The sequence below is a fragment of the Mytilus edulis genome, chromosome 4 (assembly GCF_963676685.1).
Source record: "Mytilus edulis chromosome 4, xbMytEdul2.2, whole genome shotgun sequence".
NCBI classification, from domain to species: Eukaryota; Metazoa; Mollusca; class Bivalvia; order Mytilida; family Mytilidae; genus Mytilus; species Mytilus edulis.
This window is the reverse complement of record NC_092347.1, coordinates 79511498-79583586: the sequence shown is the minus strand read 5'-3', so window position 1 is coordinate 79583586 and position 72089 is coordinate 79511498. Positions and strand designations below refer to the sequence as shown.

General features: G+C 31.4%; 4 protein-coding genes and 1 long non-coding RNA gene across 6 annotated transcripts; 3 read left to right on the top strand and 2 right to left on the bottom strand.

The window, feature by feature from the left end:
- Nucleotides 1–16269: 16269 nt before the first annotated feature.
- On the bottom strand, nt 16270–20037 carry LOC139521554 (complement C1q-like protein 3). The gene is made up of 3 exons (XM_071315030.1): nt 19941–20037; nt 18971–19024; nt 16270–16723 (listed from the first exon to the last, which is right to left on the bottom strand). Exons 1-3 carry the CDS (start codon nt 20035–20037, stop codon nt 16314–16316), a joined length of 561 nt encoding a protein of 186 aa, XP_071171131.1. The 3' UTR covers nt 16270–16313.
- Nucleotides 20038–23221: 3184 nt separating this feature from the next.
- Nucleotides 23222–27871, top strand: LOC139520658 (uncharacterized). Its single transcript, XM_071313510.1, has 3 exons — nt 23222–23449; nt 23867–24139; nt 27199–27871. The coding sequence occupies exons 1-3, from the start codon at nt 23309–23311 to the stop codon at nt 27352–27354; spliced, it is 570 nt and encodes a 189-aa protein (XP_071169611.1). The 5' UTR covers nt 23222–23308; the 3' UTR covers nt 27355–27871.
- Nucleotides 27872–35699: 7828 nt separating this feature from the next.
- Nucleotides 35700–36655, top strand: LOC139518540 (uncharacterized). The gene is made up of 2 exons (XR_011663399.1): nt 35700–35839; nt 36227–36655. It is a non-coding gene; the product is annotated as an uncharacterized lncRNA (long non-coding RNA).
- Nucleotides 36656–39973: 3318 nt separating this feature from the next.
- LOC139520655 (F-box/WD repeat-containing protein 4-like) lies at nt 39974–52524 on the bottom strand. The gene is made up of 9 exons (XM_071313507.1): nt 52109–52524; nt 50523–50618; nt 49674–49856; nt 48551–48689; nt 47690–47802; nt 46793–46861; nt 44967–45107; nt 44021–44156; nt 39974–41520 (listed from the first exon to the last, which is right to left on the bottom strand). The coding sequence occupies exons 1-9, from the start codon at nt 52372–52374 to the stop codon at nt 41380–41382; spliced, it is 1284 nt and encodes a 427-aa protein (XP_071169608.1). The 5' UTR covers nt 52375–52524; the 3' UTR covers nt 39974–41379.
- A 102-nt stretch (nt 52525–52626) lies between these two features.
- On the top strand, nt 52627–70198 carry LOC139520656 (RING finger protein 24-like). Of its 2 annotated transcripts, XM_071313508.1 has the most exons (7): nt 52627–52818; nt 55385–55513; nt 56012–56051; nt 56768–56803; nt 57851–57892; nt 64403–64482; nt 66355–70198. In XM_071313508.1, exons 2-7 carry the CDS (start codon nt 55419–55421, stop codon nt 66515–66517), a joined length of 456 nt encoding a protein of 151 aa, XP_071169609.1. In that variant the 5' UTR covers nt 52627–52818; nt 55385–55418; the 3' UTR covers nt 66518–70198. The 2 variants fall into 2 exon arrangements, with proteins under 2 accessions (XP_071169609.1, XP_071169610.1); XM_071313509.1 differs by lacking the exon at nt 57851–57892 and having other exon boundaries at nt 52769–52818.
- Nucleotides 70199–72089: the final 1891 nt, after the last annotated feature.

Below are 72089 nucleotides of genomic sequence, written 5' to 3'. Positions count from 1 at the left end.
AACCTGTTATTTCTTGCATCCAAAAGTTTTTCACAGTATAACATTACGTGTTGAACGACATCTGTAGAATAACAAGCGCATAAAGAACACTGGCCATCCTTTATTGCTATTGAGCCAAGTTTTACCATAACTAATAGTTTATAATTCAAATGCGGATAGACAACGGCAAGACGTAAAAATCTGTGAATAGTTAATCTGTTTTGAATTTCGTAGTAACGACAAAGTTCTGGTCGATACTGTAAAGATGATTTCCAAATATTTTCTTCTCGGATTTCAATTGATTGATTCACAATTTTGGACCATATTTTTTTATCCGGGATATACAAGTCATCCATGTAACTCTCAGGAAAGGAATGCAGAACTTTGTCGTTACTACGAAATTCAAAACAGATTAACTATTCACAGACTTTTACGTCTTGCCGTTGTCTATCCGCATTTGAATTATAAACTATTAGCTATGGTAAAACTTGGCTCAATAGCAATAAAGGATGGCCAGTGCTCTTTATGCGCTTGTTATTCTACAGATGTCGTTCAACACTTAATGTTATACTGTGAAAAACTTTTGGATGCAAGAAATAACAGGTTTTACGGAATTGTTGATGTTTTACCAGTCCAGGAATCTGTACGCTTTTTTCAGCAAAATGATAGATATTTAATCGTAGCCTTCCTTGGTGGTATTACAGATTTTTTGCAATCTGTAAACTCTGACAACTAGAGAAACATGACGTGTTGCTTGGCAAATCATATATTTCATTTGTACGGAAAATTTAAAGGCGAATTATCTGAGCATAGGTTTAATTTTGGTCACTGAAATATCTGAACTAAACAAATGTAGCATAAAGATATACATATAAATAAGTAACATTGTTTGTTTTTTTTTGTTTGTGTGTGCTTTAATTGTAGTCTGTAATTATATAACACAATACGTTTCCAAATAGTAGTATTTGTAATTGAGATCATGCCTCTCCGATTAATTCCTATACTGTATAGAGAATGAAGATTCGTTTTCATCTTTTTTCACGCCTTGTCAGTACGATCATATGATTTCATATAACTATCAATCAAAGTTCCAGCATAAATAATACCTTGCTTCATAGGGACCTTTGTTTCACCCAGACAAAACTCATACTTGGACTCATTATGTTTCATAGTAGTTTTTGATGGTTTGAAGAGACGGTGAGTGCTCTTAGTTGCGTTGTTTTCCAACCGCCATGTATGTGCATATTTATTAACAAAATTCAATATTTGTTGTAAATCAGAATTTGTGCCATTTTATAGTAAAGTGGTGTGGTCCTCTAGTAAAATTGTAGGTATATGTATATGTCCAATCATCAACCCACAGTGTGTTTGCAATAGTTGAGTGATTAAATCGTTGATGAATAAAGCAAATAGCCAGGCTGACATAACTCGACCTTGACCTACACCTTGTTTTATTTGAAACATCTGACTATTTAAACGGTTATATTGTACATGTGCAGTTGCTATCTTAAATGACATATGTAGTATTTTCCACAGTTTATCGGTAATTCCAGCATTCCATAATTTAAACAAAAGTCCGTCTTGCCAAATACGATCAAATGCCTTTTCGTTGTCTAAGAATATTGAAAACACATAGGAGCAACGTTCGATATAGCACCTAATTGACTCTTTTAATGTATAAATAGCAGGAATTGATCCGTGCTCCTTTACGAAACCAAATGGTAAGCCATGAGGTATAAAATTGTTTATATTTTCCAACAGACTTTGAATACGAGACAAAAATATCTTTTCTAAAAGTTTTCCTAAAACTGATGTAAATGTCACAGCTCTGTAACTGTCGGAATTAGTTTTATCTTAATTATTCCCTTTATACAGTGGAATAATAATGCCATGTCTAAAACAAACAGGTAGATATTCAGTTTTCAAGATCATATTGAAAAGTTTACACAAACATTTTATCACTTGATCACCGCCATATAGTATATGTTCGTTAGTAATACGATCCGGGCCCGGTGCTTTCCCACACTTTAAAGTATTTATTTGTTCCAGAATTTCTTCTAAGGTGATTTCTTTTTCAAAATCTGGAATAGATGCTTTATTACTATTTTCAAAGTGTGTTTGCACTTTTGACGTAATTTCATTGAAAAAAGTTTCATTGAAACATTCAGTTGGTTGCTCAGAGTATAGATCGCGAAAATATTCACCCCATAATTCACATATACTACTATCGTTTGTAGCTTCAGTACCATTGTATGACAACTTTGTAGTTGATGGACCGCTTTTTCGCATACGGCGTACTCGTTGATAAAATTCACCAATATCCATTTCAGCAGCAAGTTTTATATCCTCGAATTTTTCCTCCTGCCAAAGTTTTCAGCGATTCGTTTTCGCTTATTCTCATGTTGACAAAAAAAAATTTGTTTACATGTTGCTATTTTGAGATTTTATATCAATCAGTTGTGAGTAATAGTTTGTGTTGTTTAGTCAAATTAAAAAAAGCTTAAACTTTTTAATATGTTTGTGTTTTGTCCCTTGTTTGTACTAGCGCATTATCATCTCTAGTGATTTTTGTATAGGCTTCATTACTTGAAATATTTTGACGTTAAGATTATAACGTTCAGAAATAAAAAGAAATCATCTGACAGTGAGATCAAAATAAACTACACGTAAACATTAAAACGTTTAATATCGCTGCAAATGTTTGCACCTGTCCTAAGTGAGGAATCTGATGTACAGTAGTTGTCGTTTGTTTATGTAATTTATACGTGTTTCTCGTTTCTCGTTTTTTATATAGATTAGACCGTTGGTTTTCCCGTTTGGATGGTTTTACACTAGTAATTTTGGGGCCCTTTATAGCTTGTTGTTCGGTGAAAGCAAAGGCTCCGTGTTGAAGCCGTACATTGACCTATAATGGTTTACTTTTATAAATTGTTAAATGGATGGAGAGTTGTCTCATTGGCACTCACACCACATCTTCTTATATATATTAAGGTAATGTGACAATTTATATAAAAAGAATCATAATGGTTTCCATCTAAGAAAATATATGACGTGTCACAATGCACTGTTGCTATTTTAAAGTTTTAGACTCTGCTAAACAAATAACAAAAACCGGTTCGCAGCATAGTTTGCATCATAGACTTGACTCATACTGTGCCTTATGGGTTTTATATTACAAAATACTATCTTTTACGAGTATGAACTTCGAACGAATTCTTGATTTTATTTTCTGGCTAATTGATTACCAAAAAGCAATCAAATTTTAATAACATTCTAAAAAGTAAATAAAAATCCTTTATTGTTTGAATCTTAACATCTATTGATAACCTTTAACCTGATTAATCTAGGTACAAGGCACGAGACATTTGATAAAAGTTTAATTGTGGGGTCATTGGGTACGAAATATCTTGAAAGCTGTCTGCATTATGCCCGTTAAGTTCATTTCCACAAGTTGTTGAGACACTAACAGCAACACCGAATGTTCTTTCTCCTGCATTCTTAACAACTCTACAAAAAAGGCTATACAAGTATAAAATTAGTCAGATGATGGATTCTCCGTCGCGTTTTTTTTTTTTTCTTCAGATGAATAACAATTTTACTCTGACCTGTCAATATTTTCCAAAACTATATTTATGATTGGTAGATAAAATTAAAATTTTATAAATGTGATGCGTCGGACGCGAATTTTTAAATTGCATTCGTCATGAATGATTTAATTTAAACATTTAAAAAACATTTATAAGTACTTGAATACTCGAGAAGCTGAATAACTAAAAGCAACCTAAAACGAATATTCGATGAATTATGTTATAAATCATGACATTGCTTAATATTGCATAAATACTGCACTTTTGATACCCAGTATATTGATTGCTCCCTATACTAGATGAAAAATGGAAGTAGTTATAAATAACAAGATACAAACATTATTTTTTCAAAGCTTAGTACGTAATAAATAGTAAATATGAGTTGCCGTCAAAATCATATGACCTATGTGATAGTTTTTGACATTCAAATATAATTCATTAAAAAACAAACATAATATAAATTTGATGGATATTGACAAAATCTTTACAGATCAAGCATCTTTTTTGTTGTTCTTCATACTTCAATCTACGATACATGAGAAAGCTTATTTAATCACGGGCTTGTCACAAAATGTCATCATATATCTCAAAATGTTTTTACGGAGATACCTTAACTCATTTAAAACTTTGCACTGCCTTCACCTCGAAAATCGAGTCGAAAATAGTCTGATAGTCGTTCGTGACGTATAATTTACAGTAAGTTGTGTTGGATGAAGAGGAATACACCTTCTGTGTTAGTTTTGTTCCAATTTGATTAGATATTATTTAAAATGAAAAAAGTTGGTGGTTTAGTCATTTATAATATATCTAACGAGACCAAACTACTGACCGTTTTAATATTTATAGGGTAATTGTTATTGAATATTGTGAAAAACGAATCTTCAATCTGCGCTGAAGTGATCTTGTAATGTTAACAATGCTTTATTATAACCAATACTAAAAGGGAATATCAGAAACAACAAAATAATGGCAAGCAGAACCGATCATACGTACCCCAGAATGCTTTTAAAACAATCAACGTATAAAAAAACAAAACATCATGGTCTAGATGTACGGTCTTTTACAGGAGTTATGTTATTTCACAGATTTACGTTCACACTAACCTACTTCAAATGTGGATGTTTTAGAAGTAAGTTATAGCAAACATGTTTTGTCTATCTAGCTCGTCCAGTCTTCTGCAATTAATAAATAATCATATCATATCTCTTTAAGTTTTAAATAAAATAGGGTGGTTTTTTTTAACTTTGAATATTCTGAAACCAATTGAAAGGTCGGGAATTAAGCAGCACTGCTTAAGAACATTACTTTCCTTTTATAATGCCGCCTTCATCTCCTCTTATCAAAATCTCTTAAAGTTAAGAATTTAATTGTTGAAAAGGAAAAAGAATCAAACATTGCGATAGTGACTTTTCCTTTACATTTTTTTAGTTATATAAAAGAATTATTTCAAACTTTTTTCAGTTAGAACTAAGACATACTCTGGTAATGGTATATACTTCTGATGCATTTATATCGTTGTAACAGGAGAGGAGCTTTTATTAAATGAACTGTAAACACATATAATATTGTTTTAATCTCATGAGCATCCGAAACACAAAACCACTGCATTATTTCTTACACGTTCATAAGTTTTCATATATAAATCAAGTCTACTTATAAGGTAAGTCTTTAGATTGGTGAGTTGAATGTACATCATGCTTCTATACCAGTATGTAAAAGTCTTACATAAAAAAAAAAAGAAATAAAGTTGACTTTATAAAGAACCAAACTGAAAAAAAAGTTATATGTTTCCAGAAAATAAAGACACACACCTATTAAGAAACCTCTGATAGGATTCCTCGATTCTCTTTCGTCCTAAACATCATACATAATTATAACAAAACTGCAACAAATGATATTAGTAACTTTCAATGCACATCGATCAATATTTAGTTTGAAAAATGTATGACTTGTGTACAATTTGCTAACCTTATTTTGAAATGTGCATGTCTTTAATTAAATTGTTTTCTTCTATTGTCTGAGAATGATAATGTTATACATATTATTTTTAAGTCCAGTAAAAAAGCTAAATACTTCACTAGAGAAGTTTATGACAAAGGGAAAAATCACGACAATTTCCTTACCGTACAGAGATTGTTGCCAGGGTTCTGCATGAAATTTTAGATTTTTACATAATCACTTCTGTGATGACATAAACTATCATTGATATGGTTATAATTAAAAAATAACTGTTTATAAAACTTTGTTTGATTTTTTTAAAAACTAAGGCTTTTCTTCCTTAGGAATAGATTACCTTATATGTATTTGATGACATTTTTGGTCCTCCCTGCTCTTCAACTTCGTATATTTCTCTCTTCATGTAACCGTTTAGCCTTCGGCTTGGTAGCGCCAAAATAAATTCCATGAAAACATAAAACAAATACAGTTTGAACTGTGCATTCTCTTTTTTTACGTGATTGCTTAAAAGAAGACTAAATAACTTTGATTAACTTTTTTCTCATCGTATTGCATATCTAGGCAAATACAATATGTTCAAACTTAACAATTAGACAGAAAAACGCTACCAACCGAGTTACAAATCTGACTTAGAGTCATCCAGTCTTTGGTGATAGCAGCTGCGTATACTAGTACTTATCTTTTTTTTTATTTTTTTTTATCATTATATCAAAAACCAAACATAACAATCAATACGAGATTTTCTTTAAAAACTGTGCATCAAAAGAAGTAACTGTAGGATAAATGGCAGTTGGCTACCATAAAAATGTTTCCTAACTGTAATGTTCTGGTTATAAAAATCTGGTATTTATTCATGTTAGACTTTACCCTTCATTGAACGTAAAGATTGAGAAATATATTATACCACTTATTCTTGAAGACTCCATTTTATTAACTTTTAAATGACTTTAACTGTTGCAATTTTGAAACATGCATGTAACAAAAGATGTTATATTAAATCGTCTGCCGGGTTTTGGTGCATTAAAACAAGATCCGTTTTTCATATACCAAAAAGGTCTCACACGTAAACAACATAAATAAAGTTTAAACTAACTGTAACATGCATACAAAATTGATATGATATGCCTTCCGTTTGTTTTACTCAATGGTTAACTAGAATAAATAAACTTTCTCAAGCTTGTAAATACTATCATGTGACTTGTGATTACCCATCCTGCATATTGTGTTTCATGACTAAAAATATCCGATGGTAAAGTTTTATAGCTTTTATCTTTCGCTGAAGACCTCGTTACAACAGTCAATATAAAGAACAAGTAAATGTGAGAGACATTTAATGTTTTGCTTATTTTCAAGAACTTCATAGATTTTTTTTGTTCAATATATATTACTTTCACATGTAGTATCACTCCTTGCCTATTTGTGAAAGGTACTTTAAGATTCGTAGCAATGATACATCTTTTAAAAATGGAAATTTTATAAAAAAAAAAAAATCCAGCGACTTTTATGTTCTAGCTAATTTAGTCTCTGTCTGTCATACTATTATCTAATAAGTTCTTTAATTCTTCATTTTGGTTGGTATTTGATCCCGTTGAAATTTTAGTGTTTACAGTTTAGTACTTTTGGACTTAGCTTGATTCAAAAATGACTCGTTAGTTTTATTTATCAATATTAGAGTTGAGTCGATAGAGCATTTACATGATTCAAACTGAAAGTCTTCTTTTTAATTTCAGATAACAAATTTAAAACAGAATTGTGTCCTTTGAATAAGAAATATTTTTAGAACATTTTGTATCGTATACATGTAGTTGAACTTTTTGTAGAAACTTACAAAGTGATTACAAGTACGCATTTGCAATAAATTATTTCTTGATGAAAGATGTATTGTTGCGAGAAATGCTTTCAGTATGTTTGGTTCTTTTCAATCATTATATTGCACTGATCTATTGATACCCTTAAACTGTTTTATTATTAAAACATATTTGACATGCACATAAATACGCTTGCAAGATTATCTCCGAACATTTTAACAACTTTCTTTTTGACGATGGAGTCTATATCATTCTGCAAATAAACAAAATACGAAAACAAGTTAATTTTTGACTTCATTGCACTTTACGAGGTATAATCAGATAATACATTTTAATGGAATAGATTGACTGCATTCGATTGAAGATAAGAAAACGATCATTTGTTATCGCTGTAATAAACGCAAGTTATCACAATGGTTCCCTATGGCATTTCTTCCATTATAAAGTAACATTAGCTTTTGTTTCTATATACGTGAAGAAGCAATGATAAAATTGTGCCAAAGTACATTTTGTCTGATGAGTAGTATGATAGAAAAAAGTATAAATATCAAAAGTATAAAATAAACTATTTTTCTTAATAATTGATGAGATTGACTATCCAAACATAGGGCAAAACTTTGATGTGAAGTATCTTTCTACGAAATTTGTTCATGTTATGATTTTCCGTATTAAAATATTTATCATAAATGACGAGTTTTTCTTAAAATGCATTAACTATTCATATCATTAATAGAAGAATTCAAGACGTATTTGCTATAAAGTACGTCTATAGATAATATGCTGCATCGCCACTGTGTAGTTTATACGAAACAGAATACATGAATGAAAGCACGTATATAGATAATATGGTGCATCTCCACTACATAGTATTTACGAAACAGCAGAATAAATAATATATCTTCGAAGTGTGTTAATAGTTACTACTTTGTAAACTGCTATCTTCTTGACTAGGAAAATATTCTCTAATCGGTAAGGGATATTGGGACGACAACGACAAAACATGTACGCTAATTCCGAGTTCTGTTTTTTTATTTTTACAGCACATTTGATGTAAACCATTCACTATGATATATGTTGGCTTCTGTATTTTTACTTTCAAATCAGTCTTATCAATTTCAACTTTATTTTACAGAACATAATCTTGCCTCCATGTATTTTGGTTGACTGTATTGCTTTAAGCTAAATTTTGCGGTTATACTCTTCACTTCTCTAGTTTATCGTTAAACACCTTCGTTTTCTTAATTTTCGTTTCGTGATTCTTTGTGCTTTCTAATTTTTGAATGTCTATGATGTTTATACCAGTAATAGTCTTATAAATATTAAGTCCTTAGAATATTTTTTGAATTTCAAAATTGCACATTTGGTCATGTTTAAAGTTTAGAAAATGTTCATGAACCATGTTTTATGAATCTGGTGATGTCGTAGGAATATATAAGAACCAATGACAATCCGTCATTGCTTGATGCAAAATAACAAAATAGACCCAATGACAATATGTTATTGCTTGATGCAAAATAACTAAGATATAACAATCCGTTAATGATTGATGCAGAATAACTTGTGACAATATATTATTATCAATAACTTGTCCCAACACGCGTTAACAAAAATTTGTTAATAATTTGTATAATTATATTAAAGATAATACATTAAAAATCTGAATCAAATGATCATCAATAGTAGAATGACGTATATTCCGTAAAAAACTAGATCTGCTTACCCTTCTGAAGCACCTGAGATCAATCCGGTTTTTTGTATGACTTTTGTTGCTCAGTTTTTAATTTTTAACCGGATTTTTGTGACAAAAATGTCGGTTATTGATTTGGGGATGTACGGCGGGCGGCTGGGCGGGCGGGCGGGCGGGCGGCAATCAAATGTTGTCCATGCATTAACTCATGAACCGTTCAATCAAAGCTTTTAAAATTTTAATATGTTGTTACTGACAACTAAATGAAGGTCAAGTTCAATAATGGCGATTTTGACTTTTACCGTTCAGGAGTTATGGTTCTTGAAAGATTGAAAAATGAAGTTTCCAGTCGTGTCCGTGCATTTACGCATGAACTGTTCTACTAAAGCTTCCCAAATTTTAATATGTTGTTACTGATGACAAAATGGAGGTCATGTTTAATAATGACGATTTTGACTTTTACCGTTCAGGAGTTATGGTTCTTGAAAAATTGAAAAATGGATTTTCCAGTTGTGTCCGTGCATTTACGCATGAACTGTTCTACCAAAGCTCCCCTAATTTTAATATGTTGTTACTTATGACAAAATAGAGGTCAAGTTCAATAATGGCGATTTTGACTTTTACCGTTCAGGAGTTATGGTTCTTGAAAGATTGAAAAATGGTGTTTCCAGTCGTGTCCATGCATTTTCTCATGAACCATTCAACCAAAGCTTTTGAAATTTTTATATGTTGTTACTGATGACAAAATGGAGGTCAAATTTAATAATAAAGATTTTGACTTTTACCGTTCAGGAGTTATGGTTCTTGAAAGATTGAAGAATGGAGTTTCCAGTCGTGTCCGTGCATTTACGCATGAACTGTTCTACCAAAGCTTCCAAAATTTTAATATGTTGTTACTGATGACAAAATAGAGGTCAAGTTCAATAAAGACGATTTTGACTTTTACCGTTCAGGAGTTATGGTTCTTGAAAGATTGAAAAATGGTGTTTCCAGTCGTGTCCGTGCATTTTCTCATGAACCATTCAACCAAAGCTTTTGAAATTTTTATATGTTGTTACTGATGGCAAAATAGAGGTCAAGTTCAATAATGATGATTTTGACTTTTACCGTTCAGGAGTTATGGTTCTTGAAAGATTGTAAAATGGCGTTTCCATTCACGTTGATGCATTTACTCATGAACCATTCAATCTAAGCTTTTCAAATTTTTATATGTTGATACTGATGACAAAATGGAGGTCAAATTTGATGTTGACAATTTTCACTTTCACCATTCATCAGTAATGGTTCTTGTGATATTGCCAGGACACAAATAAATATTAATAAATCCGGTTTGCTGTCGTTGTGACAGCCTCTTGTCTATGTTCTGTTTTGTGTACTTTTGGTTTTTTTCTGATGGTTTTTCCGTTTTTTGACACGTGTCATTGTCAGTTTGTTTCAAACTAATAAGCTAGGATTACTTGCATTGGTCTGTGCTAGACATTTTCCTTTAAATGCTTTGATTTTAAATACCTGTTAAACTTGGATACTTTCTGGCAATTTCTCAGCATTTCTAATCACTGCTATAATCTGAACAGTTGTTTCAATTGACAACACTCTCTTTGTCTGACAGGGGACCTTCGGGATTTTGTAGATTTTCGTTAGGCTTTTGGATTTTATTTTATTTTTTTGTACCCCGGCAGGGTAAGCCGATCCTAGATCACAGGTGGCACCCGCCATATTAATATGTTAGCAAAAACTCGGTAATAAGTCTTATTCGGTTGGTCACAATCGTGTGAAAAGGTAACAGGATTGTAGTTACAACATAAGGTATATATCTGCTATCATAGGAGTTACTATGAAATGTCATATATCACTCAAAATATGTTTACTTTCTTACATTTTGATATCGAATGCACTTAATTCAAATATTATCCTGAGTATATGATAAAGTCGGTATTAGGTATGCGCTGGTATCAGACCAAAGACACCGTATATAAACATGCATAAACACATGATTGTTTTAATTAATTTCAACAAAACGTACGTTATGCTAGTCTACATAGGCTACTTGATAGACCACTTGTTCTGATTCAATTGACCGTGGATACTTCAGACTTTGCACTACATTCAAATCAAACAACACCAGTATATCACTTTTTGAACTGTTTTTCACAAAAATCTAATAAAAATAAATTTAGATTTATTGAAGTGTAAAAAGAACTTTAAATATTTGTTTCCCAGAGCAGGACATTTTAAGGTTTTAGTGTTATGATTTACTGGTAACAGCATTCGTTAAAAATGCGCTTACTTTTGACATGTTTACCTATTCTGTCTGATTGTTTTGTTCACACATCGTAGACAATATAATGGAATTGTATGCCTCTATCACACAAGTGAGAGGTTGAGCTAGCTATAAAACCAGGTTTAATCCACCATTTTATACATAAGGAAATCCCTGTACCAAGTCCGGAATATGACAGTTGTTATCCATTCGCTTGATGTGTTTGAGCTTTTGATTTAGCTATTTCATTCGAGACTCTTCGTTTTGAATTTTCTTCGGTATGTTTGTTATTGTTATTTTTTATCACAGATTCAGTAAGAATTGAAAACAATTTATAAGTTATTCAAAACCTCTACTGCAATGGTTTAAAAAGAATAAAAGATCATACAGAAATATTTCAAACATATGTCTATTGTTTATTTCAAATTATAATTAAAATAATGGTATTCTTCCCACGGAAGTTCAGCCAAATTTCCTTAGTGTATAAATCATACCTAATTAGACCATAACAAAATTAGAAAAAAAAGCATCTAGGATTTTGAAAGAGCCAATTTCTAGATTTCCCTTGTGTTTTGAAAGGCATTTTTCTTTCTAATATCCATAACAATTTATGGAAACTGTCAATTTTATGAAATCAACACAAAATTGTAACCGCATTAGTTCCTTATATTTATTACTTACGTTTCATTAAAGGTTCGCATGATATTTAGCGAAACATTTATCCTGTTTATGACTATCCCTATTCTTTAGAGGTAGGGTTTCAACAATAGGCAATAACAAATGTTCAAATTTTTATATATTAATATATTAATTAAAATCAATAATGATATACAATCCTGTCCTGAGGAAATTGTTTATAATAATATTTAAAACAATTAATATGAAAAGTTTGCAAATGAATGTGTGGGTTGAACAATGTAATGCACATATTTTTTTATCTTCATGCTGCAAAATAATAAATTCGAACGGAATATTTATATCAAATGTCAAAAAAGTCCTAAACGTTTTCACTTCATGGCATTTGCCAAAAATGAGGCCTAGATTAAACGTTAATACTTCGAAAGGTATGGCTGCGTGTTTTTAACTTTTAAACGAAATGGTACGAAAGCCTATCAGGGTCACATTTATTTTTTATTTATCTCGTAATTACGAAAAAGTTAACTCGTAATAATGAGAAACTATCGCGTAATAACGAAATAATCATTGTTTTATCTCGTAATTACGACAGGTTTATCGGCTAATTACGAGATAATTATCGCCTAATTACTAGAAAACTTACACGTTATTACGAGATAATATTTTGATCTCGTAATAACGAGATATTCATCGCGTAATAACAAGAAAAACTATCGCATAAATACGAGATAAGAAGTTTTATATCTCGTGATTTGAAAATTGATGACAAGATAACTATCGCGTAATTACGAGAAAAATTTCTCGTAATTATGAGATAAAAATTCATTTGGCCAAGTAGACTAAGAGGAGATTATTGTAAAAGATTACAAAAATTTACGAGAAATAGTGAAAATTTACCTAATTGCAGAAATGATTTAAAGGGCGATAACTCCTTCAGGGCTTAATTGACAATTTTGGTCATTTGACTTATTTGTAGATCTTACTTGGCTGAACATTTTTGCTGCTATATCTATCTATTATAATATTCAAGAAAATAACCAAAAACTATCTCAATTACGCAAAAGTTTTCTCGTAATTACGAAATAAATTAAAAAACAAATGTGACCCTAATAGGCTTTCGTAAAATTGACCACCAGCATTACAAAAGGAAAATGGCGTGGAACGTGACAATACTTTGTAATGCAGCTGTTTATTACTTCTAAATAGTTTACAATTTTAAAAAGTTATGTTTTAAATTTTTTACAGCACTGGATCGATATGCTATGTGTGGACTATCAAACGGAGTATAAATGACAAAATCTGCAAGACCTCGTACTTATCTTACCAGAAATTATTGAATTTAGGATCGCAAGTTACCTTTAAATTAATTGTATGGCTTTCAAATTTCCGATTTACAATGCTAATATTTTCGAAAATTATGTTTAAACAAAAACGAACTAGATGCCTAATTAAGCGTTTATGGTGAAGGTAAATCCAAAAAAGCGCTTCGAGCGAATATATTAAAAAGTGTTTTATTTTTTAAGCACTAGGTCGATACTGATGCTGATTGACTATCAGTCACGACGGTATCATCAGCTCAGTATTAAGGATGTTCGCTGCTCAGTTTAAAAAAAATAACTTTTAATAAAACTAGTATGTATTGATAGGTAATAAATTGAGGAATCAAAAAAGCAAAAAAAAATATTGGGGTCAATGTGCTTGTTTTCGAGACATTAGCCATTGGAATTTTGGCGGGAAAATGTTCTCTCTTGATTTTTTATAGCTTTATCATTGACCAGTTAAAGTTCTCAAATACTATTAAAAAATAAATAAAATTTTATAAGACTTTTACAAATGACATGATTATACACGTAAAAGATTTAAAAAAGAAAAATGGGAGTTAATGGGGAATGTTTTTTAAGGCATTCACATGGATAAAATCAGAGGATTCCGAAAATCTGACAAAAATTCCAAAACATGACAAGCAGACATCCTTAAGTACTTCAATACTATTTTATTTATAACAATTCTTTCTAAAATTGTCCGTTTGAAGCTTTAGAAATGATCAAGTAACTAAATTTTGCAAATTGAAGCTTTGATGGATTCAGCATCTTTTTAACATAATTGTTTTGTCATATATTCTTAAATTGTTTCGGTTATTAAACATTTTCAGATTTTTAATATTCAGCTTCGGTCGTTCCGTATGAAAGGTTAATCAAGAAAAGTGCTTCGGACGCATGAAATTTAAAACGTGCAATTTTGATTTTCGATACCACTGCCAGAAGCTTACCAGACACGAGGGTATCATCAGCTCATGATCAGTATTTCTATGCTGACGACATCAATAACAAACCTTTCTAACGCCGTTCATTTCGAGCTTTAGGAATGATAAAAAAAACTAAAGTTTCAACTCCTAATGGTATCAATTTTATTCAAAAAATAGTCATTTAGAAACATGCATGTAAACTGCATAGTTTTTACTGTATCTACTTTAAAACAATATATCATTTGTAGTATTGTCTTTTAATTAGACAACATTATAGCTATTTCAATATGATCATCACAAATCTTCAAGAATTAGACTGTTGTGCAACCTTAAAACATAGTATATGTAGAAAGAACAGTAACTCAACAAAACAACCTTCGTAAAGCTCCACAAATACATGATATAGAGTATGTCAATAAGGAGGTGAGCTTTTTTTTCAAAGAAACAAAACCCAATGTATTCAGCTCCACATTAATAAAATAACCAACTCGATTGTTTTAATGATTCCAATTCTTACTTTAAACCAAATGGACAGCTGTGTTTAATTCAAACACATTTCAGTTTGACCATTTTGACAATTCCTTTTTCGATGTAAAATTATGATCAGCTATAGATGTGTTTTGGTTATTACTGTCACTGAGATTTTTACCTAACATCTTTTATCAATAATTTACAACAACTAAAACCCTAGTTACTGCTCATAAACTGTATAGTTGTTACAACGATGAAACTCGTTAAAAATTAAGGGCTGCGATGTACGTTCACTTATATCATTAACGTATATTTGCACCTAAACGAACGAATGCATATGCTTCATGAATATAGTATCCCCGTGAATTAAAGTTTGTGAGTCTAAATTGTTACTTGAATGTTCAATAAAATCCGATCGTTGGTGTCATCAATGAGAATTCAAAATTGTTCCACGCATAAAAAGTATATATATCAGAGAACCAAAATGATTTTCATGAAAGTTTAGTGATTTTCTCGAAAAAATAAATCGGAAGAAAAAAAAGATCGTAGGTTACTTGTGTTCTTTTTTATTTACATATTTGTTTATTTTTTTTCTAATTGAGAATGTGACACAGTGACGACTGCTGTACCCATATTTTGACAATTTTACCTAGACTATTTGTTTTGTTCACGCATCGTTGTAAATATTATGGAACTTGATGCGACTGTCATACTCGGGAAAGGTTTAGCGCTATAAAACCAGGTTCAATCCACCATTTTCTACATTTGAAAATGTCTGTACCAAGTCAGGAATATGACAGTTGTTGTCTCTTCGATTGATATGTTTTATCATTTGATTTTGCCATTTGATTAGGGACTTTCCATTTTTAATTTTCCTCGGAGTTCAGTATTTTTGTGATTTTACTTGTTTCAACAATATCTCATAGTCTTTATTATAAACAAAATGTGTACTAGTATGTGTTACGAATACGGGGCAAAAAACGAGGTTATTGGTTATTGTGCCCTGATTTCAAATGACGTGACGTCATTGCGTACTAAACGACAATTTTTAACACTTATGTGATAAGAAATTTAAGATTTTACCAGTTATGTTTCATTAAATTGTTATAATTGATTTGTTTTGCTCTCAATTCTGCAGAACTTAAATATGTGATAAATAGATTATAACATGTCTTTTCCATATTGGCCCTGGTATCATCCCGCGACCCATATCGTCCCTCGGCTAAAGCCTCGAGGCCGATATGGGAGTCTCGGGATGATACCAGGGCCAATATGGAAAAGGAAATGTTATAATCTATACATATGATAATAATGTATATCTCCATCGAGCTTCTGTTACACTGTAATTGTGCAAAATCATTGTTTACGGTAGTCAGAGACATGCACGAAAAAAAAGGTAACTAGTAGTATTAAACAATAACAACATATAATATAAAATGTAATATCTTAGCTGTTATGAATCTTATTCAAACCCCGTTTTAATCTTTTTTTTTAATACTCATGGTTAAATCGCGATTGTGAAAATATTTTATCAAACATATGAATTGAATTCTTAAATGACGAATTGTTAGCTATGAGTAGCATCAGCTGTAACGCCCTCTGCATGACATTAAATAAAACATGAAGAAAATAGACACTTTTTGTTTATTAATGAAAATTTCCTTTGGAATGTTATACATTTAGTTCATCGAATGATATAACCGGAAAACATACTGTAGTTGCTTGGAGATTCACTATGTATATGTCCTCCTGCTCCCCATTGTTTGATGTACACTTTGTCGCCTTTCTTGAGTTCTAATATCATATTTAAAGTTCCCATATTATGATGAGTCAGACCAGGATAAATTGCTACCGTCCTTGTGTTATTTTTCCATAGGAAGACATTAAGAGATTTGCCATTTTGTGTCATAACAGTGCATGCAAACTGGTACACCCCAGCCTTTGGAGCCGTATATACACCAGTACTAGGATGGTAATCATTATTGATATTCGTCCAAACTTTATCAAACTTTACGATTTCGCCATCTCCCAGGGTTTTTCGATAAGTTAAAGAAGCTGCGAAGGCCGAAAATTTCTCCCTATGATCTCCCACACCTGTAAAGAATAAATATTGAAAGTTCACCTTAGTTTTTATTTCTTTGCATTTGAGTTAATATTAATTGTGCAGACTTCAATTGGTTATGTCACAACAAATATTAAGAGAACGAGTACTGTTCATGTAATACATAGGAATTTTTTTATAAAAATGTTTATGAAATTTTGTGTTTCTGTGTGTACCAAATTTCAAGATAAGACTCATTCACAGGCACTAGTCTCAGAAAAAAAATTCCTAAATACCTTAATAAAACACAAGGTACTTAAGGATGTTCGCTTGTCATGTTTTGGAATTTTCGGAATGCCCATTGACCCCAATTTTCTTATTATAAATCTTTTGCATGTATAATTATAAGCCATTTGTAAAAGTCTTATAAAATCTTTTTTATTTTTTAATAGTTTATGAGAACTTTAACTTGTCAATGATAACGCTATGAAAAATCAAGAGAGAACATTTTCCAGCCAAACTTTCAATGGCTAATATCTCGAAAACAAGCACATTGACCTCTATATATTTTTTTGCTTTTTTGGATTCCTAAATTAATTCCCTATCTATATATACTAGTTTTATGAAAGCTAATTATTTTGAAACTGAGTAGCGAAAAATGTCAGTCGGTCGCGAAATTACGTTATATTCCGATTTCTCGATTGTGGACCCAGTGTATAACACGACTACATTTGTTATCGGAATCATCCGTAGAAATCCTACCCAGGTATGTCAATCGTTATTATTTAGTCTACCGACGCCAAATTGGAAACACAAACTCGTAGTTAATGATTAATTATCAAAATTATTTAAGAAAAGAAACTGTTAGGTTTTGTCTGAATAGTACTTATCACCCAGTTAGTAAAATTGAAAAAGATACCGTGAAAAAAACCTAACAAGTGTTATTTGTGGTATGCCTAATAAATTACCAGTTTCCTTTTTTAGACACAAATTTTCCCATTAAGTCAATGTCATTCAGACTCTCACTTAACTTTAGGTATGGAATGAAATAAGATTAGATAACTCCGAGAAACATTTAGACCTTTCCATAAATTATGACCAATCGGAAACCGAGATATATAAAGGTATGAAAAGTTAAAGACATTGTTGTTTAAAGTATGGTACAATGATAAAGATAATGTTACTGGAAAGCTAGATTCATATTTTTCTCAGAAAAGTAATTTCCAAATGGAAAAATATCTTGATATTAAAAAGTTTTCAATCAAGACAAATATTATGTAAATTTCGCATAAGTGCACACCAATTATGAATGGAAAAAGAGCGACATAGGAAAAGACCTATAGAAAAGTCACAGAGGACTTGTATTTTTTGTTCTCATAATGATATAGAAGATGAGTTTCATTTTTTAATAAACTGTCCATTATATAATAAATGTCGTGAATTATTGTTTGCACAAGCTCATGAGCCCTGTCGACATTTTAATAACTTCAGACTGCAAATCAAACATTTTATGGTTAATGACCACTGGAGATAAACATATACTTAAAAAATGAAGTAATTTTCTTATCCAGAGTTTGGAATTGTGATCCACAAATTCGGTAAATGGCGAAATCTCTAAGTTTATCTGTATATATTCTAAATTCAAAACTTAAAATTAAACGCACATAACTATATCTATGTGTATGCATATTTCATCTATTTATATGTAAATGCTTACATATGCGTTAATAAATTGCAGTCAAATTTCTTAGGTGCTCAATCATCCAATTCTGACAATTATCAAAAAAGAGCATATACATTAATATTTAGTAATAGGTTGCTGTGTGTACATTGGAGAAAACTACACTTATATCTATTCTATCGGAACACCATAGTTTCATAGACTATTGGATGAAATTTAAAACCCACAAGGGTCTATAATTGAATCATTAAAGTATTCTTATTCTTGTAAAGAGAGTGGGAAGACATATAAGTACAAACGGAAATGCATTCATGTATTTGAATTTGATATTAAAAATATCATATCAGAATAAATATATTCAAATTGAGGTTGGACATCACACATCAAAACTTGTTAATCACACAACGGTATATAACATAAGTGTAAATGCAGGTTCCAAATTACTTTTTCACATCTTTCTAAAAGTGAAGTACATTTCATCTGTTTGAATAAGGGTTTTGTGCTAAAATTATTTATGCGACCTGCGTTTTTATGAAATATGGTAAAACTATTCGATATGAATGTAAAACTTTGAATTTACTGTAAAATACGAATTCCTAAATAAAATTAACATAAATACCTGGCCCTTTATTCTTCATAAACAAACTACGAAGTTCTTCGAAATTGGCGTTTTCTATAATAAATGAACAAGTGAATGAAGAAACTCCTTATTTCCAGTTTTTTATTTAGATTAGATCGTTGATTTTCCTGTTTGAATGGTTTTACACTATTCATTTTTAAAGCCCTTTATAATTTGCTGTTCGGTGTAAACACAGCACATAAGCTAAAATAGAAGACAATAAGACACAAATTGACCATAACACAATAACATAATGACGGTATGTTTAAGTACCAATCAACGCGAAAGGGGATATTACCAAAACAATAACAAACAGTAAATATAATAATTTACAAAGACAAATAAAAAATCACTATACGTAATTAAGATGGAAAACAACTTCATAACTTCAAAATTATTACGTATTATTTGTGAAGTTGATACGCGAGTAAACAGTTTCGTAGTATTCCTAAAGACCCTTTTTCAATGCAGACATAATTTTTGTCAATCTAACGGAAAATTCCTTCTGAGAACATTCAGATAAGCCGGAACTTTGCCGTTGTATGTATTGAGTTTGGTAAATTAAGGTTTCCAATACATACCAGGTAAGTCCTCAGATTTCCTGTGGTGACCAGTAGGTATCGCAAAATCAATACTGATTAAAATTTAATGTCATGCAAATGAGTCAATACCACGTGAGAACAAACTTAAGTAGATCTTTGACTTAGTTGATAGTTATCAAAGGTACAAGGACTATACTGTAATACGCCAGACGTGCGTTTCGTCTACATAACACTCATCTGTTGACAGTTTCAAAAACATGATCGATCGGGATGAAGATCGTAAAATCTAAATCTGCCAATATAGAAAATAAGGATTCAGAATACAAGAGTACATAATGCATATCAAGTTTTTATCTGAATTGTAAGATATGGTATTTCAATAAATATTTCCTGAATTATATGAAATCAAACAAAATAAGGTTACATACCAAGTTTTAGTGTATACGATCCAGAATTTGTCTTATTACCATAGCAACCTATCACCAGTCCAATCACGATCAAATAAACAGCACTCATGATGCGCATTGTCTAACAACCAAATATAACATGTAGACTACTTTATATGTAAGAATTTCGATTACAACAAATTTCAACAAGGACCTGTTTGATTACCGAATTGCGTGTCTGATATTTGATATCAAATACTGGTATTGAATTACATAAACCTATTATTTTTTTAGAAATTGTAACCTTTCCTGGAATAATTGTTAAAAAAAATGTTTTAATCATAGTACTAGTGTTTTGGAATAAGAACAAAGTGTTAACCAATATAAAAAAAAATCGTAGGGAACAAAGTCTCGCTTATATTAAAGGATTGAAAAGATAAAAAGGATCAAATTTAAAACTAGAAGGCGAAGGAAATTAGACAGCACCATGACGTAAACATATGTAAAGTCTCAATCAAGATTTCATTGACGGTGTTTTTTTATCATATAGCTTTGCATGTGGTCTGTCTTATTCATCTTAGTCTTTCAATAGTCTGGGTTTGGGCGTTCTTAATGTATTAAAACGCATCGGACTCACAAAATGAACAACGTATTTTTTATACAAACATAAGATCTTTTCATGTTTGTTCCACCATTTTTTACATAAGCAAATTCCTGTACCAAGTGAGGAATATGATAGTCAGTTGTTTGCCATTCGTTAGATGTGTTTGAGGTTTTAAGTTTGCCATTAGTTACAGGACTTTCCGTTTTGACTTTTTCTTGGGTATTTTTGTTATTTTACTTTTTGTAGTATTTCAGTAAATGTTTTCAAAATATATGGTAGAAGAAAATGCATTTTTAACCGGGGTAACATGATGTTCGGATTTAAGAGGAGAAGCCGATGGCGTAGGGTATTTCTATTATATTAAGTATGTTGCCTGGTTAACAGAAGATTTGAACAGATAAGTAACTTTATTAAATGCATTCTCTGATTTTCAATATTTGCAAAGAGGTATTCATTTCCATATTGGTTTGGTTATCGGTGACAAAAATGACCATCTGATTTCAGTTTTGATGTTCTACTTACCTTGAATCTAATTTGATATCAACATATTTATACTTGGTCCTTTTAAAACTGGCCAATGTTCATTCTATGTTCAAATCAGATCATAGAATATTCCTAAGGATTAAATGAGAGTTTCGAAATGATAACCGGGTCGACTTGGAACATGTCATGTATTTATAGATTATTGTTGACCAACTCAGCTTGAGCCGTTACTGTGAAAGTAAAAATAGCAATCGAGATTAAGATTAACAAAGATAATCTGTTAATCGCTATTTTACCCATGACGACGATGTTAATTTCGTTCGCCCTTAGCTTCTAACGATAATCTTTGTTATCACTCAACTGTGCTGAGAAAATAAATTATCAGTCAGTTAGATAAAAGAAAAAAACCGTAAAATAACGGTGAGCATCTTTTTTTAATATTTTACCTCCTATACATTTCTAGGTATATGATTGGTTAAAAGCAACCGCGTGGATACCGTGTATATTCCATAATTGGTTAGTAGGGTGCCAAACTGGTTTGGTTTGCGTGGATTATTTCAATACACTGTTAGTTGTGGTGCTACGCCCCTTTAAAAAAAATAACACGGTATTGAGAAAAAAACTTAATTCAGCAGACGAAGAAAAGGAGGATAAACGATTGAAATAAATTCATTAAACACATTTAAAATCGTTATTGTTGGTATTTGTTTTTGTATAGACAAAATTGGAAGTAAGTTCTTGATAATAACGGCATTAAAGACAAGATCTCTTTGATATGCTAAAAAATATAAAAGAAAATATCCGATCGTCTCGTCTCAGTCTATTAGAAAATCTAGTATATTTCACATCATGTTTTATTATGTACAACACGATCACGATCTATCAAATACATTTTGAAAAAAAAGTCAAATTTAGTTATTTATGAAAGTTAAGCTACATCTGATACAGTTACACCAACACTACTACAACAAAAAATCGGGGTCACTTTCAACCAGAAACAAAGCCAATGAGACATTAGACCAAAACACGTGCTTGTGATTGGACCAATTTGATAGGGCCTTAAAATAGTTAAATTCATGTCGGGTCAACATTGCCTAAGAGAGTTGAAACATTAATTTCTTAATGATTTCTTTATTTTTTATTGATAAAAGTTTGTTAAACATCGTGTCAGTACCGAAGCACAAAGTTTATGGTACCTTCGATAACTAACAGTCCACAAGCAAAGACATCGTCCATTGATAGTACGAGGAAATAACACGTTATTAATTTCATGTGAACAAAGCATTTTTCCTTGCTAGTTACACGTTGGTTGCAATAATGATTGGCACTGTCAGCCGCAGGTTGTTCAAACCAGAAACAACCACAACCAAAGTTGGTTTTGAATTTGTGAAGAAAGTTTCAGTGTCAAAATATATGTTATATTTTCCTTCAAAGTTTGTGCAAAAAACATATCCGATTACTTCGAAAATAAAAACTATGCCTGTCATTTCAAATACATTTCAAAGACGAAACGCGCGTCTGGCGTATATTTTTTTAGTCCTGATATCTATGATGAGTTTATTTTAACCACTGGGTCGATGCCACTGCTGGTGGAGATTTATTTCCCCGAGGGTATCACCAGCCCAGTAGTCAGCACTTTTTGTGCTGACATGAATTAACATTGATATGGTTCTATTTATAAATTAACTGTTTACAAAATTTAGAATTTTTGAAATACTAAGGCTTTTTACCTCAGGCATAGATTACCTTAGCTGGATTTGGCAAAACGTTAGGGAATTTTGGTCCTCAATGCTCTTGAACTTCGTACTTTATTTAGCCTTCTTTTTTTTTTTTTTTTTTTTTAACTTTTTTGGATTCGCGCGTCACTGATGAGTCTTTTGTAGACGAAACGCACGTCTGGCGTATATACAAATTTAGTCCTGATATCTATGATGAGTTTATTTACAACCCCTGGGTCGATGCCACTGCTGGTGGAGATTTATGTCCCCGAGGTTATCACCATTCTAAGGCTTTTTACCTCAGGCATAGATTACCTTAGCTGGATTTGGATTTTACGTATTGAATTTTTCTTGGAGATTTTTTTTTGTTATTTTACTTTTTTCTGACAATCAGAAACATATAAGACTAGTGTATCAAATCATACAAATGTTTCATACCAAATATTATATTCTTTGATATTGATTATGTATCCCTTATTTAAAGTTATATCGAATAAATACTCAGGTAAGATCAAACACTTTTATCAAATCAGGTATAGCCAAACACTATTACTCAATGATATAATAGTTGCTATGATGTCACAGGTATATTTTATGAAAGAACGATGGATTCAAAAGATGGACTTGTGGTGTGTTTAGTTTTGACTACGGCTTACATCTTTCACAGCGTTCTGATTCTGCAGGATGAAGTTAAGCGTCAGAGTTCAACAATAGATTTACTAAAATCCAGTAGGGACAATACAGTTGTAAGTTTGTTTTTTTTAACAAATATAAAACGCGAGTATTGTAATCTCGTTTCACATGTTTCAGAACCTTATCTCATTGAAGGTGAAATCTGTGCCATTTGTTTAAATATCTGACACATGGACAATGTCGCTTCTGAAATATATAGAACATTCTACCCAAAGAAAGTAACAAAGTGCAAGGAAAATTAAAAGTTGAAAGTTCAAAGACATCAAACGAATGGAAAACAAAGGTATAGATTACCTTATACTTTTAACTGTTATATATTTTTTATCAGAAGCATATTCAAGAAACACGTGTCATTATTTGCACTTAAAAAAATAAAGATCAAATCATATGGAAAGTAAATGAAATATGTTGTCAGTTATCTCAATAAGTTGTATATATCCTTCAATCAATGTGATGTTTATACATTGCAGAATGAATTGCAACAGCAAAAGTTGAAATTGCATGAGCTAGAGAATACACTTTTAAATTTCATAGATGGAAATACGGAACTACAAGAAATAGTTGTTTCGATCAAACACAAGATTAAAACATGTGAAAACAAGACACAGTCGTTAGAGGAAACCGATATTGAACTTAAAGATAATTTGTCGTCTGTGACAAACAAGATAGAACTTAATGGGTTGCATATAAAGGCCATTGAGCGGGAAAAGGATTTACTTAAAACCAGTAAGGACAAAACAGTTGTAAGTTGATTTTTCATAGTCTTAACAAATACAAAACGAGAGTATGGTGTGTGACGCACAGTTTATAATTCGTTTGCGATTTCCTGGTGTACTTTCGTAAATTTATGGGACGTTTTGGTTGTTATTCTACCAGGGCCAACCCACCATGTTTTTCTTAAAATGTCCTGTAACAAGTAAGGAATGTTGCAGTTTTTATCAAATTGTCTGTTTCTATGTATGTTGGGGTTTGTTTTGTTGAAGTTCAGTACGTTTTTCAGTTAATTTCCTTTTATACTTGTTGTGATCTATCGTTTATGGTTTGTGACCCGACCTTAATTCCCCTTATCGATTTTTGATTATTGAACAGCGGTATACCAGTGTTGCTTTCATTTATTTACAAACAACTAAATCAACCGAAAATTCCTAAAACATCTTGCAAAGTTAAATCGTTTGGGTCATTTGTCATTATTTTTTATTTTGAATTCACCTTCTAGTTCCTCATTTTTCTAGCACTAAATACCAGTTGAATAACTTCTTTGCAACTCATCAACTTCATATAGTTGAATGGAAAATACATTGAAAGTTATTTATAACTGGCAATGGTAAAATGTTAATGTAAGGCCGTGTTCACATTGACCTAAACGCGGTGTTGTGTTAGTGTAACTCACACATAAACTAAACATAATTACGTTCCCATTGATAAAACTCAATGATATATGTAGTTTAAATCATGTTTTGTCTACATGCAGTCGATAGTCGATGTATGCCTTGTGAAGGTTAAGTGTACACAAAGCAAGGCATTCAGAAATTTAATTTTCCCATGTAGATTTAAAAAAGAAACGATTTTTATATAAAATTGATACTTATAACACTTATCAATAAAGTTCTTTACAGAAATATTTGTCCAAACTTGAATTATTTGTTATAAAAACATTTTTACGTAGCCTTATTAACCCCTTATCAAGACTCATTCATCATCATTGCCGAACACATAATTCCTTTGAAAAGGTCTTCCTGAATCGACTGGACGTACACACTGACAGAAATATTTGCCACTGGTCATTACTAAAACAACGATTCACTTATAAATGCATTACTGAAAAAGGATGAGGTTAATTGTTTGTTTGTTTAATATCTCATATCCGTTAAAATACAATTAGAAATAAGAAAATAAACAAAAACATTACCCCCTCCCCTTGCCAAATACTCCTTGGAGAACAATACCATTTGACACAAACAGAAAAGATAGAAATGTAGTGATCCTTAACATCTCAATCCTTTTTATTTGTCTGTAAGCACGCTGATGCAGCCTACGTTTTTAATGCGCAATCAAGACATCTTTAAACTACTGCAAATCATCCAAAAGGACTTTCTTAAATGAGCAACCACTTTACTGTTAAAACAAAGGGGGGGGGGGGGGTTCTGAGTCAGAATTTTTTCTCGCGTGAAAGTTTATATTTAGTTTTTTTTCCGACGGTACCAATTCAATATTTAACACTATAATGTATGGGGAAACTTTGGATTTAGAATATCTGTTCATTAACATCATCTGTATGACCCGATTTTTTTTAAATCAAATTATTGAAAAAATCCATCCCACTTTTTTTTTAAAGTCAAATGGTCGTTATAAATTCTACATATAACTTTTGGACTAGTTTAAATCTCGGTCTATTTCTTAAATTTATTCTTACATACTTTTGATTTTTTAACCCTGTATGCTAACATTCCCATGAAAATTTTAAAATTGTTTGTACGCACATTGAACGACAAATTTAAATTTATGTGACGTATAAAATTTTCTGACGTCAGACACTCAATAAATGTGTTCGTAGATAGTAGATGTTTTTGTGTTCTGTTAAATTGTTCCTTTTAAAATTGTTAAACGATGATGACTGATGTACCCATATTTTGACTATTATATTTATTGTGTCTGTTTATTTAACGCATCAATGTAAAAATATCGGAAATTGATGAGACTGTCATTAAAGTGAGAGGGTTAGCGCTATAGAACCAGGTTTAATCCACCATTTTCTACATTTGAAAATGCCTGTACCAAGTCAGGAATATGACAGTTTTTGTCCATTCGTTTTTGATGCGTTTTGTTATTTGATTTTGCCATGTGATTATGGACTTTCCCAATTGATCTTCCTCTAAGTTCAGTATTTTTGTGATTTTACTTTTTCCCCAACTGCTAGAAAAGTTATTCGAAAATTTGAATTCGGTTCCACGTAATGAACATTTAAATGACATATAGTTTACAAGTGTGAACAAATCTTATGTACAGGTAACTAAACAATGTTTATAAATGTGAAAAAAATTTAATGTGAAACTAGTGTACATTACATTAAACCAAATGTAAACATGTTTACTGTACACGGCGTTTGGTGTGAACACGGCCTAAGAATGATCACATGTACTCTTATATGTTTTCGTCAATTGATTGATTAACTTGGAAATATGAGTGTTGTTGTTGATTCAAATACAAAATTCCAAAAGCCCCTCCGACAAATGCAGCTGTAATGTCTAATCTTCCACATTTTGAATTCTGCGTTTTCTCGTTTCATAAATTTTTGAACCATATTGAAACCACGCTGAAATTGGTGATATTTGTGGAAACAACTGACGCATGGACAATTTCGCTTCAGAAATTTAAAACACAATTTACTAAAGAAAAAGTAGCAAAAATAACGAACTCCAAGGAAATTTAAACCTGAAAGTTCATTCACAAATAACAAAATCAAACGTTCAAACAAATCAAACGAATGGAAAACAAATGAGTACATTACTTTATGCATTTAATGGTTATAATGCATATTTTGATTAGAAGTATATTCCAGAAACACGTGCCATTATTGCGCTTTAGAATGAAAATAACAAGTTTATAAAACTACTTCTTTTTCATATATAGAATCAACAGTCCTTCTCCAATATCTCTTTTCAATTATTATCTTGTCATGAAAGTCTTCTAAAGTCTTATGATTAAAAATAAAGATGAAGTCATGTGGAAAGCAATTAAAATATGTTATCAGTTTGCTCAAAACGATGTATACTGACATTAGTATGTTGTTTGTAAATTGCAGGATGAATTACAACAGCAAAAGTTAAAGTTGAATGAGCTGGATAATACATTTATAAATTTCATAGATGAAACTTCGGAACTACAAGATATAGTCGTGTCCATCAAACACAAGCTTGAATCAAGTGAACACAAAGATACAGTCGTTAAAGGAAACTGATTTTGAACTAAGAGATAGATTGTCGTCTATAATAAACAAGGCAGAATCGACTACATTGAATTTAAAGGCGATGGAGAGGGATAAGGTGAACACAGAAACCACCATTTTAATGATGAAAACCGAAAATATGAAACAAATTCAAGATTTGAAGGAAACTGTCACAAAGCTTCAATCTAATTACTTTAATGTAAAAGAAGGTCTTGTGGAAAATAAGAAACATTTAATTGAAACATTTGGAAATATATTTAAGGAAACGCGAGAAGTTTACAGGGTAATAGAGTGTATACATGGGCGGTTAAATAATTTGGAAGACAGCGTTAATCGAAGACGTGATACCACAATTATATCATTAATTAGGGAAGGAGTGTCAAGACTTGTACAGTTCGGACTAAACTTTTTTCTTGGGCCAGTCGCTGGATATATAGAGTAAAACGTCCATTGTGAATAAGCCAACACTGCTATATATGTTATGCAATACTCGTATTGAATATATCTATTTAATTTTATGTTAACTCGATTCGTGGCTATTTTTTACGAGGAAACCATATAAAACAATGTTATATCCAGGACTGTCCGTGACAACGACGTTACATGATGAATTAAAAGTCTCGTGTGCATTGTTGAAATAATGACAACAGGCAGGATTTACAATTATTTCGTTCATATGTAAATGACATCACATTTTAAATACATACTAGATATCTTATAATTAACAATGATGAGAAATAGGTCAAGTTTTACTAATACCATAAAAAAGAAAAATCATTTAACAGAAACATATACTGACACCCTCTTCAAGTATTCATCTCACAAAATGTAAACTTATGGCCTAGACCCAAATGATATGTTGTTAAAGATTTTTAGTTTATTTTCACTTTTTCATATGTTCTTGCTCTTACCCATCAATCAAACGATAACTTTTTTTCACGAGTTGTTCCCTCTATACTCTTATCACGAGGGAGATATTTCATACACATTACAATTTTTGTAAGATTTTATGAATAAGGGACCATAAAGATGAAATATTAAGGATACTCTAATTAGGAATAAAATTAAGGTATTAAACACAAGAAAAAAGAAAAAAACAGGTGTTCCATGCCTAAAATGGGAAAATATAGTTAAACTTTAAGAATTCTACAGACAGTGCTTTGCTGCTTACAATACATCTATCAATGTCTTAACATGTAAGTAAGAGCTAGTTCTAGGCATATCAGAATCAGAATAAATGTTTTTGGACAGAGTGAGATAGATTCCGTCGGATTATTACCTTATTTGTTAGCCTGTTAAAAAGCAAAATCTCAAGAATACTGAACTCCGAGGAAAATTCAAAAACGAAAAGTCCCTAATCAGATTGCAAAATCAAAAGTACAAACATATCAAACTTTTACCGTAAAGTCGGCTTTAAAAGGCGCAGACATGAAAAATGTGAAATAATCAGAAAGCTAGAATCCTTAATCATATATATAACGCCCCCATGGTTGACTGGGGAATAGAAATATAGTCATTTGGTCTTCTTCCGATCGGCAGTAAAACACTTGCCAAAGTTGGGCGTCCGTAAGGCTGTGAGGGATGAATCAAGTTTGCAGCCAAGTCCGGTCAGAATGGGGACGTTAAATCAGATGCCTCGTGTAAAGAGAGTGTCACGCTCTTTACACGTAAAGAAACCTTGCACCAATCCCTTGGGTGTTCGTCGGTGGCCTGATGCAAGGTAAAATTTCTGTCCCTATCCATATTTTATCCTTATTCTCTAGTGGCAGTCCAAATTTCCACGACCAGAGGCATCGGGCTTGGGATATGTACAAAACGAGTGTGGCATGGTTAAACTTGTTTATGAGTCTTCCTAAGTCTATTTCAGAGTTAAGGACTATTTGGTTCATGTTGACTTATTAAAAAAACCTGCTGATCATTGTTGCTGTTTTATCTGTAATTGTTCCAAGCAACTGGCAAAAAAAAAATTAAAACTTCTTTTTAGTTATAAAAAGCTGAAAACATACAAATATGCGATTAAAACCACAAGTAGAAGAAGCAAACACAATGCAAATACTTTACGAATAAATACAAGCAATATAAAGAGTACAAAGCAAATAAAATTTAACCAACCAAAAGCCCACAAACACACAGGGAAGTGGACTCATGTGTTGTTATGGTAAATCCAAGTGCATTCCTCTAAAAGGCTTACAAAGTCAAGAGGATGGATCATGGGGTTGATTAAGGTTTAATTCAGTTACACAGTTGCACAATTTGAATCATACTTTTATATTAATTATCCAAGCAAAATAGGATTGTTCAAGCTTTTTATCTTTCTTCTTTCGTTGTGTCGGAGAGGTTAACATCAATATAACAAAGAATGGATAACATTAGCATTATTGACAAATTGTATTTACAACTATCGATGATTTTAGAGTCAAAATATTAAATCTATGTACACTAATAAAACATTGTAGTTTTAGTCTTGAAAATATACAATTGGACAGCAAATTGAAAAAAAAACATATTTTGGGGAAATTCATTATTCGACCTGTGCATGCTTAGAAATAGCACAACCATCGTCAAAATAGATACTTAAATAGTAATGTGTGCTCTTAATTAATAGAGGGGCATTAGAAACTAGTTAGAGAACAAATAAAATATGATTTTGTTTTATTTATCATTAATGCTAGTCATACAGTGAAATAATAAGTCGCTTAAAGAGGCATTTTTTTCTTTAAAAGGCGAAGAAACATCGCTAATGAGTTTTAAACTTGCAAGTGAATAATTCGACCTCATTAAATCCGTATTCATGTGAACTCCAATTGAACCACTTATCTAGATATGTGTTCTGCAAGAACTATGCGTGTTGTGTCATTAAAAGGAAAAGAATGTCAACATTGTAAGTGAAACAGGGTACTCATTTGGTTGACTGATTCGATCTCATATTACAAAAGGAGAACTGCAAAAATTAAAAACGGAAATATATTTACTAACACGTCAAACCAATAATCGTTCCTCCGATCATATTTCACCTCCCGTATCGATTTCAGGTGACAGTTGTTTCAAACGTTTTTGGAAGACATTTCGCCTTACAACAGTCCATCAAAAGCTCCATCAAAGGGTTGTTGCAAAAGAGGGACGAAAGATACTAAAGGGACAGTCAAACTCATAAATCTAAAACAAACTGACAACGCCATGGCTAAAAATGAAAAAGACAAACAAAAAAACAGCACACATGACACAACATAGAAATCTTAAGAATAAACAACACGAACCCCCCATAAAACCAGGGGTAATCGCAGGTGCTCCGGAAGGGTAGGCAGATCCTGCTCCACATGTGACACCCGTCGTGTTGCTTATTTGATAACAAATCCGGTAAATAGTCTAATTTGGTAGGTCACATTCATGAAAGGGAAGGGGATTGTAATTACGACGTAAGGAACATATCCGATATCATTTGTGAAACAACGGTTATTCCATAACGGTCAACCAACTCGTGATAGCGTCCGTAAAATTTACGAAGGGATGATTTCAACTTCACCATTTGGAACTCTTAGTTAAATAGCTTCCTTGTGAGTAGCAACCCTCTATCAAGAAAATCATGATAGAAAATGTAAGCACGGGAATATCGTATCAATTGGGAGATATCTATTCCGTATGCAGGTGCTGTTGGAATGTTGCTACTTAGAGATGGAAAGTTCACAATTGGAAAGCTGAAATCCTCTCTTTTGTCGTAAAGTTTCGTTTTCAACCGACCCTCATTGTCAATTTCTAGATGTAAGTCAAGATATGAGGCCGACTTAACTGTATCTGTGGTATCCTTTATCTCTAGCTCGATTGTATAGATGCGTTCCACATAGTCACCAAATTTTTTATTATTTAGTTAAAGAACATCATCTATATAGCGGAAAGTAGAGTTAAAGGATATTGCTAACTTCTTATCTTTCTTCCTAAGAAGTTCCTGCATGAAGTCAGCCTCATAATAATACAGAAAGAAGTCGGCAAGTAGAGGGGTACCGTTTGTTCCCATTGGAATGCCGACAGTCTGTTGAAAAACACGTCCTCAGAACGTAACAAATATGTTGTCAATCAAGAAATCAAGCATCTTGATAATATCAGTTTCAGAGAATTTTTTTGTTTGAATCAGAGTGGTCCTTTACAAAGTAGGATTTATCCGTCCCTACGACAAGATACTTGTATCTACGTTGACCATTCTTTTTTATAAAGCAAAGCAATACCAACTCTTTCAGTATCTCTTAGTTTGGAATGTGGAATACTAGTGTAAAGAGTAGAAAGTCAAATGTTTTGATATTGTTACAAGATGAAAGAGAGTTAGATTGTATGTACTCTAAAAGATCTTTGGAATTTTTAAGTATCCACATCTGATTCACGCCCCCTCTAGAATAGGCAGTTTCACAATAATTTTGAAGCCCGTCTTTGATTGCTGATAAAATGGATGTTAATAATTTAGAAAGAGGTTTCGTTGAGCACATGGAAGACCCAGCAATATACCGTTGTTTGTAAGGACACTTATGTAGTTTATGTATCCAATACAGTGATGGAAGATCCAGTTCTTCATCTTTGGTTGAAATTCCAAAGGAACACAGAACAGACCTATGATTTCCTCTTTGGTAAGTGTCGTGAGGGTATATAAAATTGAGAATGGAAATGGGGAATGTACCAAAGAGACAACAACCCGACCATAGAGCAGACAACATCAGAAGGTCACCAACAGGTCTTCAATGCAACGAGAAATTCTCGCACCCGGAGGCGTCCTTCAGCTGGCCCCTAAACAAATATATACTGGGTCAGTGATAATGAACACCATACTAAACTCCAAATTGTACACAAGAAACTAAAAGTTAAAATGATACAAGACTAACAAAGGCCAGAGGCTCCTGACTTGGGACAGGCGCAAAAATGCGGCGGGGTTAAACATGTTTGTGAGATCGCAACCCTCCCCCTATACCTCTAGCCAATGCAGAAAAGTAATTAAAATTCAGTTCAAGAGAAGTCCGAGTCTGATGTCAGACGATGTAACCAAAGAAAATAAACAAAATGACAATAATACATAAAAAACATCAGACTACTAGCAGTTAACTGACATGCCAGCTCCGGCATGTTGAGTTTCCAAGTGAATTGTCAATACCTAATTCGTATATCAAGCAGTTAATGTAATGAGTTTTACACACAAACACGATGTTGTTTGGGGCTTTATCTGCGGGGACAACAACATATTTGTCATGGAGGGAGGATAGGTGTTTTGCAACATTTGGGTCTTTAAAGATTGACGTAGGTGTTCTTCAACGCGCACCAGGCACAGGATTACACGTCTCAAATCTGATAGTTAGAGGCTGCGAACCTATATACTAGTATGACGCACAAAAACATGACGTTAAATGACTAAAAAAAGGGAAATAAAACGAAGTATACTGACGGACAGGCAGATGGAACTTGTTGGTGACCATTCATGACAAGATCAATAAGAAGTGATTTATTATATCTTATGTAGAATGTTATATTGTTTGTACGCAATTTTTGTCTGAATATAACTTATTTGATAAAATAGAAAATTGGATTTTTTTTTATAATAGAGTGCACTGTTTATCCCTGGACGAGGAATCATTGTAATCACAGGGCCCCTTGTGTATACTTCCCTGGGTTAAACCATGTAAATTATTTCAGGTGATTTTCAATAAATGTATTTCAAGTCTTAAACAAAAGAGTAAAAACAACGTCCCGTCACTACCCTACACAAACACGATGTTGTTTGGGGCTTTATCTGCGGGGACAACAACATATTTGTCATGGAGGGAGGATAGGTGTTTTGCAACATTTGGGTCTTTAAAGATTGACGTAGGTGTTCTTCAACGCGCACCAGGCACAGGATTACACGTCTCAAATCTGATAGTTAGAGGCTGCGAACCTATATACTAGTATGACGCACAAAAACATGACGTTAAATGACTAAAAAAAGGGAAATAAAACGAAGTATACTGACGGACAGGCAGATGGAACTTGTTGGTGACCATTCATGACAAGATCAATAAGAAGTGATTTATTATATCTTATGTAGAATGTTATATTGTTTGTACGCAATTTTTGTCTGAATATAACTTATTTGATAAAATAGAAAATTGGATTTTTTTTTTATAATAGAGTGCACTGTTAATCCCTGGACGAGGAATCATTGTAATCACAGGGCCCTTGTGTATACTTCCCTGGGTTAAACCATGTAAATTATTTCAGGTGATTTTCAATAAATGTATTTCAAGTCTTAAACAAAAGAGTAAAAACAACGTCCCGTCACTACCCTTTGATAACGCAACGACAGGTTTACGGCTCCAACGACAACTGCTAATCGCCGAACTTCAGGGCAGACAGATTCATGCCAAAAATATTTCCAATATACTAAGATACCGTAGAATCGACTGCATACAGGCCCTTATCATGTTTAAATCGCTCAATTGCCAAATCACACAATTTACTATAAAACTAGTAAATACAGACTGATACACAAGAAAAAAGAAATTTAACAGCTGGTATTATAAGAAAACATTGAATGGTCATTACATTATGCTAAGCTAGGAAAACATAATTCGGGTGTTAAAGACGTTGGTGGCTTTGTTCGAGATGTAGTCTCTTCGATACTTTCCACATTTTTATTCTCAACAATTAGAGAAAAACAATGTCTTGAAAGACAAAGTTACAATAAAGTCACATTTTGATCCTTGAATATAAGAAATTGTGTATTAAAAATCCATCAAATACCATCCTTCGGATATTTGTATTTGTTTGGCTTTTTAACTATTTTGATCTGAGCGTCACTGATGAGTCTTATGTAGACGAAACGCGCGTCTGGCGTATAAAATTATAATCCTGGTACTTTTGATAACTATTAACAGGCAGTCAAATAGTATTTGTCTTGCAACGTTTGTTTGTGACTTCGAATATACATAAATTAAAAACTACAAAAAAATAAACGTTAAAAATACCTGATTAATATTAAACCAGGCCCACCCCCAAAACAAATTAATGCTGCATGAAGCCTTTTTTGTCCCCCTTTTATCTTTGTTTTGTTTGTATGTGTTTGAATTTTTTAAAGTAATTTTTTATTTTTTTATTTAAACGTATATATATTCAACGATTGCATGTGTTCTTGCACTTATCTATACGATATTACAAGATAGAAAAGAGGGGGACAATACAAGAGCGAATTTGTTTATACAATGTAAACAGGACGGTGATCTAGTAGTTTTATACGAGTGCATGTAAAACAAGTTTCGTTGTAGAAGGGTCTAAGTACAGCACAAACAACATTTTCAAAAAGACCAAAAAAGTGAAAAAGTATATTTTAACAAAACGCATTTGACTAACAGGTCGACCAACTGATTTCTTAAACCCTGCTGACTGCCATTGGTGATTGCCAAATAAATTGATCACAAGATATAACAAAATAGATCTTAATATTAATGTAATACTTAACAGAAAACAATAAACTTGCGGCAAAGATGTTAAACCACAAACATGAGGTGCAAAAAATTGAACACCAGATCCGGATTTCGACAATAAATGTCTCTTCTGTGATGTTAGTGATCGAAACGGTATTTGGAAGGCCATGAAATTACATGGCCTTCCAAATACCGTTTCGATCACTAAATTTAAAGAGTCAAAATAGGATGAACGGATTATATAAACCGGAAGGAAAATATCACTGATATTTTGTGGTTGCATAAAAAATGATGATATAAATCACCAACAAGCACCGCCCATTATAATATACTATATCCACCAACAACTAGAGAATCCTCTAATGAAAACAGACATACACACCTGGTTCAATCATCAACGAATAACACATTCTTCAGAAAGCCTGACATAGAGCAGGCACAAAATGTTTTGGGTTTAATCCAGTTTTACTTGCGTCTTAAACATTCCCTTTCGATTATAAATACCTATCTATGTCGTAAAACAAACAAAAAACTGGCACACTGTATCGACCATCACGATGACTATTCGAACTGTGCGAATCACAAATGACGTCTTATACTGCCGTTTCAAGGAACGTTTTACTTCAAGAAGAAGCAATTCAGCTACTCCGACTGGTAAAGCGAAAGTAGTTACAATATAACATTGAAATGGAAATGGAGAATATGTCAAAAGGACAACAGCTGAAGTCATTTTTAATTTTTAATATTAGTTGTTAATTTTCCATTTATAACAAATATCGAGTAACGTTTAAAATATCGGCCGATCACTTTAAAATCACATGATTTGTGTGACTTATATTTAGATAATTGTATAAAGACAAAGGGTAAATGTTTAATAGTTGCTATGACGTAACAGGTTTTTTTCCCTCATTGCAATGGAGGTAAAAGACGGACTTGTTGTGTTATCATTCTGTCTGGTTATAACTACGGCATATTTTTATCACAACATAATCGTTTTGCAAGATGAAGTAAAGCGTCAGAGTTCTACGATCGAAACACTGATAACCAATATGAACAACCTGGTTGTAAGTTATTATACATTTTTCATTTTTTTCAAACAATAACATGTATACGATAAAAGCATAGATTTTACCATTTACAGATTAGGAAATATTAACTATTATAGTTATTAGACTAAAAAAAAATATCTTCTCGACAAAGCAAATGATAAGTTATGTCAATTAAATGTATACATATTTCAATGTGAATTCCTACAAAACAAGTTTGTTTTATTATTAAAAGACTGGTTTCAGATATGTAAGATGACAATTTTGAAGATATGAAACGAATTCAAGACTTGAATATTGTTACTATACTATATATATAAAAATATTAATTTTCGCGAACCATTTAGGTCACGGAAATTCCAAAATATGTTATTAAGATAGACAATGTTTGTTTTCATATTAAAGGACAGAGTCACCAGGCTTCAATCTTACTATGATAGTGTTAAAAGAAGCCTCGCAGAAAATAGGGAGCACTTTAAAGAATCAATTGGAGATATAATTAAAGAAACTCGGGAAGTTTACAGGGTTACAGAGGAAATACACGAGAGAATAAATGTACTAGAAGATGTCGTCCATCGGCGACGGGATACAGGGATTTTACCTTTGATCAGAGCAGGGATTTCAAGGCTCGTACAGATAGGACTACACTTTGTTTTTGGACCAATCGCTGGATATTTAGAATCAAGCAAAAATGAAAAGGCCAACGAAACAAAGTTTCTGTAAAAAAAGTTACTGATTCTGAATATAAACACTTGTATTGCATATCTTTCAGATACATTAATAGTAAATTAATATTTTATTCATAAATGTGTATATTAAATATTTTAAAAATGGTATGGAAATTACTTTATACAGTTTACAACATAATATTTTTAACACTGAAATATAAGTATTTACAATAAGACCTTAAAAATAAACAAAATTAGCATATGCGAAGTGATCACTTAAATTTTTGAATAATGAAAAGAAAGGTTAAATGAAATAAAAAATCTGGTTCTAAGTATCATGCATATATAAAATATAAAAAAAATCTCCATCTCACATAAAATGTATATATACATATACTTAACATGGAGCGAAACACCTTTTTACCTCAACGACCTGTTGGCAAGGCAACAGTCTATGGGAAGATATTTTATCACTTCAAGTCACATTTTTCTATATCTGATTTGTCCAGTCATTGCACTTCAAGCTGAAAAGTTTGAACAGAACTCCATAATATGTGCAACGCTCTAATAAAATCAACGGTACCAATTTTGTTGCACCAGATGCGCATTTCGACAATACATGTCTCTTCAGTGATGCTCGTGACCAAAATATTTGAAATCCAAAGCATATATAAAAGATGAAGAGCTATAATCCAAAAGGTCCAAAAAGTAAAGCCAAAGTATCCCACGAGACTGCTATATAGTTGTGGTATTTTAGTAACATCATGATAGTTATATGCTGGTTGCATGTTTAAACGTATATGGTCCAAAAGTCGTCTCCACAATCTGAGGTTTTTTTTTCTACGATTGTGACTTCCCACCGAATGTGTACAAACATCCATAACGGGTGTCACTTCTTCAGCAGGTGCGGTTATCCTTCCGGAGTACTTAATAACTCCCACAGTTTTTATGGGAGGGGGGGGGTCATTTTTCTCATTCTTTTCTATTCCGGGTCTTTTTTACTTTGAATTTTTTCAAGACGTTACTCAGTATCAGTTCAACTTCGACTTTTGAGTTTTGGATGTGCTCTTGGTATTTTCGGACTCTCTTTTTGGTCAGTTTGCAACCTATCTAGAAACAAAAAACTGCTGCAATTTTAAAGTTAAACAGCCAATTGATTGTTCCGAGAAACGAAAACAAAAATCTTGAACAAAATAAAACTTGACAATCGGACTACTCACAGCAATATTAGATTTCTAATATACAATAAAACAACTGCACCTATAAAACTAGGAGCACTTGTCCGAAGTACAGTTTATGGTTATTCAGTCATACGCCAAGTGTATTAGTATTGACCTTTTTGTTATAGTCTTGAAAAAGAGAGGCGAAGATAACCAAACGGACATTCAAACTCATATGTATACGTCCATGGCTAAAAGGAAAGCGATAAACAGCAAAACAACAGTATACAAACAAAACATAAAAAACTAAATACTAAATAAAGAGTAAACATACTGGTTTTACATCAAATCCAATTACATAAAGCTGTTGTTTTCATGTAAAATTGAAATTATGTATCATATGGAACAACTGACAACTTTACGTTGTTCTTTCAAAAAGCATTTTCAAACCATACGTTAGTCTTTCTTTCGGGAATGATGGGACCCAACCAAACTGTATATTGAAATATGGCATATTGTTGCATTTTTGTAAATTCATGAAAAAAACATGCATTTTTTCAGTAGATAAAATGAGTAAAAAAATTGTAACTTAATTTGCATAGATATTTTTATAGATTACAAATTTTCATTGTTTGTGTTAAACTTTGAATTTTCCAATCAGAATAAGTTACCAAACAAGTGTCCACTTTAATGGTGTGCCTAAACTTTATAGTAGTCTTGTAGTCTTGTAGTTCCTATATAAATTGTCACATAACATATAAAATGCTCCACTAGTTTCAGATTGGTATAACCGCAATAGTTTAACCCCAAACAGTTTGGAGAACCATGGACACTACATTCATGCTTGATACAGCTTTTAATTTAAATTTGGAATAAATATAGACACAGCATATGTTTGTGATTAAATATTTTGTAACCCTCCTCATTCACAATTGCTATTCCTTGTTAAAGAGGGGTGAAAGATACCAGAGTGACATTCAAACTCATAGATGGATAATAGTCTGACATCAACATTGCTAACTCTCTCACAATCTTAACCATATAATAGGATTGTGCACCTTTACTTATGATCTTTGATCTGGATCAGTTTTGGGGTTTCCCTTAAGGTTGATGCCATTGCTGGTGAACGTTTCATCACCGAGAATATCACCAGGCCAGTAGTCAGCACTTCTATGTTGACATGCATATCAATTACATGGTCAATTTATAAACTGTTTGCAAGTCTGAACTATTCGTAATATTTTTGATTTTCTTATCCCAGGAATAGATTACCTTAGCCATATTTGGTACCACTTTTTGGAATTTTGAGTCCTCAACGCTCTTCAACTTAATACTTGTTTGACTTTCTAACTTTTTTTATCTGAGCGTCATTGATGAGATTTATGTAGACAAAACGTACATCATACTTCAGTGATTCCCTATATAATCAACCGAATTTTTCCAACAAAAGGAATGACAACCCCCCTTTAAATCTGCGAATGAGCACTGCTGTGTTTACATGAATTCTCATTGATATGGTAATACTTATAAATTAAAGTCATAAGAAACCTCAAATTAAAAAAATAGTGCATATGTTTTTTATACCTCAATGGATAGTTTACATTATAAAACTTATGTACATATACTTTTCTTGAAGAAAATTCTTTAATTTATTCATATTTAGAAGAAGTTTACTTTATTTGAATTGCTTCCTTCCAGGAGGCAATTCCCCGACATATTTTCCGTATGGAAAGTGACCTCAGTGTGACCCATCTCGTAAAAACCCGGTGATCACAATACGCATGGACGTCCTTAAAATAAACTATTATCTGAATTTACATGTTAAACACGTTCTCAATTTCCATGCTTTTTTGTTTATTTTTTGTTGATTGTTGACAAACAGGTGACAATCGTTAAACTTCGGCTTCAGAACACGAACTTTAATTACCTGCCATATTTTCACAACAACACTGACCGATTGAGAAAAAAATTGATGATTATACGAAATTTATGTGAAAGAAATGAAAAATTCTTGAAGACTAAGTTAATGATGTTTGTATGCATTGGTTCAAGAATTGGAAGAACATTATTTTTCACCGGTCACTCGTTTCTTATGACTTTAACTGTTTACGAAATGTTGGATTTTTCCAAATATCATTACAATTTTCTATTCCAAAAATAGATAACCTCAGCTCTATTTAGCAAAACTTAAAGGTAAATTTGGTTTTCAATATTCTTCAACTTCATACTTTGTTTGAACTTTTTAATATTTTAGATTTGGGTGTCTCTGATAAGTCGTTTTTAGAAAAAAAGCACATCTGGCATACAAAATTTCAATTCAAGTATCTTTGATGAGTTTATTAAATATATATAATAATGTAAATGTATTTCAATTCTAGTATCTTTGATGAGTTTATTTAATTCATATAATATAAATGTATTTCTATTAAAAATTACAGTTTAATCATATGAAGTCAGTGCATAAATACCCTAAAAACATATAGTATTTGTAAATATCACATATCTTTTTAATGAGCATTATTTTGAAAATTATCACCAACCGTAGGATGTCCTTATTAATGTAACTCATTTCTATCCTCAGACATATTTCATACATAAATACAATTAAAACAATGTAATTAAAAAGACCTAGTTGTTTACTTTCCACTTGTGCACTTAGTAAAGGAATGTGCATTTGTTTAAATGCACAGACATAACCAGATGCTCTGCAGGGTGCAGCTTAATACGATCGCAGAGGTCGAACCCTGAACAGTTGGGGCAAGTATGGACACAACATTTAAGCTTGAAACAGCTCTGAATTTGGATTGTGATTAAATAGTTGACACAACATAGGTTTCTGACACAGAATGAATGTGGTCTAAGAACTTAAACATAAAAAACTTAAAAATTTGAAATTGAACATTTACCTTTCATGGTCCAATATCCAAAATCTTAATACATGGTTAGATTCAGCATATCATAAAACCCCAAGAATTCAATTTTTTATGAAATCAAATAATGTTCAATTATAGACCCTTTAGACCTAAATGTGGACCAATTTGATAACTGGGCCAAAATAGTAAAAATCTAAATACATGGTTAGATTCAGCATATTGAAGAACCCCATATATTCAATTTTTGTTGAAATCAAACAAAATTTAATTTTTTTTGTTTAGATTCAGCATATCAAAGAACCCCAAGAATTCAATTTTTGTTAAAATCAAAATAAGTTTCATTTTGGACCCTTTGGACCTTAATGTAGACCAATTTGAAAACCGGACCAAAAATTAAGAATCTAAATACACGATTAGATTTGGCATATCAAAAACCCCAATAATTATTTTTTTTATGAAATCAAACAAAGTTTAATTTTGGACCCTTTTGGCCCCTAATTCCAAAACTGTTGGGTTATTGTGCAAAAACCAAGAAAAATGCTCATTTGGGCCCTTTTTGGCCCCTAAGTCCAAAAACTCCCAAAATCAATCCCAACCTTCCTTTTATGATCATAAACCTTGTGTTCAAATTTCATAGATTTCTATTTACTTATACTAAAGTTATAGTGCAAAAACCAAATGACTTTGGATGACGACGCCAACGTCATACCAATATACGACCAAAAAATTTTCAATTTTAGCGGTCGTATAAAAATGTATCCTTTAATGTATACATATTTAAAACAAGATGTGGTATGAATGCCAATGAGACAACTCTCCACAAGAGACCAAATGACACATAAATTAACAACTATAGGTCACCTTATTACATGTTTATTATGTGAATTGTATACTGTGAAGTCTAGCATATGAATTCCCCAGTCTAAAGCCACAAATAATCTCTGGAAATCTGTATCCAAACAGTACACAGGGGACCTCTTCTGACCACAATAATACATCTGTAATGAGATATTAATAACATTAAAATTCTTGCATTTATAATTTGATATATGATGTTATATACTGTGAAAGTACTTTTATTCATGGTGAACCAATTTTTGCGGCTTTCGTGGTTGACTTTATCCACAAATTTTTTGTGTCCAACGAAAAATGAAACAATCGTTTTCCAAATAAAGACTTGGAAAGATCCCCATGCAGGTTTTGACTACTGATATTCATGATCTAGTGAATATATTGGATATTGCCAAATCTTAGAATACAATAATAGTAGTCACAGGGCAAACACACTATGAACTACAATTGCAGGCAGGATTATACCCCTTTAATCTTTAATAAACAGCTGCGCCCTGAGCACATGATACGCCCGTCGTCTCGTGAGAAAGTTTTATGCAATAATCATAAATAGTTTCTGAGAAAGTTTTAAGCAAAAACTATAAATTGTTTTTGAGATACAGAGGGACATATGAAACACCCGCCCCCCCCCCCCCTTTTTTTCTTCAAAAAAAAATAAATATCACTAAAATAAAATTTTGAATCCAAACCAAAAAGTATACAGATCTTTAGATTAATATAACAAAGAAGTGTGTTAAGTTTTAAGCAATAATCATAAATTGTTTTTGAGATACGGTGCGACATGTAAAAAAACCCTCCCCCTTTTTTACAAAATACTAAATAACTGAAAAATAAAATTTTGAATCATCACCAAAAAGTATACAGATCTTAAGATTAATATAACTAAGAATTGTGTAAAGTTTTAAGCAAAAATCAAAAATTGTTTTTGATATACGGTGCGACATGTGAAAAAAACACCCCCCTGTTTTAGTTACAAAGTGCTGTAACACAAAAAGTTTTAATCTTGTTTTCACCAAAAATTATACAGATCATTTGACCATCATAAGAAACAACTATAATAAGTTTCATGAAATTTGGATAAGTCGTTCTCAAGTAACAGTGCGACAAGTTTATGCCAGATAGATGGGCGTATAAAAACCTAAACTGTACAACTTTTGATTTTTTAATTCTCATAAAAAAATATTTTTGATCGCTGAAAGTTAGATTTCCAGTATTAATATGCTATGATAAAGTCTATGATTATATCCTCATAATTCTCGAACGTATGGGATATCATAATTTCATGCTGGGATTGTTTTTAATAAGAATTATTTTACAATTCAAGATACTTTATAGCATTTGGTAATGTAACTGTTTTCTTTAGGTGACATGTTTATGACCTAATTAACACCTTTGATGGTCTTTATTCTGTTGATTACTCTATCTCAGGTTAATAAGTGTAACACTACGATTTACACAGGGTAATGACTTTGCATTTTCCTTCAATCCAGACAATTTGTAACCTTCGTTTCTACTGGCTTCAAGTTTTCAATTGTACTTTTTTAGAAAACTAAAATTCACGAAATTTTAAAAACCCACAAACATGTAAATGTTGCTCAAACCACGAAAATTGATACCCACGAATTAAAGTACTTTCACAGTAACTCAGAGGTGAAAATCTAGGGGACAATTCGCCTACTTTTTGACAATTTGTTTGTTTCCTGTTTTGCAAATAAAAAATAAAAATGATACAGGGCACAAAGAATGCTTTCAAGGGGTTATATTGGTTGAGGTTTGATGTGGTGAGTGATATTGAAAATTCCAAATCATATTTCACTTTATTTTCATCTCCAGTAGATGTTTTTCACTTGACTTGAGGTAATATATATTAAGATTCTGATAAAGATTTTTTTTATGGTGGTTGCTATCAATGATATGAGGTCATACAGCTAAGGGTTTTGAAGCATGCCAATAATAAAGCATAATAGTATACACACAAACTGAATGATATATGTGCTCCTAAACAGTATAAATCATTCATATGTTAATTTACTTTTGTTGCAAATGCCCAATTTTATCACGAGTTGGTTTTGCTAAATTTATTCCAAAATTAATATATTGGCAACATATTTCTCTCTTATTGTTGCATTGGTAGTAAACTTTTTAGAAAGAAAAAAAAGTTATCAAAGGTACTTGGATTATAATTTAATATGCCAACGCACATTTTGTCTACATAAAACTCATCAGTGACGCTCAGATCAAAACAGTTAACAAGTCAAACAAGTACAAAGTTGAAGAGCATTGAGGACCCAAAATTCCAAAAAGTTGTGCCAAATACGTCCAAGGGTATTCATTCCTGGGATAAGAAAATCCTTAGTTTTTCGACAACCATTGGAGATCTAATACTATTCCTAGAGAAAGACTTGGTAAAAAGATCTAGATGTCAAACAATATAAGAAAGAAAGTTGTCAGTGGCGGATCCAGAACTTTTCCTAAGGGGGGGCCCACTGACTGACCTAAGAGGGGGCCCGCTCCAGTCATGCTTCAATGATTCCCTATATAATCAACCAAATTTTTCCCTCAAAAGGGGGGGCCCGGGCCCCCCAGGGCCCCCCCCTGGATCCGCCTATGGTTGTATCAATGAATTTTTTATCTGTAAACAATTACCTGCACTGGATCGTTTAATCTTTTGTCCCATAATCTTGTCATTCCATACTGAAATGTTCCAGTTAACATCACATTGTTTCCATCTGACTGTATAGAAGATAACTCTGTATCAAATGGTTCTGTCCATTCTTTTTCACTGTAAACAATTATCAAACACCAATATATCATCAGTAAATAGACATGAACTTCACAATTGTTGACTTAGATTTTTGAAAATAAAATTATGTAAATGTAATGCTAATGGGTTTTTTCTTGTTTTTTCTGAACTGTTAGTTTCACTCTTTTTTGTACTCTATTCAAATGTTATGCAGTTGCACTTCGTAGATTCAAATGAAACTTTTGAAATGGTAAGAAATTATCAAAAACAATGCTCTAGGTAAAAGTCCTTAATTAAGTAATTAAAATGGAAGAAGAAAGCATACTCATAATCTTAAATTTATTTGTATTTCAAATTTCTTAGATGATTAATTGTGAGTTAATCCAGAACTATAAATGGTAATGTAGTAATTAAACTTGTAACACATCTTCTTTCTTTTATATTTATACTATTCATTTTCATAATGTCTTTGGTCTTCATATAAATGAAACAATAATATACCTTCTTCTGGCACTTGTATTACAAACACTTGTCAGTGGCTCTTGCTTGAGCAACTTGGTTAAATTTCTAACCAACTGAACAGTTATGATATATAATAAATCTACTGTGGTAGAATCCCTTAATTATTCAAATTCCCTTTCTATTTCCTCATGAAAATATTTCATCAAATGAGATGGTCTTTCCATTTTAATTATCTTGATGGTATAATCTATATTTGTTTCACAGCTGATTTATAAAGTAAATATGATGCATTTTTATGTCTATATTTTAACTACATTTAAATGATATCACTGTGAGGTGATGATTTTATTCAACAAAACTTTACAATATTTTAGAAGCAGTACTAACCATGACAGAGTCCTGAGATCCCATAACCGTAGACTTGTATCATATCCACAGGTCAACATTATATGTGATGTCTCATACTTTATATCTAATACACCTGCTCCTCTCTTATGACCAGATCCTAGGTTGTGCAGTAATCTACAACTGTTAAGCAAATAAAACTTAAAATCATCAAAGATACCAGGCTTAAAATTTAATACACCTAACAGACGTTTTGTCTACAGATGACCCATCAGTTACACTCCATTCAAATCAGTTGAGACCAAAGTTTTCTAAATGTTATGCATGGGGGAAGAAATACCTTAATGTATAAGTAAGAACTAATGATGCTAAAATGTACTACGATTATCAAGAAAATTTAATGGCTTTAAATCTTTTCTTTTTAAACAAGAGTGCACACGCTGAAATGTCTCGCCTTCTATACTAATCATTGTTATTATGTTGATAGTCCTAAGTATAAAGCTAAGGTTTATTACAACTGTCACATAAACTTAACATTAACAAAGATAACTAAACAAAGACCAATAAACCTTGAAAAAGAGGTCCAGGTCAGATGAACCATGCCAGGCAGACAGGTACAGCTAACAATGCTTCTATACAACATATATAGTTGACACATTACTTATAGTTTAAGAAAAATAGACCAAAACACAAAAACTTAACACTGTGTAATGAACCGTGAAAATGAGGTAACGGTTAAATAAAACCTGCTCGACTGACATAAAGATCATAAAATATTTCCATACACCAAATATAGTTGACCTATGGCATATAGCATTAGATAAAAAGATCAAAACTCAAAAACTTAACTTTGACCACTGAACCATGAAAATGAGGTCAAGGTCACATGACATCTGCCCGCTAGACATGTACACTTAACAATCAGTCCATACAACAAATATAGTGGACCTATTGCATATGGTATGAGAAAAACAGACCAAAACACAAAAATTTAACTATAACCACTGAACCATGAAAATGAGGTCAAGGTCAGATGACACTGCCAGTTGGACATGTACACCTTACAGTCCTTCCATACACCGAATATACTAGCCCTATTCCTTATAGTATCTGAGATATGGACTTGACCACCAAAACGTAACCTTGTTCACTGATCCATGAAATGAGGTCGAGGTCAAGTGAAAACTGTCTGACAGACACGAGGACCTTGCAAGGTACGCACATATCAAATATAGTTATCCTATTACTTATAATAAGAGAGAATTCAACATTACAAAAAATTTGAACTTTTTTTTCAAGTGTCACTGAACCATGAAAATGAGGTCAAGGACATTGGACATGTGACTGACGGAAACTTCCTAACATGAAGCATCTATGTACAAAGTAAGAAGCATCCAGGTCTTCCACCTTCTAAAATATAAAGCTTTTAAGAAGTGAGCTAACGCCGCCACCGTAGCCGCCACCGCCGGATCATTATCCCTATGTCGAGCTTTCTGCAAAAGTTGCAGGCTCGACAAAAATGATTTGAAATCACACGTTCCATATTTTTACTGTCAACACAATAAAAGTTTTTAATCTGTTTGATATCACTCAAAAGACACAAAAATCTCTTATACACCAATACAACAAATGTTTGTTTTGCAACAGCGGTCACAACACTGCAGAATTTCAGTGAGAAATGCCTTTTCTCTGGCAGTCAAACAGTAAGAAGTAAAAACCCAACGTCAGGGAGAATTGATGGATCACAATTAATACTCAGAAAGAAAATTTGGTTACAAAAATTTTTCTGACAACTTTATTCACAAATTCAAACGAAACTTAACTGACCGTAATCATTCATCAATTAATTCTTCACTAATATTTCATACCTTTCAAGATCATACACTTCTACAGGAGTTCTATTTGTTTCCAAACCTGCATTGCCAACAGTAAATGTGCTGCAAATTACAATTAAATGTACTTACAAACTAAAACTAACATATTACAATTGATATTTGAATAAAGTATCTTTTTTTCATTTAATACTAAATAGTATAAAAAATAAAATTGAGAATGGAAATGGGGAATGTGTCAAAGAGACAACAACCCGACCATATAAAAAAACAACAGCAGAGGGTCACCAACAGGTCTTCAATGTAGCGAGAAATTCCTGCACCCGGAGGCGTCCTTCAGCTGGCCCCTAAACAAATATATACTAGTCCAGTGATAATGAACGCCATACTAATTTCCAAATTGTACACAAGAAACTAAAATTAAAATAATACAAGACTAACAAAGTAATCTTCTTCTACTATTTTTTTATTGTCGAACACATTTACGTTGCATTACTTGTTTGTCTTTATGTTAGTTAGCACAAGTAAAAGGTTTGCAACAGTATGATTGCCTTATTCAAACACCAACTTCAGTCAAAAGACATTTGTTGGCATCTAGTGACTTTACAGATGTACATGTAGACAGGCAATATTACAAGTAAAGCCAGGAGATGAGAAAATGATAGAGGGATTAACTTACATATTACAAGTCACATACTCTTATTATTATCAGAGACAATATTGAAAATACAGTAATGTTATCAATCACCAAAATGTGTTTTAATGAAAAAATGTTTTTACATACTAATTTTTTATCTCCATTGTCAAGGAAGCAGTCATCATACAGGCACTTCATTTCAAGGGTTAAAACACCAGAAAGATAAGAAAGACAATACAGAATTTTTTAACTGAGTTCCATAGAATTTATTATAATTTTCAAATTTTGAAAGTTACCTTCCATCTGGTGCTGTAGCAACTGACCACACCCTGTTTGGAATACTGGCACCGTTACTACAGTTGTTTATAGTGACCACACCAGAGGAATCATATTTCTTTGTATTTAAAACCTGTAGTCAAAATATAATTGAAATCATTGAACAATCAACATATTAAACAAAACTTCTGCATAAATGTTCTATTTTTGCTTTGAAAGACAGAAAAACTCACATTTATTTTAAAAATAACACAATCAGCTGAAGATGGGTTCACATAAAAGAATCTCGAATGGTCAACAATAACACATCGCTCAAAATAAATAATTATTTATTATAACATTACAACTAATTTTAAAAGTAAAAATAAATAATAAAACAGCATCTCGATTTAAAATAAAAGTGAATGATTTGTACTACGCCTCATAATTTCGAATTGAATTTAAAATTCACTGAACATGCTGAAATTGACATTGCTTTATGGTTGATTTTGTGTGTTACATGTGTACACATTGAAGTTTTGAGTTAATCATGCTTTTATGTTTGTGTCTGTTAACACAAAATGGGTTAAATTCATATGGCTCGAAATAAATTCTTAAAATCAAACAAAATGTAAATTAATCTATAGTCTGCATAAGCTAAAGGTCAAGCAATAGTCAGTGGAATGTGACTGCAATTCACACTCTACAGTCACCCAGGTTCATACAACACTCGTCAACAGCAATACAGATGTAGTCCCACAGAGGGTGGAGCTTTAGCGCAATATATGTATAGACTTTTAGTGTACACAAACTGCCTAGCTATATCTGTTGGGCTGTAAATATATAAGACACACAATTGCAGGATAAATATCTAATAGTAATACACACAGCTACACACTTACTTTAACTGATCCATCTTGGTAACCTGCCACAACTGTATCATTATACACAGCTACAGCTTGTGTATCACCACATTCATCAAAACTGTATTCAAACTTCTTTTCTTTTGAAATAGTATCAAATACTATAATTCTGCCCTCTCTATAATTGAAAGAGTAAACAATCATATTCATTTACTTCTTCAGTGCCACAAAATGTCAAATATTCATCGCAACTTTTAAAATGAAATAAAACAACGGTTTAAAATTTTAGTGGTTTAGATATAAAATCACAATTTATTTAGCTTATGTCTTCTGAAGATATTTTCATACTCCAAAAACTCGGAAAATTATTGGAAAATTTATCCTCTTATAGGAAAGTTTCCTTAAATGATATATAGATGTAGTAATGGCCAGTGCCCCCCCCCTTTTTCTTAACCTAAATATATTATTAACACTGTGCTTGTTGTATTCTTCTGCTTGTCTTAATAAATATTTTATATAACATTGCATCTTAAATCATATTGAAACACTTGTAATTAATGTTGATTGTTCTGCTCCTTGTGGGTGCTTTGATTAGCAATAAACTATTTGTTTGTTTGTTTATTCAGAGTCCAAGTTTTCTTTTTGAAAAAATTAAAATTAACATACTTTACACAAGGAAATTAAATCATTTTTTGTAATTGAGTGTCACTTATAACTCTTTTGTAAATGAAACATGTGTCTGGTGAACAAGTTATCTTTTTTACAAGTTTTTTTCTCAGCTTATATTTTCAGGATTTTAACTTAAAAATAATGATAATGATCATTTATACGGGTTTTTCTTTTGTTATCTTGTAACTTATCTTGTATATTAAATAATGTTTTTATACACTCTACTCACATAAATACATGCAGGCTACATGTATATACATGTATATTGAGATTAGTTTGAGTTATAAATGTTTTCACATAGTTGAAGCCCATGCGGTGATCATCAGCCCCAGAATTTTAACACTGTACATTAAATACTGTATCATGAATGTCCAATGAATATCTTTTGCATTTCATATCAAGTATATAAATGCATAGCTTATTAGTTTAATGCTTTTATTTCTGCAAATTTTTTTATTCTACAGTAACTTTACTCTAAATAAATAAAATCTACCTAAATCCACTGACAAGAACATCATCATTGACCACAAATTTGGTAACATCATAATTACAGCCAGAGATTCTGTTTGATACATCTTCTTTTACTGTACTGTTATTAAATACATCATAACAATTAATGTTCACTGCATTGGAAACATAAAGCTTCTGTCCATGTAGTCTAGCCCAAGGCATCAATCTAAAAAAAAAAGGACATGCAATTAAATGTCATTATAATATACATGTATGCTTGATATTGTATGCATATTTCAATTTGCTTGGAAAGGAATAAAAAGTTCATATGCATATAAGCAACAAAGGTATTACATGAATAGTAAAATGTTATAAAATAAAGTGATTTGCCATGTTCTAAACAACAATTTAACAAAGCTCAATCACATTGGCTTTTTAAAAAATTTGTACATGTTACAATTTTGTACATGTTACATGTACATGTACAAATGTATATCGTTTCTGTTTAAGTTGTGCTCTTCCTCAAGTATGAAAAATCTACAGTTTTTGAATGTTCAAAACCTGGAATAGGGAGTTAAAGTTAAACAAAAGCGAGGTTCTGATTCAAATCATGTCAACATGTTTACATCCTTATTACATGTACATGTATGTCTGAAAGATTGCCATAACACATTAAACAACCTGAAATTACTAATAATTGTTATTATACAAGGACAACAAATTACAATTGTAACCCATTTATAAAATCTAAAATCATTAATATCATTTATTTAACTACAATAAAAAAAAACTACTTAGTTTAATGAATTTTTTGTACAACGTTAATAGGTGATTATTGATTAAAGACTCAGTAATCTTAGCCATAAGAATATATACATATCATTGTACATACTTTGTCTTATGTTTGACAATCTGTGTATCCTTTACAATCTTGGTTTCCCAGTTCTTTGCTATTCTACATCTATCTTTTAACAGAATTTTTCTTTTCCTGAAAGTATAAAAAGTTTTTACATTTCAAAGGTAACTAACTAACAATCCAATCTAAAACTTTATAGCCATGGACATACATTAGTCAGGGGAATTACTGAAATTCTGTGCATGTAATTTTGTATTTATAGATTTACCAAATATTTTAAACATACAGGTTTAGATTATATCTTATTATTAGAAAAATTGAAAATATTTGTATTGAAGGCCATACTTTGACCTATAATCTTTCACTTTTTATACATTTTGACTTGGAACGAGAGTTGTCTTATTGACACTCATATTACACATGTTACATCTTCTTATTTATCAGTGTTCTCTCCAGGACATTTTAGTAAAGCATCATGGTTATGTGATTTTATGTTTCTGAATATGATGCTATCTAAATTGATTTTCTTATAGATCGTGCAATTTTTCAATTTATAAAGGGGCATAAAGTGTAACTCAATAATGGTTAAAGTAACACTACCAAAATTTAAGTTGATCTATTTTTTTTAACCAATCTAAAACTTTTTCAGTCACACAAGTTAAGAATAAAGTTTCAGTTGTAAACATTGATATTTTTGCAAATAAAGATTATTCTGAGTACATATAAACCTGTGCATTAGCTATATAGGCAACATTTATTTTTTGTTTTTTTTATTTGCTATACATTCTTAAAAGTTATTTATGCTTTGACTGATAAACATGATAAATGTTTTTAAACGATTACAGTGTATATACATTTTGTATATGTCTCAAATGATAATATTATGCTGTTTACTTATTTAACTACCGATACATCCATATAAATTATTTAATTTATGTTGACAGTGCACATTTTCATAGTACTTTTCAAAAGTGAATATTAAATTTCACTCTTCATAAAAACCTACAAATTAACAAATTCACTATACTGCTGGTGCCGGTAAAATAGCCATTTGTATAGAAATACAAACATAGGCTATTGAGCCAGTTAAAATAAGGATGTTTTAATCTGACAGAGCTGGCAAATAGCCACTGCCTAATTTATATCATTGTATATATATTGTCAAATTGTTAAATTTAATGAACACTTGAATAAATAAAAAGCTACATAATGTAATAAAAACAAATCTGTTTTATTTTTGTGTGGAATAAACTAAGTAAGTCGGATATGTACTGTGCGTTGTGTTTACTTTGCATATGATATTTACAATGGCGAAGCCCATACAAGTTGAAAGAAACATCACAAACATGTGAACGTAAATACAGGAAATGTAACGTTATTATTTCGTACTATTCTTAACAATTATCTGAATAAAAATTAGTGTAAACATGTACATGTACATGTATAAACACAATCATGGTACATGTACAATATGTATTCCAGTATTTACAATACTGCAATACATTTTGTTGAAAGTTCCATAATTGTCGAATGATTGTGGTTATACACAATACTGGTATACCTGTATTGCAATAGCCAAGTACAGGAGATCTGTTCCCAGGTAGACTGAAGAATAAAATTACCTTCTTTGTGCACTGGTTTGTCTAGGACTTCCTTTGCATGTTATATTTACATCTCCTGGAAATACCATTAGTCTGTAATTTGGACTCTCCTTAGTCCATACACAGTCCCTTGATGCCAGATCTTTTAGTCGTGAGCAGGTGCGACAAATTCGACAAAGAGTCTGTGTGCTACAATAGCTAAAAATTGTAAACAGGATGTCATCTGGGAGATCAACAAAGTGCCTACCCTTATCTTCAAGAGTTATCTCTGAAGAGTTTATATTCATTTTCAGTCAATTTTCTGAAAATAGTTGTTAAAGTTACTGATAATTCAAAGGTTTTAATTGCTTTCTGGTTCCTGTAAAACATCTCAAGTTATAAACAAGTGAGTTTCGAAATACCCATTGGATTTGGGAAATAAACAAACTAAATCAAAATGTTCTTAGCATTTTCACCGTAAAAAGCCTATCTTTCAAACGCAAGTTTGTTTCAGATGTGGTTTATCTAAAAACCTACTGACCATAATCCCTTTATTTAATATCCTTTGTCCAGCTTATTCATTAAAAGGTTTTTGAGACTTTCTCATGTTTGGACTTCATTCTATTACATAATATTACAAGGAAACAAACACATATGACTTAATCAAGCAGCTAAATTAATGTAGGTCGAAGATTGTGTCAAGGGAGATAATTCAACAAATCAGCTGACTGTGGTTTCTGTCAAAATTTAAAGTAATTATTTGTTTATGTAATATTTGATAACATAATAGATATTTACGCTTGATAAATCAAAAAGTTTGTAATGTTAAGTATGTATTTAAAAACCTAAACATATTTTTTTTTAAATAGACAGTGAACTAAGACAAAAACATTAAAAGTATAAACTGAATAACTTTGGCATATTTATATATTACATATTAAAGGCTTTATTAAAGTTTGGTATACACAAAACAAACACAAAGTATGGAGCACTAATAAAATAGACAAAACAAAGGCACATTCAACAATACACACATATATATATATATATCAAAACATGCACACAAACAATAAAACTTAGAAACCGATGATTTTATGCAAATTAAATATAAAACACAAAGTTCAAATCAGGCAGCTATATACATGATATAAATCACTCATAGCCTAACCGGACGCAATTACGACTGGGACACAATTACGAACGTTTTTTATGTTAGCCCCCTTATATTATATTTATGCATGATAATTAATGTTTCTATTAATTAAAAACCCTGCACTACATTACTTGTGTTTTCACGAAAAAAAAGTTAATGCGCACTTGGTTAATGTTGCAGACGACGAAAAATTAAGTTTCGTAAATGTCAAAATAATGACTCCCTCTCTTGGAAATTACATGAATAAAGCACACAAGCTAGTGCAAATTGCCTTCTTTTGTCATTACAAAATGTATATAGATAGAAAAATATCTCCTGGAATCTGTTCATATGTGTGATACCCTTTATCTTGCCCAAATAATCCAAAAATGAACATTTTCTCAGACTCGGGTGACCCTGAGCATTGTCAGAAGAAAATAGTATTTTTATTGAAAAGTCCCGAGAACTCTGAAAGTAAAGGTTAAATATAAATTAAAATCATAGGTTCACTAACTAAAAAGAGAATTCAGTGCTTCTTAGACAAAAGAACTTGCATAAAAACAGAAAATCCTAATTATTTCCTTTTCAAAGAAAATTTTTTTATCACTAATTTCGTCTTCAACTACTGCTGAAGAATTTGAAGTAAAATACCATATTACGCTTCTTATTTTCTTAGGAAATGTGTTTAAGATAAGATTAATGTATGTTTCATAAATTTAGATCGTTGTCATTGATTTTTTTCTGCCAGATTTATAAATATAGTGCTGTTCGTAATTGCATCCATATTGGGCTTGCTAGACCCATAAAACCAGGTCATGAAAATCTTACCAAAGTATCCCAACATAAATAGAAAATTATGTGTGTTTTGATTCAAAATGAAAAGCATTCATACATCTTTAATTCTATGGTACAAACAATTCAAGAAAAATATTCTACAAAGAAAAAAATAATAAAAGGTTCAAAAATCGTTCGTAATTGTGTCCAGTGAGGCTATTATGATTGAAGCAAACACTTATGAGGTAAAAACACAAAATCAAAATTAAAATGGTTTTCAACATGCAAACAGCACTGTCATGAAGTAAGCAAAAATATATAAAGCAAGATAAAGTACAAAATTGCCATGTTGAAAAAAGCACAAATAAAATAAAGTATTTGCACAGTTCCATTTACAGCTAAAAAAAAAATATGAGGCCAGGAAGGTGGGGATTTTTGTTTTATTTTGTGTTTTTTTATTTTACATTGAATCTATAACATGTATAATGGGAGAAACATTCTGACTTTAACAGCACTGATTAATGAAAAATGACAAAAAATCTTAAGGGGAGGCTTTTAGTAAGAATAAAAAGTAGAATAGGTAGGGTAACTGTTACCACACATATATTTTTATTTGGCTTTAGAACAATTAACAATATAAGCTAGTTTTACAGTCAAAACATTGGCATGAATTGCTAGGCCAAGAACTTATCAATATTTTTAATTGATTAAAAGAGAATTTCTTTCAAAGCTCATCTGGCAGCTCGAGACTTTCCAAATTTGAGCGTTGAGCACCTGCATACCTTAAAGATTGTAGGCCATATGCTGATGTTCAAGCATATTGTAGTCACGTTGTATTTTGGTATCTAAAATTGTAAGAGTTTTCTATTAAGTGGTTTAAATCATAAGAATAGACATGAATGACATTCTTTATTCATAATTTTGTAAAATTCAATGGCCAATGATCCTTTTCTAAATTTTAGCCATGGTTGGTTTTTTTATGTGCAAAGCAGATTTTCATAAATTGCTGAAAAGTTTTGATTAATAAATCTTACAGCTCTCTCTCTCTCTCTTGAATTTCCTCAATCTTTTTTGTATTTATCTGCCAAAAGGGTGCCAAACTAGTGAACAGTAATTATCATAATTTTCCAAGTTTAGTCAGGTGTTTACCATTTCTTATACATGCAGCTGATTGGATTCTTGATTTACATATTGTTAATATCATTGACACTACAAATAATTGTGACATGATCAGTCATTGAAATTTAGTTTCCCCTTAAAAAAAATCTGTTGATAATCCTAATCCATTTCTTCCAAGTTGAACAAATTGAATATATATTTTAAATTAATATTGGTATCCTAAATTTGAATCTACCATGAACTAAAACTTACCATGTGAATCACAGCTCTCTCTTTTTGTGTTCTCCTTTCAGATCCAAGATGGATGCTGTGTTGAATCCTTGAGGAATGACTGATATTCCACCAAATGTATCTCTGCCTCTGCTTGGAATCGGCCTCATTTCTCTGCTCCTAAGTTTTATATTTTGCATTTATATGTGGAGGTAAAATATTCTTAGTATTTAATGGTACATGATTAAATACACTAAAATTCTGTTTCTTGCTTTTTAAGAATTTTCACTTTGTTCTGCATTGATACGTAATGGACACTTTATTTTCTTAGAAAACACATATATCATGCATATGGAAGTTTTTAATTAAATGAGTTTTAAAACACATTAGGATCAAATATGATTTTGTTTGTTTGTAATTTTAACCAGATGCAGCTTCTTATTAAATAGCAACATTTCCTTAGATTAAATATCTTTCTAGAGTGTATGCCTGTAGTGAGAATGAAGATAGATTTGTACATGTATCGTGTCAAACAGTAGAAATACTGGCTAAGCATATTGAGAAAATTCTTGCTAAAGAAGTAGTTGAAGTTATTCATCAGACTGGCAAAAGCACACACAAGTTTAGAAAATCTATTAATGTGTAATATTTCATATAAATATATAGCTGCTTAAAATATGTACTGATAAGTATAACTTTATTCAAACTAGGTTAAGATGCCGTGCAAGAGAAGAGAGAGGCTATAATAGGGTATGTTCTATCGATTTATGAGCTTTGAACATTGGTATACTACTGTTGCCTTTATTGAACTATGTTCTTAGATTAAACTTTTTTTCTTAAGTTTTTCATAATACCAGACAACATTGCTGTTGTTTAGGGATTACAAGCCAAATATAGATATTTTTTTATCATATGGAAAAGACAGGATAATAGATGCTCTATATTTGGTTTTCACTAATACATGAAAAATGATTTAGTGATAAGAAAGCATTTTTGATTTTTTTCACTATCAATACTTTTGTTTAAAACTGTCAAATTATGAAATTGAAATGTGAAAGCTCATTGAACAATGTTGAATGTAAAATTAAGAATGGAAATGGGGAATGTGTCAAAGAGACAGCATCCCAGCTAAAGAGCAAAAAACAGCCAAAGGCCACCAATGGGTCTTTAATATAGTGAGAAAAACCAACATTCAGAGCATGTTTCTGCTGACCCTTTTATCTTCTATCAGTTATCTTAAATTCCCCCATTTCCTTTCTCAAATTCCCCATTTCCTTTCTCAATTTTATCTTAAATGAATGTTACATTCATGATCATGATTATAGGCATAGTTTGTGAATTAATAGATTTCATAATAAAACATTTAATATTGCACTTACACTTTGTTTAAGAAGTATACTAATACAAGAACATTTAAATTATGTGTCTTAAAGAAGTGATTTAAATCTTAATTTATATTTTTGTAGATTCAGTTTAAAGAAAAGAATAAGAAATTTTCTTCTGTAAGTTATAAATAATTTATTGAGGCATGAATATGCATGAATGATTCACCAGTTTATCAAAGAATGATAAGTACATATATATGACGATTTAAGAACACTGAAACTATTCAAATTACAATTTTGTGTTGACCTGATGATGTACTTCCTTTATAAACAAAAACCTGAGGAAAGAGGTATCACATCTTCAGAGACTTTGAAGCTAAGTATCATCCCTTTTAACGAACAGGGGTTGATTAACAAATTTCCAGTATCTGCCTTTTTTTTGTCAAAAAGGTCACTATGACAATATTTACTTTGGGTTTTTATACAACTAACTTTTATAAGGGTTTCAAGTATAAACTTCAATGAACTCAGTATAAAAATGTGTTGATAGTTCCAAAATGAAACACTCAGAATTAATAAAAGTTCAATATATTTATCATTTGCTGAAATCTTACTTGAAGTGTATACAACTTACCGGTAATTAGAAATTATAAGGATGTTTCTCTTATGATATATTTCAGTAATCAAAATCATAGTTACAACACATATAATTAATATCTGAGAACCAAAATTTAAACACCGTACATGCACTGACAGAAGCATGATAATAGTGAAGCTCTCCTCTTTGGTACAATCGATTGAAATACTTCTATACATGAACTAAAACATTTTGATTAATATTCTCAAAAATATTTTCACATGTTATTGAATTAAGACCTAAAAGACCTTATAAAATCTAAAAGGAAGGACATTAAAGAGTCATATATTAAAGAGGTTTATGATTAAGTTAGATATTCTCCTTTAATTCATAATTCATAATTTGGAAATAAGGAATTGTGAGATTTCCAATGATGAGACAAGTGTCTTATTTAAACCCCAGGGACATGAAGGAAAAGCATGTGAGAAAAAGGCCATAAAACATTATAGAATTAGTTTCCCAACAACTGTTAAAAGGATTTTTCTACCAGAATGGTTGGTTTTGTTGTCAGAGAAAGTTGATGAAATCCTGATTATGAATAATCTTAAAATTTCTGATTTATATTGCTTCAGTTCTTTTTCTTGTAGAAATTTAAACCAGTAAAGAAAAAAAGAGTAATTTATAGTTCTGTAAGATATCTATAGTCCTCTTTGTTTGTTCTCTTATTTAATATGCATATTTCTAGCTGAAATCACAGGTCATGTATCTACTAACAAATGAAAGACCTCCGCAATATAACAAAGGACACATATGCTTTATTCTCTAGGGGACCACTTCCAATATACAAGGTGATAGGATATTACTTAATAGGTCACATTTTCCAGCTTGAATATATGTGTATAGGTTGGAAAAACTATCAGAACTATATAATAAGGTCAATAAAATTCCCAATTTTGCGGTCATATATTGGAATATGTATCTTGTTGTTGTCCTCGTCGTCATTGATGTCCGAAAACATTTGTTTTTTTGCACAATAACTTTAGTATTAGTTAAAAGAAATCTATGAAATTTAAACACAAGGTTAATAACCACAAAAGGAAGGTATGGATTGATTTTTGGGGTTATGGTCCTAACATTTTAGGGAATAAGAAGGGGGCCCAAATAAGCATTTTTTTCTAGTTACCAGACAATAACTTTGTGTAACAGTGTATGATCGTGTATGGATCTCTCTGAAATCATACCGCAAATTTCCATACCACAAAGGGATGATTAGGATTGGCTTTGGGAGGGTATGGTTTGAACCTCTAAGAAATAAGGGGCAAAAAAGGTGGAAAAATGGGTTTCCTGGTAAATTGACAATTTAAAAGCACTGTAAGGGAGCTAATCCAAGGACAAAATTATACAATGGTGTTCACTGTTGCGTTACCTCCCTCACACTGCTTTTTAAATTATCTATTTCAAGACTTTTATGATGTATTTAAATGGGTACTTATGGCTGCAAACTCCATTGAAAATTTGAATTGAGAGTATGACCATATCTTGAGGGAAAGAAAAAAAAAATTTAAAGGGGGGGTGGGGGGGGGGGGGGGGCAATTTTTTAAATTTCAGATTTCAGAAACTAAACAAAATTTCTTCAAATATTTTTTTTTGCACAAAAAAGGTGGGTGTGGGGTGTGGTTGTTGCAACAACATAGTGAATTGCACAAAGGCAAAAGAAAAGGGGGTTAATTTTTAATTAAGAAATATAATTCATGGGGCTTGAATATATCTGGATTTTACCAAGGGTTGGCTCTTTAGTCAAAATATTTTACACTGAGCGATAGCTAGGGGTAAAATATCCGCATAAAAGGACAATAAAATTGAGAAAGGAAATGGTGAATATGTCAAAGCGACAACCACCCGACCATAGAGCAAACAACAGCCGAAGGCAACCAATGGGTCTTCAATGTAGCGAGAATTCCCGCACCCGTAGGTGTCCTTCAGCTGGCCCCTAAAATATGCATAATAGTACAGTGATAATGGACGTCATACTAAACTCCGAATTATACACAAGAAACTAAAATTTAAAATCATACAAGACTAACAAAGGCCAGAGGCTCCTGACTTGGGACAGGCGCAAAATTGCGGCGGGGTTAAACATGTTTATGAGATCTCAACCCTCCCCCTATACCTCTAGCCAATGTAGAAAAGTAAAAGAATAACAATACGCACATTAAAATTCAGTTCAAGAGAAGTCCGAGTCTGATATCAAAAGATGTAACAAAAGAAAATAAATAAAATGACAATAATACATAAATAACAACAGACTACTAGCAGTTAACTGACATGCCAGCTCCAGACCTCAATTAAACTGATTGAAAGATTATGTCTTCATCATATGAATATCAGGTACAATCCCTCCCGTTAGGGGTTTAGTATCATACTATCATAAAATATATGAGAAGAACATAACCCGTGTCATGCCAACAACTGTTTTTTTTAAAGAAATAAATGTGTTTAGTTCCGATGCAAAGACCCTATCAGTGAATCAATGTTAAAGCCAAAATATGCAATCTTTAATGACCTGACAACAGTATCGTAACTATATCCCCTTTTAATAAGTCTATTTAAAGGTTTTGTTAGTTTCTGAGGAGAATACTGACATTTTTGTGCTTTATAAAGAATATTTCCATAAAATTTTGGATGTGAAATACCTGAACGTATAAGATGTCTGCATGTTGAGTTATATTTACGAATTATTTCCTTATACCGGTGATAAAATTTAGTAAATGTTTTGACCAGTTTGTGATATCGAAAACCCTGGTGTAATAATTTTTCAGTAATACATAAATTTCTCTCGCTAAAATCTAATACATTGTTACATACACGAGCGAATCGTACAAGTTGAGATATATAAACACCATAAGATGGTGACAAGGGAACGTCACCATCTAAAAATGGATAATTAACAATAGGAAATGAAAAATCATCTCTTTTATCATAAATTTTTGTATTAAGCTTCCCGTTTATGATATAGATATCAAGATCGAGGAAAGGGCAGTGGTCATTGTTATCATTAGCTTTATTTAAAGTAAGTTCTACAGGATAAATTTCTTTAGTATACATACTGAAGTCGTCATTATTTAGAGCCAATATATCATCCAAATATCTAAAAGTATTGTTAAATTTTTGTATCAAATGTTGTTTTGATGGGTCTTTGCTAATTTTAGTCATAAATTGTAACTCATAACAATACAAAAACAGGTCCGCAATAAGTGGTGCACAGTTAGTCCCCATTGGAATTCCAATAACTTGACGATATACGGAATCTCCAAAGCGAACAAAAATGTTATCAAGTAAAAATTCAAGTGCATAAATAGTTTCAAAGCATGTCCAATTGACATAGTTCTTTTGTTTATTGCTACTAAAAAATGATCTAAAAGAGTTTGAACATATGTACTCGCATTCCGACTTTTTAAATGCCCAGTTAATTAGGGATGTGAATTTTTTCTTAATAAGAATATGAGGCAAAGTGGTATATAGGGTAGAAAAATCAAAACTTTGAACAGATTCAAAATCACCAATATATGCATGCAATTTATCAAGTACTTCCAACGAGTTTTTGACACTCCAAAAGTAATTAATTCCACTATTTTCAAAGGCCTTATTTGAACAATTTATTATCAGGTTTTTTATTGTACCAAGTGTACTAGTAAGTAAAACAGACAATTTAGTAGTTGAACAATGGCTGGAAGATGAAATAAATCTATATTTGTAAGGTTTTTTGTGCAGCTTCGGAAGCCAGTACATACTTGGGACTTTCATTGTGTTTGGTTCTGCTTGTAAAGAAGTAGCTAAAAGTTTATGTTTGTTACAGATGTCGTTTTCTGAAAATGAAGTCAGTTGGAATGTTGGTGAATTCGTGATTTCCTTTTGCAGAACCTCTATATAAAATTTACGTCAAACAATAATGATATTATTCGCAGCTTTATCAGCCGGGACAAAAACAAATTCCTTGGCTAGTTCTGTTAGTTTATTTTTGATACGCGAAATAGGGTTTTTATAGTTTTTGTTGAGGGTAAAATGTTCTTTAAAATGTTGTATTCGAATATCAACTATCTTCATTACTGAATTAAAAAAAGAGTCCAAAGATTTTTTGTCAGCTTTTTCCCGTTTTACCCATTTCAAACAGTAGGCGCGGAGTGAGTCGTTGATGATATTACGACACTCATTCCAGTTAATAGTTGACGGGGGACGATATTTAGGTCCTTTACTGAGGAATGATTTTAACTCTCGGTCGCGAACGATGTTAAGGTCTCCTGTTATAACATGGGAAATTGGTCCATAGGTGTATTCTGAATTACTGCAATTACACGACATAGGTGTATTTTCAGTGATATTTACATCTTTACACAATTGGCTATAATTAAACACATATTTTCGGGTAGATTTCTTGTAAATATAACAAATGAGAGGGAGTTCAGTATTATCAAAATATCCAGGAATTTGGTCTTTAACAGAATGGTCGTTAAAAATACCGGCAATATTTACAAAATCAAAACCTTTATTGACATACTTTATTTTAATAAAATGTTTTTTATGATCTTCAGGGCGATCAATTTTTGGAAACAGTTTAGAATAACAATATGCCATTATAATTTGGACAATTTCATACTTAGGACTGTAATATGAAATTGTGTTGCAATCCTCTAAAATTTTATTTAATTTATTTATAGGTAAAGAACAAAGCTTGGTTAACAGATAATGTCTGCCGTTGTTTTTTGAAATGGAAATTAGGTCCGAAATATTTGTATGGTTGGTCCGAAATTTTCTTTGATTCCGATTTTTTCTGCGTCCATGAGAACGATTTTTACGAACAGTTTTAGAAACTATATCCAAAATGTTAACAGAATCGGTTCTTGATATATTGCCAATTCCCATGATATTATCATTAAGACCGAGAGGGTAGACTGTCTGTAATTTTTTAATCCAATTTAATTCATTTATTTTTCGTGATCGTACAAACTTGGAATGAGATTCACCAGGCTGCTTATTTACTACTTCTAAAGGTTGAACTGTTAAATATTTAATAGGATGACTGTGCTTCTTAAGATGTTGATAAATGATACTTTTGAATTTATTGGGTCTTTTAAAACGATACAGGTGTTCTTGCGTGCGTTTAGATAAATATCGCCCAGTTTCACCTACGTACTGAATACCGCATCCCGGTTTGTTTCATGTGAGTAAATAAATAATACTGTTTGTTTTTCAAGTAATATCAGTTTCAAAATTTAGAGAAAATGTGCGACCATTAAATGTGGACCTTACTGTATTGTTGGTGGAAAGACGGGGACACGTAAGTCATTTTTTGGCATGACACTTATCGATAGAAGGGTAACCACGATTTTTATTGTTAAAAACGTTAGCTATTGTAGTATTTTTAGATAAGCGATTCTGAAGATTGAGACGTGTAGATACCCTTTGAACGAGTTTAGTATTTAATATTTTAATAGTAAAATCATGATTATTCTTCTTCTAATATGATAAATACTGCAATTCTTTTGGATCGAATCTCTCTAGGTGGAGGCATATATTTGCTATTCCTATAAATAAACACACTATTGAATCGGCGTATAAAGAAAGGAGCAAACTGAATCAGTGACATGCTTAATCTATTTACAATAGCGTATTTAGATAGTTTTGGATGATTTACTTATATGTCTTAAATGTTAAAACAAATATAGCTTATTACACATTTTAGCATCGTTTGTTTACATTTCCTTGTGATGTTTTTTATGACGTTGCAAAGCTTATTCATAAAAGTGCATATGACATGGGAGTACGATCGGAACAGCCCAGGCAATATATTCATATTTTACCACGGGTGTGTACTCAAAGTGTTTGAAGGACGTCCTATTAGAATTATTTTTTTGAGGGGGGGGGGGGTTAGTTTGCAAAGGCACAGTGTATTGCACAAAAGCCAATAATTGATTATAAATTCAAATTATATAACCAATTCTAAATTCTTTGACTACAGTTATTCTGTGTCAGAAACCTATTATGTGTCAAATATTTAATTACAATCCAAATTCAGACCTGTATCAAGTGCAAATATTGTGTCCATTTTTGCCCCAACTGTTTAGGGTTGGACCTCTGCTGTCATATCCAGCTGTGCTGGGGAAAGCAGTTTATTGTTATATGACGAAGTAATATTTATAAACATAATGCCATTACAATTTTAGTTTAATATTTTGTTTTTGATAAAAAGGCTTGGATCAAACATCCTATAAGAAAACATGTACAAGGTCCACATCTAAACAAATGTAAATCATGTTTTTAAACTATTGCCATCTAGGATCTTGTTTATATTATTGTATTGATTATATTAACCTATGACCCTGTCAATATACATTCTTTTGCATATTTGTGAAATTTGAAATGATGATGGAATAATCATATCTGCACACTATATGATTTATACACTATATGATTTATACACTATATGATTTACACACTATATGATTTATAGAGTGAGAAAAAAATAAAAGAGAAACAATAATTATCACAGTGCACCATCCTCTGGATATTTTTACAGCTACACATTTACTTTATATGCTTCTTGTCTTAGGTGGATTTAGAGGGAGGCCCTGAGTTTTCATATATTATAAAGTCATAAACTTTTTACTAGGACATGTATCACTCCAAATATTAGCTTGCTAAGGGGCCCTCCCTATTTCAAAGTACTGGATCCACATCCGACTCTTGCCATTACTTATGGTGTATCTTTGTCAATACATACATGTAAAGTTATGCTCATCAATTCATGTTTTTGCTCATGAAGTGTCATGATTATTGTAAGCTCATCACAGGGGTCTATATTTATTTTTTCAACGGCAGTTATATGTAAAATCATGTGATACATGGTGATTGGAAAAACACAGTTATTTTATCACAGTATTAAGAATTTTAAAAATAAAATTTCAAATACATAATTTAAAAAACTGCATAATATATTAAAATAACAAATATTTCATATTATTAAACCAAAATATGATTTTTTAAAACTGATTTCATATGTTTCATCTCAACTTTTAACTAATTGAAATAAACCCATAAAATCTCTTGTTATTTCTTTTTACCATTCATTACTTTTATCATAAACTTTGCCTGGTTTTTAGACAAGCTGTACTCTATAATCATTGGTTTTTTTTGTATTTCAGATGTGTGCAGTGTGTCTGGAGGAATTCAGAAACTATGAGTATATAGCAATATGTAGATGTAAACATTGTTTTCATATGAAGTAAGTTGATACTTTTGTTTTAGTACTTTTAAGCTCATCTACCACATGAGCCATCTGTGCTTTACTTAATGACATCTGTTGTTAGCTGGTGTCTGTATTCCATTGGATGTTGTACATAAAATTTTACAAAAAGACTCCTCTCAAACTATTGGGCCTTGTAGACCCAAACTTTATCACAATCATCCTTGGGAAATCTAGTTTGAAAAAATTGTGTCCAAAGATCATGCTAGCAAATCAATATGGCCTCCAAGACTAAATGTACAACATTTGGGGTAAAATGCCAGGATTAGCTTTTGTCCTATTAAACCTTCTAGATGCTGAAATGTTCAGAATTTACTATCTTTTTTTGACATTACATAACAATTTTTTATCCATGTTTGGTATTTTTGTTTTTCTGCAGATACTATAGTAGAAAGAGAGAAACTGTGTGTATCAAAAATGATTATCAGAATAAAATCAACAGATTATATAAAAATAAGATGTGGTATAAGACAACTCGCCATAAGAGACCAAATGATATATATATATATTTGCGAAAGCAAATTTACAGATCTAACATTGTTGGGTTGATGTTTAGACTAGTTATATATATATATATATATGTAGATGTTGACAACTATAGGTCATTGTATGGCCTTCAACAATGAGAAAACCCATACCTCATATATGAGGTAAAAGGCCCAGAAATGACAAATGTAAAACATTTTAAACAAGAAAACTAACAGCCCGATTTATGGACAAAATAATGAATGAAAAACAAATATGGTATACAGTAACAAACGACAACCACTTAATTACATGCTCCTGACTTGGAACAGGCATATACAGAAGATGTTGGGTTAAAGTTGTTTGATGAAGCCAAACCCTCCCATAACCTTTGACAGTGGTGCAACAGCACAACACAAGAATTCAAAACAATAAAGGAAAATCAAATATGATAAACAGCAACAAATGACAACAACTCAAATAAGACTCCTGGCTTGGGACAGGCACATATTTTATATGGGTTGAACTAATTTTAAGGCATTTACCCTCCACATATCATGGGACAGTGGTGTAATAGTAAAACATAAGAACAAACTATGAAAAGCAGTTGAAAAGGTCTCAACTCATCAGATTGATACAAAGTAGAAACGAATCCAACAAAAACACAGAATGGAAGACAGCCATATCAGGGTACTTATTTATCCCCACAACAAAAAAGACACTAAGTCATTAGTAAGTACAGATCTGAGAATACTTCCAATTACTGAAAGCTTGTGCATAGCCAATAATAACTAAAACAAAAATCTAAGACTAGAATTAGTCTACTTGGAAGAAATCCTTTGTTGATTCATGGGAGTTTTTTGCCTTGGTTACAGATGTGTAATGTCACAAAGTTTTCAGTGTCTGTCATAAAAAAAACTAAATGCAATAACTTATACTAAATCTGCACCTCAAAGAAATTGAAAGATGACTCTGTATACAAGACATTGCCTTTGAATAAAGGTTTTTTTGGGCAAATTTTTGTTTATTTTTTTGAGAAAATAAATTAATTCATCTCACCTGGGCATGAGAAGCATATTGAACTGTTGCTACTGATCTAATTTTGAAGCTGTACATCATAATTGTCACAAAAGCATCTTATTGAAATATCTAGTCCAAGAATGTTGCTTTGCATTGGAGAAAGTTGTTCTGTGTTACTGGTACTTGTATTGTATCAATATTATGCATTATAGATTTCAAGTTATACAGGATCTTCAGCACCTCTTGTACAAATAAGATTAGAGACATTAATATGACTTGACTTACAAATCAGTTAAATTATCTTAACACAAAGAAAACTCAACATTGTTTAATATTTTGTAACTTAATCTCTTAATTATTTTCCAGTTGTTTGCTGCAGTGGTTGAAACATCGAAACTTTTGTCCTATGTGTAAAGCAACTGTACAGAGAGTACCATCTGGTGAAAGATCTAGCTTAATAATAATGCCTCAACAAGCAGTGCCATCTACCAGCAATGAACTTCCTGTAGAAGGAGCACAGAATGTATAACAATGAGTTTGATTGACAGCTGTTTATCTTATTCCTTATTACATATTCACCTTTTCTGAAATTCTCAATTTTCCCACTGATCGATTATATTTTTATATTGAACCTCTTTCCTTAGAATTTTCTTTTGTTACATCATGAAAAATGGTGACCCTGCTGACATCACATCTTTTTGGAGATCATTTAAGATAAAGATAAAGTTTGTCTACTTACTGTCTAAAAATCATTAGAGAAACATATTCTGCCACTGCATCTAGTGCAATTCAATATTTTCCCACTCTCCACATTTGAATTTTAGATATTTAAAAAGTTTGGCAATCCTTGCTTTTTGAGTATACAAATTTAAATGTCTTGAGTGGAGAAAATTATCTCACACTTGCTGCAGAAAGATAATCTTAGTTTAAACCATTTATGATGTTGTATGTATAGAAGCATAATGTGATGCATACTTTATAATTATTACAACAAACTTTTTAGATTGTGAATATTTTTCCTTTGAAGTGATCCAGAAATATTTTTTTTTTAAATAAGCTTCATGTCGTAATTTTCTCTCTGTGTTATTTCTCGGCATGTTCAAACGAAACTGTAAATATTTTGTGTAAATCTGTAAATTTCGGGAAGCATATATAAATATATATATGCTTCCCTAAATTTAAAGATCTAACATTGTTGGGCTGTTATTTAGACGAATTATATATATACTGTATACTCTGGTGAAATTTACAAGATATAGTACTTTATGCAATTTTTAGTGCCATTGCAATTATGAAAGTGCCTTCTATTTATATCAGTATTACATGTACAAATGTGTTTAATGTAAAGTATAAAAAGGTGTTTCTTTTGTATTATCTTGATGTATTGTGTTAAAATAATTACTCTGATCAAACAAAATTTACAATATATTTTGGATGGAATATTTTTATATGGTTTATATCGACAAGAAAGAAATTAATTTACACAGCCTTATTTAAATATTATTTTGGAGTATTTCTTTGTGTATATATATATATTCAATTCTCAGTGCTCTCTTCAAAGCATGTTCTTCTTAAATTTTGGAGATAGTGAGTTCCATGAACTTCTGATACATGCAAGTTGAACAAAGACATGCAAGGTTGTATTTGCTGCTTCTGCAGCATATAGGAGTAAGAACAAAGACTTTGGATTGTTGTCTCGGGAACTTAAACAGGTTTAAAATCCAGCTCAGTGTGTCAGTCTAGTATAAAACCGTGTTCATATTACATTCACATATGGTTGTCCTCAATATCCATTTAATTTGCCACTGGAAGTTAAACAGTCAACTTTTTTTAAGTGTTCATATTTCAAATTATTATTTCATCGTCAGAATTATCATAATATAGTTTTACCTCTAAAGATAATGCTCATGTTAAAAATTTAGAGTTGTGTTTTTTTTAATGATTTTATTTCTATTAAATGAGGAGGAGGCTATCATGCAATCTTTTGTTATTGGATTTTAAATCTGTAATTACTTATCCAAATCTTTCAACTTTTTCTGTCAAAAAATAAAAATGGCAAGGTATATAAAAATCCTTAAGAAAATTTAACCTAACGGTACCTTAAGAAAATAATTTGAGATACTGTTAAAGACTTTTTATTGGTTCTTATTTCTGGCATGAAATTTTGCTCTGTAATTTTCAAACCTTTTCAATATTCCACCCCTTTCTTGGACCCTGAACTTTCCATGCTTTTGTTTGTTTTCTCTACAATTTTGAAATAAGTGACCATGGTGAAGTAACTTTTAAATTTTTGCACTGATAAACATGAAAAAGCAGTTTGACAATGATTTTGTTGATGTTTGTGTTATATGAATTTTGTACAAAGAACTTTAAATCTGGTGCATATTTTATTTATCTAGTCTCTAAGTATATAATTAGCTTTAAGTAAATGTATCAAATCAGAGCTTTCTGTATTTGTTACCTTATCAGTTGTGTTATAATTATGTTTATAAATTCATGATATTGCATTATTAATTATTATATCATTTGTATGGTGTTTTCTGTAAAAATAAAATGATAAAAAATGTTATAACATTTTGATATTGTAAAGCAAAAGTTTTTTAATGGATTTGCATTTAACTTTTTTAATCATTAAAGTTTTCAAATTTGATAATTAAAGCATTAGACCTGGCACACGCATTGAAATAGGATATTTATGAGGAGATGACATTTTCTTTATTATATGTGTTTCTGATTATTTAAGTGCAGTTCTTCAGACTTGGCTGTCATATATCGTTGAACAAAACAGGTAGTTAGACTTTGAAAAAGATTATTTTAGGACTTTGTGATTGGTTCGTACAAGTGAGTTTAGGATGATAATATACTTTCCTGTTTTCACTGTTTCAATATGAAAATCTTTTGATGAGAAAAGTGTTTGATAACGGGTAATTTCTTAGAATCGATATATTGTTGTTATTGTATCATTAAATTTTTTGTTATAAAAATCAAATAATTACAGTGTTCAAGCCATTAACATATTCAATAGTTATATTTGAAAATAGGGCAAATCATGTTATGTTATGCACAATTATAAAGTGCAAGTCTTCCACTCAAAGTTTTATTATATAGCTATTATTAAAAGATATTGAAAGAATGATAATATTAAAGAACTGTTACTATAATTTTATCATTTCCAATGGTTTGTTTTGTACAAATGAGAAATGATCACAAAGAATAACACTTAAGTGTCAAAATTATATTTGCTTATTCCTTATTAAACAGCCAAAGGGATTTAATTATTGTTGGTGGTTGTGTAAAACAATTGAATTATATTCTTATTATCAAATTTTTGTCAATGGTGTTAGTCAATGTATAATGTAGTTTTACACTCTGCAGTTATGTTTTCAATCTTCTCTGTACAATTCATTATTTTTATGGTAGAGTTATTTCATTATAAATCTTCATTTTTGTGTCTTATTATTATATGCTAGCAGGTTGTCTTTAATTTTGTTGATCTTATTTTTTGTGACTTTTTAGGATTGTTAGCTGCATGTTTGTATATCTTGCTCCAGCACTCTTTTCTTCTCCACATCTACCAGGGTTTTAATCAAAGTACTTTTAATAATCTTGCTGTAATTGTAAATACATTGATCCCCAGATGAATATTAATTACTGTGGATTAGTATCGATTCATGGGATACCAATTATCATTGATTTCATTGGTACATGTATAGGAATTCAATAAATTTCAAAGATCAAGGACTTACAAATTTTATATAAGTTTTATATGCAGACTTTGGCAAAACTATGCAATAAAATATTCATGAATTTCAAACGAAATTTTCCATCAAATTCACAAAAAGTTTAGTCTGAATCTATGTTGATATTACTGTCTGTACGATAGACAAGAACATATATACATTATTTTTGTTTAGGTAAAGTCACAAAATTAGATCTATCCATAATCTATATGATTTAAAAAAATCAAAAAAAATCACTTATAGTGCTAGGTAATAGTCTGTTTTGTAAAATAGCTTTTAATTTAAGAATACATACTGGCCATTAATTGTGGATGAAACACCTTACTTATTTCTATGAATAATTATATTTAATGTTTATATGTACTGTTTTACTCGGTGCCATTTATAATTGTTACAGTTATTTTAATCATTGTTGCAGAATTATGAATATATATTTATATAATAACCTTGCTATTAAAGTATTAAAAATAGTCTTTCTTTTCTTTAACATTTTGTAACAGAATTCAAAAGGCAGTTATTTGGTTATACACAGTTAGTTGTGTGAGAGGGATTTTGTCCTTAGCTATTGATCACAAAGGGTCATAGATATAAAAGACTTCTGGAGACTAGATTAGGTTGGGGCACGCTGTTTAAGGTTCATGTGAACCCGTTGGCTAAAATAACTACATTTTCACATCAGAATTTCTTCTGAGAACAGACAAACCTGTCCATCTGGAAAAAATTTAAGGCATAGCATGTCCTAGATAAATAAATTCAAATGCATTGTATGCTTTAGAAAATTCAAAACTTAACTGGATTTTTCAGTGCACTTTTTTTGGTTCTTACAGAGGATGATAAAATTAACAAACATTATTATCCGTGTAAATCAATACAGCTCACTTCAATAATTACCTTTTGGGAAGTTCTCAAACCTATTTCCCAACTTAGTTTATTTTGGCACCTTCTGAAGGAATGAAAAAGTGCACTGCAAAATCCTGTTAAGTATTTATTTTTTCAAAACATTAAACATATATTTTGAAATTTATTTATGTAGGACATGCTATGCAACAAACTTTTTCGAGTGTTTTGTACTCGGAGTAAATTTTAAGGTAAAAATTCAGCCATTTTAGCTGAAGGCTCCACATGAACCTTAAAACATCTATTGTGTATAGGTGTGGATCTTTTCATTTTGTTTTTATGCCCCACTTACGATAGAAGAGGGGCATTATGTTTTCTGGTCTGTGCCTCCGTTCGTCTGTGCGTCCGTCTGTGCCTCCGTCCGTCCGTTCGTCCCACTTCAGGTTAAAGTTTTTGGTCAAGGTAGTTTTTGATGAAGCTGAAGTCCAATCAACTTGAAACTTAGTACACATGTTTATTATGATATGATCTTTCTTATTTTAAAACAAAATTTGACTTTTGACACCATTTTCATGGTCCACTGAACATAGAAATTGAAAGTGTGAGTTTCAGGTTAAAGTTTTTGGTCAAGGTAGTTTTTGATGAAGCTGAAGTCCAATCAACTTGAAACTTAGTACACATGTTCCTTATTAGTTGATCTTTTTACTTTCAAGGCCAAATTAGGTTTTTTACCCAATTTCACGGTCCATTGAACATGGAAAATGATAATGCGAGTGGGGCATCCGTGTACTTTGGACACATTCTTGTTTGTTAATGTATTTTCTCATATGCCATATGCATTTTTACCATTTCCTTATTTGTCTAAAATGTTGGGAGAGGGGGCACTTCCATCCTCTAGTGGTAGGGATGGTCAGCCAGCTGACACAACCAGTGCCCTACCCTTTCATATAATTTGAATAACAAAAATACATAACCTATCATATATTTTTTTACCAAAAATATACCAATAGCTATCATGATAATGCTTAGTCGTGGAGAGATAAATGGTTTCTATGAATGTTGCATTGTTGTATGTATTTTGTTGCATTCTGTGTTCGGTTATTTGGTTGTTTTCCTGTTATAGTTGATGTGTTTCCTCGGCTTTAGTTTGTAACCTGAATTTGTTTTCTCTCTATCGATTTATGACTTTTGGTGAGCGGTATACTGTTGCCTGAATTTGTCATTGATGCATGTATGACATGTTTTATTTGCATCTTTATAATATCAAGTACTAATCAGTTTCAGATATTACTTATTTATTTAGCAACCGTATGATAAAAACAATGAAAAGATGCACACATATATACAGAACAGATGTTTAATGTTCATGTGGAGACTTCGGCTAAAACGGCAACATTTTAACCTAAAACTTTACTCTGTAATGACTGTGTTCCACGCTGTCTTAAATGGATAAAGTATAAATAAAGAATCCATAACTACACTAATCTGAAATACTGGATGATGACCATAAAATATGCAGTAATC

What these genes read in the sequence shown, in the direction of transcription:
- LOC139520655 (XM_071313507.1), bottom strand. Translation starts at nt 52,374, where the DNA reads ATGAATATAAACTCTTCAGAGATAACTCTTGAAGATAAGGGTAGGCAC. An exon ending in GTTCTTGTCAGTGGATTTAG is followed by an intron (nt 48,690 to 49,673) that starts GTAGATTTTATT and finishes TTTCAATTATAG; the next exon opens with AGAGGGCAGAATTATAGTAT. An exon ending in GATCTCAGGACTCTGTCATG is followed by an intron (nt 44,157 to 44,966) that starts GTTAGTACTGCT and finishes AATTGTTTACAG; the next exon opens with TGAAAAAGAATGGACAGAAC.
- LOC139520656 (XM_071313508.1), top strand. Translation starts at nt 55,419, where the DNA reads ATGACTGATATTCCACCAAATGTATCTCTGCCTCTGCTTGGAATCGGC. An exon ending in TTTTGCATTTATATGTGGAG is followed by an intron (nt 55,514 to 56,011) that starts GTAAAATATTCT and finishes TATTCAAACTAG; the next exon opens with GTTAAGATGCCGTGCAAGAG. An exon ending in AGAATAAGAAATTTTCTTCT is followed by an intron (nt 56,804 to 57,850) that starts GTAAGTTATAAA and finishes TTTTTCTTGTAG; the next exon opens with AAATTTAAACCAGTAAAGAA.
- LOC139520658 (XM_071313510.1), top strand. Translation starts at nt 23,309, where the DNA reads ATGGATTCAAAAGATGGACTTGTGGTGTGTTTAGTTTTGACTACGGCT. An exon ending in CCAGTAGGGACAATACAGTT is followed by an intron (nt 23,450 to 23,866) that starts GTAAGTTTGTTT and finishes TATACATTGCAG; the next exon opens with AATGAATTGCAACAGCAAAA. An exon ending in CCAGTAAGGACAAAACAGTT is followed by an intron (nt 24,140 to 27,198) that starts GTAAGTTGATTT and finishes TGTAAATTGCAG; the next exon opens with GATGAATTACAACAGCAAAA.
- LOC139521554 (XM_071315030.1), bottom strand. Translation starts at nt 20,037, where the DNA reads ATGCGCATCATGAGTGCTGTTTATTTGATCGTGATTGGACTGGTGATA. An exon ending in ATCGTATACACTAAAACTTG is followed by an intron (nt 19,025 to 19,940) that starts GTATGTAACCTT and finishes CATTTATTATAG; the next exon opens with AAAACGCCAATTTCGAAGAA. An exon ending in TATGAAGAATAAAGGGCCAG is followed by an intron (nt 16,724 to 18,970) that starts GTATTTATGTTA and finishes TATTCTTTACAG; the next exon opens with GTGTGGGAGATCATAGGGAG.